The sequence below is a fragment of the Myxocyprinus asiaticus genome, chromosome 7 (assembly GCF_019703515.2).
Source record: "Myxocyprinus asiaticus isolate MX2 ecotype Aquarium Trade chromosome 7, UBuf_Myxa_2, whole genome shotgun sequence".
NCBI lineage: Eukaryota > Metazoa > Chordata > Actinopteri > Cypriniformes > Catostomidae > Myxocyprinus > Myxocyprinus asiaticus.
Genome location: NC_059350.1, coordinates 33,885,959 through 33,958,047, shown reverse-complemented (window position 1 = coordinate 33,958,047; position 72,089 = coordinate 33,885,959). Strand labels below are relative to the sequence as shown.

Here is a 72,089-nt window from a genome sequence, read left to right as displayed (position 1 = left end):
TCACTTATTTTTAACACAACACTCGACCGTGCAAGGGTGACCGCTGATATGCACCGTAAATTTGAGCAGCGTAAGCGAAGGTGAGAGGACGAATACACACACACATGCATTCGGTGAGTGACAGACAGGGAACTTAAATTATTGGGCAGGAAATGTTAACACGTTAGAGCTCATAAAATGATTTAAATATGTTAAATGCAGTTAAGGCATTTACTTTGCATTAGCCTTGATTTCTAAGAACTGGGCAGAACCTTCATAAGAACAGCAAGGTGTTCAGTACACACACGCAACAGTCAGTTGTAAATGATCAAAAAATTATTGTAATTTGTACAAAAGTTAAGAATTCAATTAGAGGACAGCAGCAGCAAAACATCTGTTACATTATGTAAGTACAGACTCTACACCAAGTGAAAACTGTTATTATTTTATGTAGATTTGCATTTCTGTGCTGCAATGCAGTTTAAGAAATAAGGAATCAATGTTTTTTGCAAGCGAGACAAGAGCAAAGTTTCTGAAATCTATGTCTAACTGTTTTTAAATGCACGTATATTTCACAATGATTAAAGTCCAAATGAATTGCTGAATCCAACAATGAATGACAATAGCTTGTAGCCCATCACATATATGAATAATGAACCTGGGATGAATGGGGCACTTTTAAGCATATCAGACATACCTGTTCAGCAACAATAAAGAGTGAATAGTGCTCAGAAAATGTAATCTTTATATACTATTATACTTGCTGTAACAATGGGACTCAGAGAGAGCGACAGGCAAGACGCAGGATACCTCAGGGGAGCAGAGGGAGGAGTGAGAAACAACGAGGGGTCATGAGTGGGTGGAGACCATGGGGAATCAGGAGGTGCCAGCTAGTGACCAGAAAGCCAAGACAGAGCTGACAGGCAACCAGGAGACCAAGGTAGAGCTGGAGGGTGAACAGAAGACCAGGGTGGAGCCGGAGGGAACCAGGATGCCAGGGTGGAGTCAATGGATGCAACACAGCTGGAGGCAACGGAGGGTCTGCCGGTGGAACAGGGGATCAGGGCGGAGCCATAATTGGACCAGTGAGGGATCTGACGGGAGGCTGGGAGACTAGGGCTTTCCCGATGAGGCAAAGGGAGACCACTAGAGTTTCAGGCGGATGGGGAGGAGACAACTGGGGAGCTGGCAGATGGCCAGGAGACCACTCGGGATCATGAGGACAAACTGGTGCTAACGGGGAAACAGGGGACTTTGGCAGGGTAACAGGAAACCAGGGCAGAGTGTGACCAGCCATGGGTGTGACAGACAGGGGAGTGAGGCCAGGCGGGATAGACAGAGGAGCAAGGCCAGGCGGGACTACCATGGGAGCTGCTGGGGACTAAGAAGACGAGGTCAGGGTACTAGGGGACTCAGAGGCTGAGGTCAAACCATAAGAGGACACAGAGGGTTAGGTCAAGGCAGCTAGGGACTCAAAGGGTGAAGTCAATGCACTTGGGGACTCTGAGGTCAGGGCACCATGGGACTCCGAGGTCAGGGCACCAGGGATTCGGAGGACAGGGCACTAGGGGACTCAGGCAGGGTTAAGGCAGCCGGGGATTCAGACAGGGTCAAGGCGGCTTGGGACTTAGGCAAGGTCAAGGCAGCCGGGGATTCAGACAGGGTCAAGGCGGCTTGGGACTTAGGCAGGGTCAAGGTGGCTGAGGACTCAGAGATGGGACCACCAAAGCTGGGACCACAGAGGCTGGGGCCATCAGGACCTCTCTTCCTCCTCCTCCTCCTAATATAAAGTTAATGTTAGTCTGACTGTACTTACCACTGCTTGCTGGTTCAGTTGATCTTTTCAACCTTCCATGCGCTACCTGGTGGACACTGTGAGAAGCATAACAAATGTTTCTAAATTCCAAGTAGTCCTCTTAATGGAAAAGTGTCATTTATGCCTCTGTTGCAGAATTAGTTTGATGAGTTGGACCCAGAATTACTGAGTAGGCAGGTGAACAAATTTGCCAAATATGTCAGCCAGCTGGAGAAAGGTCTGCCACCAAACAACATGGTGCCCTGCCTCAAAGATAATGTCGAGAGCATGCAAGAAAAGGTGGGTGAGGCTGGAACTCAGGTGTCGCAGGAGAAGCATCTCTGGAAAATATTCTGAGAAAGGTGACACCTGTAATTATAATTCTCTTGTCACAACATTATACATGTCATTACATTTATCTCTCTCTCTCTCTCTCTCTCTCTCTCTCTCTCTCATATATATATATATATATACATATACTCTTAAAAGATAGATGAATCTTGGAAGACAACAGAGTTTGTGATGCTGGCTCTTGGGACTTAAAGATGTGATTATGAATATGTTTTACAAATAGAATTATTCTTGGTCAGTTGTATGTGGGCATTTCATCTGCAAAATTTTCTAGTGTCAAAAAGAGTTTTAATCTGTAACTTAGAGGCCCCATAACAATTAAAAGCTCTAGGTAAAATTCAATAAAAAATGAAAAATGTCTGGCTGTCCACTTCCCTCTCTATCCTGGTTAGGGATTCTTTTTTTCAAAACAGTAACACATGGAATAGCCTTCATCTCTCTAAAACAATAGACTTTAGGAGAAAATAAAATTACAGGAGAAATGTGTTTCTTTTTGCCTATTTTTAAAACCAAAATTTGACTTGCAAGTGTCAACTTGTGAGAACTCAATACCTCAGCAAATGGAGAAAAACCCCACTGATTTCCGCATGGTAGCGCAACCATTTTCAATTGTTCTAATAATAAGAATGTTTTCTTGAGTACCAAATTAGCACTTTAGAATGCTTTTGTAAGGAATAGGTGACACAGTATATGTTTGCCATCATGGGTAAAGAAAAAATGCAATAAATATCACTTAAAACAATTAATGATTTTTACAGTATTTTTAATCAATTTAATGCATCCTTGGTGAAAGGAAGCATAAGTTTCTTTCAAGAACAAAAACGTCTTTGTGTTCTAAAAATGGAAGCGTATATATATATATATATATATATATATATATATATATATATATATATATATATATATAATATAATTTTCATAAAGTAACTTGTAACGTAATTGAGTAGTTTTGGCAAGCTACTTATTTACTCTTGAGTCATAATATTTCTTAGTACTTCTACTTTTATTCAAGTGAATTATTTCTTCAGTAGCAGTACTTTTACTTAAGTAAAAAAAAAAAAAAAAAAAAAATCAGTACTCTTTCCACCACTGGTGTGCACAACCGTAGACTTTACACTGTGTCGGAAAATAATTATAGTAATGAATTATGAAATGGCAGAGGATTGTTTCTAACCTATGTGTGTATTTTGTTTTATGCTGTAGGTGGCATAAGGAAAAGATTTTGAAGCTTGTGGAAATGTAGAGGACTGGCTGAGGAAGGTGGAGGAGGCCATGTTCTCCCCTCTCAGCTGACTTAGTAAGGCTGCGATTGCTGACTACCAGAGCAAACCACGAGTGGAGTGGTGGATGGGCATCCCTCACAGGTGTGTGCTTGTGGGTTAGGTTTTGCCTAAATTGTGGGTAGCAGCCAATGGTCCTCATGAGGAAAATGGCTTAGTAAGCATATTAAATAATATCTTAATGAAAATCTAATAAAGCAGAAAGGTTTGTTTAAAGGTTATGTTTATGGTTAGGGAATAAAGAATATCAGTAGTATAAATATAGTATAATATATACTCAGTGAGCACTTTATTAGGAACACTATGGTCCTAATAAAGTGCCCGACGTGGTCTTCTGCGGTTGTAGCCCATTTGCCTCAAGGTTCGACGTGTTGTGCATTCTGAAATGCTATTCTGCTCACTTCAATTGTACAGAGCGATTATCTGAGTTACCGTAGACTTTGTCAGTTTGAACCAGTCTACCCATTCCCTGTTAAACTCTCTCATCAACAAGGCATTTCCGTCCACAGAACTGCAACTCACTGAATGTTTTTTGTTTTTGGCACCATTCTGAGTAAACTCTAGAGACTGTTGTGTGTGAAAATCCCAGGAGATCAGCAGTTACAGAAATACTCAAACCAACCCGTCTGGCACCAACAATCATGTGAAAGTGAAATCAGTGAAATCACATTTTTTCCCCCTTTCTGATGGTTGATTTGAACATCAACTGAAGCTCCTGACCCCTATCTACATGATTTTATATACTGCTGCCAAACGATTGGCAGATTAGATAATCACATGAATAAGTAGGTGTACAGGTGTTCCTAATAAAGTGCTTAGTGAGTGTATAAAGAATAGTATAGTAGTATAGTTCATAATACAGTCTAAAACTGCTTCATGTAAGCTACACATTCAACAACCCTGAGAAAATCAGTACAGTAATGTGACTGGTCACTACTCAGGTCTTTGCTGCCGAAGCATTAAACCTATAACTTGATCTAATAAAATATTTTTAAATATTTCAAATGATACAGTAGGTAACAGATTAAACAACAGAGGAATTCACTATGGTGGCATTTTTGCCCCCAAATTCTGGGGCATTTTTGTCACTTTTGGTGACATTTTTGCTCTGAGCCCTGTTTAATTTCTGATTCAAAACTTTAGTCCAATATCAAATTGGGTAATTTCCCTCATAAGAAAATTCACATGTCACTCATGTGAAATAAAATGAAAGATTTTGACATAGTGAAGTGCATGTAACAGGTGTATAATTTTATGCATGGACAGTTTAGATCTATGTAATGTGGTACTGTGTGTGTGAGTTATTAGGAGCAGGATTGTGCTAAGTGTCTGTGGTTATAATTAGTGATTAATTGTTTTTTTGTTTTGTTAGTTTTTTTTGTTTTCTTGTGTAGGATCAGTGTTACTTCTGCCTGCGGGGGTGCTAAGCACCCTCAAATGAAACTTAGACCATCCTCAATTGCAGACCAGGGCAAACTGCTGCCCGTGGGTCAATTTATCATGAACGTTTTTTATTAGATCTTTCATTTATCTGGCTTTGGGACCTATTGCACATCCATAAGCTTTTAATATGCTCAGGGTTGCCAGATAATAGATGCAATTCTCCAATCAGAGATTTATACTTGCACAAATAGGAAATATTTCACCTTATGTCATAATTAATTTATGCAATCTGGCAACCATGCATGTGAGTGCGCTCTCTCTCCTCTTCGGAAAAAAACCTTAAAGTGCTCAATAGTGCAATATTATGCTCAAAGAAAAGTGTGATGCAGTCACTCCATGTCCATTTGTGATGCTGCATGTGCTATTTAGTGCCAAGTCTGCGAGCAAACCTTTTCAGTGATGAACTTTAGTAAAATCCGAATAGATCTTTGCATCATTCGCACGCGGAGGGGACACGCAAGCAAATCCAAGTGAGAGAGGAAAATGTTTGTACTTTGTGAAATGCTGAAGTCCCTCACAACTGTATGCGAATGTTACTCTGGCAGTAATCATTTATCAGTGTCATGCAGCATGTTTTATTGAGTTGTGTGCTGAATGAGATGCCAAACATTGACAAGACCCACATCATGACCCATGAGTGTGTAAACGGGTTGATAGTGTTCTGAGAATAAAACAAATGTGTCCACTTTGCGGCCAACATTAAAATAAGCCTTTAGAATCTATAATTTCCGAATATTTTATTTTACTTTTAAACCAGACTCCTGATGTAGAGTGTTAAATTGAATACTAAATTGCCACTGCATTGAAGTATGGAAAAATAAACAATTAATAATTATACTCAGTCTTAATTCTGTTTTACTAACACGTGATAGAAATGTAGCAGCAAAACTTCAAGCAATCGCAGAATGGTTCAGAATACACTTCAGAAAATTATGCATCATTCATTGAGTGCATGAGTGTACTACTACTTCTGGGATTAAAAGATACAACTATGCAGACATTTTTATCTTCTCTCTTTCATGTTCTACTTAACAGCTGATGGCCCCTGTACCGAAACAATTGCACACCTCTGCTCAATTGAATATGTAAGTCTAATACTGTAAATTGGCAAGCAGATTTCCTTGAATCCCATCAAACACACAAAAATCCCTGCAATTTGTGAACACACAATTGCTGCATCAAAACTTATAAATGTGTATGATTGTGCAAATCAGTATGTCCTAATCTGCACGCGCAGCATTTTGCTGTCATTTTCAGCAACAGATCATGTGAAAAAAAAGGAAGCAATACATGTTTTGTACATTAAAAAACTGTTATTTAAGTTGTTTTAGTAGCATTTAAACATGATTTAATATATTTAAAAAAAAATTAATTACGATACATCTCCACTTTATATAGAGCACCCCACTATTTTCAGAAGCACCCTCAGTGATTTTGATCTGGAACCAGGCCTGCTGATGGTGGCGCTGCAACTGGATCGAGGAGGAGCTTCTGCAGGTCCTGCTGTTTCAGGCAAGACTGAGACCACTAAAGACCTTGCCAAAGCTCTGGCCATCTAGTTTGGCTCTTTAACTGCTCAGAGTTAGAGAACCAACGTCACATGGAGATGCCCGTTTTCCTGTCATTTTAGAGTGAAATTATCATGTCCATCACTAGGAGGCAGCAGAACCCCAACTCAGTTCTCTGTACATGAAAACACCATCAGTCCCCAGCAGGCTGTTTGCTTATTTATGGCTATTGTTTAGTGCTTGCTGAGGGGATCATATGTCATGTAGAAGTGTAATATTCTAGCGAGGCCTTAAAAAATTTCTAAGCCACAGTCATAGTCACTGTCCAGTATTTATCTTATTTTTTGCTGTAACAAACCCTCACATACATTATTTTACCATCAGCTGTGATATTATTCACACACCTGCTCTTTTTGTAGATCATTCCTCTCACCAGAGGTTAGGTGGGCACATGATTTGTTATAGATGCAGTTCAGTACATAAGGTCATGTGAGAATAACATCCTGTGGATCAGTACACTGTCTTTGATAATGACACAAGTCATTATGAAAGAAATTAGTCACGGCTTCATATTTTAATTTCCCATTTTATCTATTTTATCCTTTAATGGTCAACTGATTTTCAATGGACCCGATATCTAGAGAGCAGGGTGACTGATGGTCGACATAATGGGAACATATATAATATAAATTCACGATAGCAAATGAAATGTACAAAAAAAAAAAAAAACATTGTATTTAACACAATATTTACAAAAAATTCACTCCAAAGTATTTTAAAACGTGAAAATGTAGTTAGTTGACATATTTCTTTAAGCAGTGACAGCAGTGTCCTTCACTGTGACATGCTTCATCCCAAACATATCACATACAGTAAGCACACAAACCAGCACAAAACAAGCATAATGTGCTACTGCATTATGAAGTGTTCGTGTTTGTCTGCTGCAGTGGTCTCGGTTCATGTCTGAGGGAACAGAGATAAAACTGGTGATGATGTGTGCTGCTTTTATCACTATAAACCCTGGTTTCGCTGGCAGAACTGAACTCTCTGACAACCTGAAAGCCCTTTGCAGACCCATAGCCATGATGGTGCCCAACAACGCACTTATTGCTGAGGTTTGTGTGTGTGTCTGTGAGTTGTTTTTTGTGGACATTTTTTTAGGTTACAAACTAGTAATTCCGAGGGTATTATGCTATAAATGTGGTTTATGAAGACACCCCTAGTTTCCATGTAATTCAAACGGCTTTAAAAACATACTAAACAATATTTTTTTGAAGATGTAAAAATGCCAAAAGGTTTCTGTGTTGGTTAGGTTTAGGGTATAGAATATATAGTTTGCAGGGGCAGAGCTAGAGGGGGGCCAGTGTTGGCCGTGGCCGCTTTTGTATCACTCATTGAAAAAACATTGTCAAAAATGGTAAAAAAAAAAAAAAAAAAAAGCCACTTATTCAAGTGGACCGCTGAGATATGGAGCTGGCCGTGTGATCAGTGGGCGGCCAGGCTCCTCTCGTTGCTGTCCGGGGAAGCCCAGCTCGCAGCACAACAACTGCCAGTGGCGAACCTCCTGGCTTATGAGGACCTGAAGAAGACCATCCTGCAGCGGGTTGGCTGCAGTCCGGAGCAGCATTGCCAGCTCTTCCAGTCAATGAAGTTGGAGACGACCAGCCACCCTTTTGGCTTCACCCAACGGCTCCGAGATGCCTGCCAGAGATGGCTGCTGGCAGAGGATCGCAACGTCGAGGGAATAATCGATCAGGTGGTATTGGAGCAGCTCGTTCATTGGCTACCACAAGGAACCATATGGTGGTGTACCAGAGGGCGGAAGAGCCCTCCCTCTCTCTCTCCCCTCCCCCTGTGTTTTCCCCGTTCTCTTCCCCCTCCCCTCTTCTCTCTCACTCTGCTCTCTCCCCAGAGCCTGTTCCTGCCCCGCGGACGTGAGGAGTCCCACCACTGAAGCCAGTTCCCCACCGGTCTCCTCCTCAGGTGGAAGTGTCCGCCGATGCAGGTACGGGCATGGCGCCTGGGCCGGTCTGCTGGAGTTGCGGGGATCCGGGACACTTCCAGGATCAATGCCCTGTGATGGAGCTGGGAATGGTGGTCCGGATCCCCGACACTCCGCAGGCTGCCCCCAATCGGGCCGGAGCGTAACGGATACCGGTAAGTGTCAAGGGGGATACTCACCAAGCATTGGTGGAAACGGGTTGTAATCAAACCACTATCCACCAATGCTTGGTTCAACACGATGCTTTAGGCACAGCTAAAACGGTGAGGGTGAAGTGTGTGCATGGGGATATTCACAACTACCCTGTGGTAACCCTTGTGATTAAATTTCGGGGAACAAAACATAGAGTGGAGGCTGCGGTAAGTTCCCGCCTCACCCATCCGCTGATTTTGGGGACTAATTGGCCTGAATTTAGAAATGTATTAAAGGGAATTGCGTGGATGGGTCCTGCACTAAAGCAATGAGATACTCTGGCAGGGGAGGCAGCCAGGGCTGTCTTCGTCTGCTCCACATCAGGATGACGTGGGGGGTGGAGGCTGCAGCCCCTCCCATCCTCAGGGGATTTCCAGAAGGGGATTTCCCTTTGGAGCAGTCGCAAGACGAAACCCTCAAGCACGCCTTTGACCAAGTGAGAGTGATCGATGGTCAACAACTCCAGCCGAATGTCGCCCTTTCATATCCTTATTTTGCAATTATAAACGAGCAGTTGTATAGAGTGACACAGGATGCTCAGACAAAGGAAGATACAACCCAGCTCTTAAAACCGCAGAGCCGTCGGGAAATGGTGTTCCGGCTCATTATAATCCCATGGCGGGTCATCTAGGGGAAAGAAAAACACTGAACCGCCTAATAGCCCGTTTTTTATTGGCTGGGCATTGGCGGCGATGTCCGCAGGTGGTGTGCGGCGTGCGGCGTGCCGCGAATGCCAGCTGGTGAATCCACCGGCCACCCCAAAAATGCCATTGCGCCCTCTTTTGCTGATCGAGGTCCTCTTCGAGAGAATTGGAATGGACCTCGTCGGGCCATTAGAGCGGTCAGCACATGGACATTGCTTTTTATTGGTCCTAGTTGACTATGCAACGCGATATCCGGAAGCAGTGCCTCTGCGCAACATCTCAGCACACAGTGTTGCGGAGGCACTCTTCAAAATAATCTCCCGGGTGGGGATTCCGAAAGAAATCCTCACCGATCAAGGCACAACTTTTATGTCACGGACACTACGTGAGCTTTACGAATTATTGGGCATTAAATCAATCCACACCAGCGTTTACCATCCACAAACAGATGGCCTGGTGGAGCGATTTAATAAAAGCCTTAAAAACATGATTCGTAAGTTTGTGCACAAGGATGCTAGAAATTGGGACAAATGGCTCGATCCCCTGTTATTCGCAGTATGAGAGGTCCCGCAAGCCTCCACTGGGTTTTCCCCATTCAAGCTACTGTATGGGTGAAATTCTTGATCTTAGAGCAAAACTCCACACTTTGTGGCAACTAACACAGGAGAATTTGCTCCAAGCTCAAGAACTACAGCGCCGACTGTATGATAGGGGGACTCGGCTGCGGGAATTTGCACCGGGAGATAAGGTACTCGTATTACTTCCCACATCAAGCTCCAAATTACTCACCAAGTGGCAAGGACCCTTTGAGGTCACACGATGAGTGGGGGATCTCGATTATGAGGTAAAGCGAACCGATAGAGGGGGCGCACGTCAAATATATCACCTCAACCTCCTGAAATTGTGGAGGGAGGTGGTCCCTGTGACGTTGGCTACAGTAGTCCTGGAGAGGGCAGAACTCGGGCCAGAGGTGAATACAAAAGACAATTATTTCACTCCGGTCACTTGCCGAGACCACCTCTCACCGTATCAACTCGCAGAGGTTGCTACCGATTGCCCGAGCACAAAAATACAATTGTCTGGGAAGAATTGGATGCAATGCTCGATATGGGGGTAATAGAGGATTCCCACAGCGATTGACCCAGCCCAGTTGTTCTAGTTCCTAAGAGCGACAGGTCTGTACGGTTCTGTGTGGATTATAGAAAAGTCAACGCGGTGTCTAAATTTGACGTATACCCAATGCCTCACGTTGATGAGTTGCTCGATCGGTTGGGCACTGCTCGATTTTATTCGACACTGGATTTGACAAAGGGTTATTGGCAGATCCCCTTGACACCAGTTTACCATGAAAAAACAGCCTTCTCCACGCCATTTGGATTACACTAATTTGTGACGCTTCCATTTGGTTTGTTTGGAGCCCCGGCTAAGTTTCAGCCTCTCATGGACCGAATCCTCAGACTGCATTCGGCTTACGCCTACTTAGATGACATCATAATTTACAGCAATGATTGGCAGCCGCACATGCAGCATCTGAGGGCGGTTCTGAGATCGCTGAGATGAGCGGGACTCACAGCAAACCCCAAGAAGTGCGCGATTGGGCGGGTGGAGGTACGGTATCTGAGGTTCCACTTGGGCCACGGGCAGGTGTGTCCCCAAACTTACAAGACTGCGGTAATTGCGACCTGCCAGAGGCCCAAGACCAAAAAGGGGGTGAGACAGTTCCTGGGGCTGGTTGGCTATTATAGGAGATTCGTGCCTAATTATTCGGATGTCACCAGCCCGCTGACTGATCTCACTAAAAAGGGAGCTCCAGACCCAGTCCAGTGGATGGAGCGGTGTCAACAGGCGTTCATGCAGGTTGAAGCCGCACTTTGCGGGGGGCCGCTTTTACATTCACCCGATTTCTCTCTCCCTTTGTCTTGCAGATGGACGCTTCAGACAGAGGGCTGGGGGCCGTACTCTCACAGGTGGTGGAGGGGGAGAAGCGCCCGGTGCTGTACATTAGACGCAAGCTCTCGCCGAGGGAGAGTAAGTACAACACCGTAGAGAAGGAGTGTCTCGCCATCAAGTGGCCGGTCCTCACTCTCTGGTACTACCTGTTGGGGTGGGCCTTCACCCTCTGCTTGGATCACTCTCCACTCCAATGGCTCTACCGCATGAAGGACACCAACGCGTGGATCAATTGTTGGTATCTGGCTCTTCAGCCATTTCAGTTCAAGGTGGTCCAGAGTCCGGGAGCACAGATGGCTGTCGCCGACATCCTTTCCAGAAATGAGGGGGTAGTGGTAGACAGGCCGGATGTCTCCCCGGCCTGAGTCGGGCAGTGGGGATATGTGGCAGCAGGGGCGTGGTCAAGCGTCCGTCCGGAGAGAGAGAATGTGGTAATGGCGCTTGCACCTGAGCTAGATTATGTGTAACACCTGTCTCTGATTCCAATGAGCATGGGGAGAGCGGCATATAAGCAGCCACACCACCAGCAGAGAGGGAGAGAGAGTCTGGCACAAGGGAGGCCATGGTGCTCCTGAAGCTGCTACGTTTAATCTGTTATGTTTGTGAAGCTGATGTGTTTAAGTTACTATGTGCCTGTGAAGCTAATGAATTTAAGTCTATGTGCCTTTGAAGCTGACGAGTTTGTGAAGTTGTAAAGCATTGAAGTGGCCGATTAAAAGTCCTACCTTAGCCTGGAAAAACCTGCTTCCCTGTGTTCTCCTTCCCTTCTGTTTGTGAGCTGTTACATAGCTAAATAAACATCAGTAGTACTGTTTAGTATCAGTCAAATGCTGACTATTTTAATACTGCCAGTCAATTAGGGGGAGGTTGTAAAACAAGAAGCATTTACACCTGCCGAGTCAAGAGATAAACAGTGGCAGTGGTGTTACACTGTATTCTGCTATACAAGTTCAGGGGAAACTTTCGATGGTGGAAACCCAGACTTTTAAATATTATAGTTTGTAAATGCAACGACTGGAATTGTTCGGTTGAAGGGGGTACCAAACTGCGAATCCTGAACAAAACAGTTTGGTGAATACATGTTTACACATTAGCTTCCACTCAGCTGACAAGCAATGAAAGTAGCTACATGGTTAGCTAGTTAGCTTTAAACTCGTTATCACGGAGAGCAAAAGATGGCCTTTATTTACTTTCCAGCTTTGCATCTCACCAACTAGGTAACAACGTAGCATGAAATCAACACTCAACAGACACAATCCACCACCGCACCATTGTCTGCTGAGCTGCAAAAAGATGCTCTGACAAACTATAGCTGGCTAACATAGCAAACAGATGTGATAAACATGAGTGACATGGTTGTCAGGGACAGGGTTAATGTTATATTATTTATACTGAAAAGGGAAAATGATGGGGTCATTGTGAAATACATACTGGAAAGTTAATAAACAAACTAGTTAGCAACTTACTGTGAAGACACTGCTTAACTCTGTACCGCTTAACTCCGCACAGTCTGCAGAACCACCGTCAGCTCAGCTCTGTAAACAGTGGAGTCGGAGCGCACTCTGCTGGACAAACTACGTTATGACACCAATTCTAAAGTATTGTTTTCTGCATTATATGTTCTGAAATTATTTTTTCACATCTGCGCATATCGGTAAACATATACGCTGATACAATATATCTGTGAAAGGCTAATATCGATAAATCGGTCGGGCACTAGTATCTAATAGGGCTGGACGGAATGGTGCTGTGTATCGTGGCGATGGAATAAAGTGTCAATTGGTAGAAATGTTAGCGTCTATATCTAGGGTGACCTTTTTTTGGCTCTTCAAAAAAAGTACGATGGGGTTGTTGTTTGGGGTGGGGTGGAATAATAGGGTTAAAAACAGTGTTACTACGAATGCAAGCTTTAATATAGTGAAAAAGACACTCTAATAGCATAACATAAATATATATAAATAAATAAAAATTTCCAATATTTGTAATGTACTAAAATAAAATATTTGATGCCATGAGTGTACCTTCATTTACTATTACTATTATTTTGAATGGCCATGGAAAATGAAGCAATGTGAATACAATTTTACCTGGTTGCAAAAAGTAGTCCGTTAATTTACCTGATGAACTTTCACCTTTTGCTGACCCTTTATGCTTTGCAGAGCTAATGTGTGCTTCTAAATCACTTGCACCTTTATTAGCAACTGACACATAAGTGCCAGCTTTATGTGTCATACTTTCTGCTTCCCTCGGATCTCGACCTGGACGTAAGCATGGGAATTTTTGAGCAAATCTTCTGTAAATTTGCACTTTCATTTGGGCATTGTATCCACTCAGCTGTCATTTGCTGCTACTGTCAAGCAACTGTTTGATGCTGAACACAACAGCACTTTGTGCGTTTACGGAGAGATTGACAGGAAGTAATTTGGCCAATAGTTGCTGCAAGCCTCTAACAATCGACCAATTGGTGTGCAAGAAGGCGGGACTTAAAGCAATGCAACTATGCACACACACAATGAAGTATTAGACCAGATGCACATCATAATGCAACTAAAGCCAAATCCCAGACATTTTTGCAAATTCAGAAATCCCGGCCGGATGCTTTTTTAAGGTCCGAAAAAGAGGACATGTCCGGGAAAAAGAGGACGTATGGTCACCCTATCTATATCATGGTATGCAAATATCTGTGCATGCAATGCTCCACTTGGCTGAAGTTGAGACTGATAGTGAGAGAGACAAACAAACAAACATGGAGATAGATGAACAAACAGAATGCAGGTTGACTCTGAAACAAGTCAAACGCAGGAGTATTATTTTTGCATTAAAAGGTGCGGTCTCATGTTATTGGATAAGAGCCCTGTAAATGACGTGCGTGTACACAGCATGCGCCTCAGCTACTGTTAATTAATTACCATTGACACCTTCAAGCTTTCCTACCAACTGTTCTCTCACAAGCACAGACAGGGCAGTGGTGGCTCAGCAGTTAAGGCTCTGGGTTACTAATCAGAAGGTTGGGGGTTCAAGCCCCAGCATTGCCAAGATGCCACTGTTAGGCCCTTGAGCAAGGCCCTTGACCCTATCTGCTCCAGGGGCACCATATCATGGCTGACCCTGCACTCTGACCCCAGCTTAGCTGGGATATGTGAAAAAAAAAAAAAAAAAAAGAATTTCACTGTATATGTGCAATAATGTGTGATAAATAAATAAAATTATTATTAGAGTTACCAAAACGGTTTCCAGTATCTAATGGAAGACAAAATCCAAAACAAATTCTTGATTGAGGGGTTTGTTTCAGAATCAAAGCAATTGTTTATATTCAAATGTAAAAGCCTGTTTGTGCTTGTATTGAAAAGTGATGCAGAGTAAATAAAGCAGATCAAATATTATTTTTTTATATTTATTTATTGATAAAGTTTTTCATTGTAACTGACATGACAGGTCTTCCATTAGGCTACATTGGGCATCATTTTAAATAAAAAAAGGAACTTATTATTTTTTCATAAGTTTTTGAATCACTTCCTTCAAAATATGTAGGTTATATATCATACATATCATTACTGACCAAAAATGTTAATACTATTACCATATAGTTTATTGCTTATATCGCCCTCCCCATCACATGGTTATTTAACCTTTTTTTATTCCCTGGTAGGATTTGATGGTTAACCAAAATTTTCCCAGACCATCAGACAGGGGCTTACGCCAAAGATACTTTACTTCATTATTTTATGTTTATCAATAAATTGTTATTCCCTTTATGCTATGCTGTTCCGAGTCTTTCTGATAGAACAGCAGCACAGCTAGAAGTGCCATTACAAAACAAGAATCATGATAACAGACATACCATAAATACCTTTATATTAAGGTTTGTATAAGATCTGCTCTTGTAAAAAAATTGGTTTCCACGATATGAAAATGTATATTTAAAAAAAAAAAAAAAAATACAATAAGGCAATAAATATGAATTCTATGAAATACTATTTCAGATTCAGAAAATGATCATTAACTCATTGCTATCTTTTCATATTTCTCCCCGTGCTTTGCCCGTCAACTTAAAGCACTGACTCACCTACTCCCAAACTCAGTGGTTCCAGCTCCAATACAGGATACATTTTAAAATGTATAATATGCTCCTTTATTGTTCTCTGATGTGGTCAATCATAAGTAATATTTCCATGTATTCAAATGACAGTGCAAGAAACATTGACCTAAATAATTAGCATTGTCTTCTTTTGGCTGCACTTATAATTGTTCACCCAAAAATGAACATTTTCATAATTTGCTCACCCTCATGTTGTTTCAAATTCATATGATCTATTTTTTCCCCTGTAGAACACAAATCATAAATGTTGACATTGCTTTTTATTCCCATGTAATGAAAGTGAATGGGGACTGAGGCTTTTGGGTGTCTATACATACTGCCTAACATTTCCTTTCTTGGGACGTGAGTAAATGATGAAATCCCTTTAAATTTGTACATTTTCATTCAGCGTTTTACCAAGGCATTTTAATTTAGTAAAGTTTTAAGAAAGCATGTCAATATAAAAATTACTCATGCAAGTCTGGTGGCTAAAGAGGTATTGAATTTATATTCACATATACAACATGTGAAACTCATAGCTAATAAATGCAGGTGCACATCTGCAACATAATATCCATAGAAAATTGGGAGAACAATGCTTGCACACTGCTAACCTTTCAGTTTAAAGACAATGTTTTGACCATGAATTAGTCTTTGTCAGGTCAAACAAAATGAAATTGTTCATTTTTTTCTGTTTGGGTTGAAACAATGTCCTTAAACTGGAACATTAGCAGTGTACCAGCATTTTTTCACTACACATTTTAGTTACACACACAAACAATAGAACAGGACATCTCAGTTGGCACTTTATTTGAGGTTACCTTTCCTCATTGCTACTGCATGGTGTAGTGTCAGTTGTCTGAAACCTGTAGTCAAGGCAAGAGCAATCTGGACAGATTAAAATAAATAGGTACATAAAAACACGAGATAATTCCTCTATAAAATATAATAGAAAGAAACAAGATTGTTGCCATGAAGCCTTGTTATGATTACCAGTTGAACAAAAGCCCTGCAGCTGTGTCCATCTTTTTGTGATGCAGAAACCACAATTTCTCCAATCTTTGGTCCTCCTGTAACTCACAGCCACATACCTCCTGAGTGAATAAATGCAATACCCATTGTTTACAAGGTTAATATAACATTTGTATTTCTAATGAATAACACTGAGCCAGTCTGACATAACACAAAAGTGTTAAAGAATGCTTTTGAAATTCATTTTTATAGCCTTTTTGGAAAAATAGTTTTCATTAAATACATTTACATAAAATTATTATTATTATTATTTATTTTTTTTTTTACAACAGCAGCTCTTGTGCAGACTTTAATATGAAGGTATTTATGGTATGCCTGTTATCATGATTCTTGTTTTGTAAAGGCACTTCTAGCTGTGCTGCTGTTCTTCTGCATTAATGCTTTTTATTTCTCTCAATTAAAGAATTCAAAACAATGCAGTAAGGTTTGGATAATCTTATTGTGTTATATGAGCCCAAGAAGTCACAGGTTCTGACTGTGAGACAGGATGCAACAGTGCCAGGTGTATGGGTAGGGGTGGACAATATGACCAAAATTCTATACCACAGTAATGGTATCCATCATAAAAATAATATTTTTTCCTGGAAAAAAAAAAAAGAATGTTAAATAACCATGTGATGGCGTGGGTGATAAGCAATAAAGTATATGGTAATAGTATTTACATTTTTGGTCAATAATGGTATGTATGCTATGGAATATAGCCTACACATTTTGATAGAAGTGATTCAAAAACTTAATAGTAAGTTCCTTTTTTATTTAAAATGATGCCCAATGTTGCCTAATGGAAGACCTGTCATGTCCATTACAATGAAAAACTTTATCAATTAATAAATATTAAAAATAATTTGATCTCCTTTACTCTGCATCGTTTTTCAATACGAGCACAAATAGGCTTTTCTATTTGAATATAAGCATTTTCTTTGATTCTGAAGCAAAGCCCTCAATCACAGATTTGTTTTGGATTTTGTCTTCCATTAGATACTGGAAACCATTTTGGTAACTATATAGTCTACTTGGTATAAATGCTGTAAGGGACTCGACATGGAGGCGAAGGTAGAATCCATATGTAAGAAGTTTATTATAATCAGCAAACAATTCCAAGACACTAGGCAGAGACGTAATCGTTGAAGCAGGCAAAGTAGTTGTTACACAGATAATCAGTCCAACCAGGCAAACAGAGCAAAACAGTAATCCAATAACGGTAATCCAGTGAAACAGGCACAATGGTCAAAACAAGTAGGCAAATAAACAGGCAATGAAAATAACGCTTGGTAAGGCAGTGAAACTGGCAATACTTCGCAAAGTCACAATGGAAGAGCATGACTATTTATATAGTTCAAACAGGAAGTAACCTTAGAAGAAACGGTACAATGTCAGTATTTGCGAGAGGGCTCCCTCTGGTGGTCAGCTGAAGGGATACCAGCCTCATTCGTTACAGAACCCCCCCCCCCACGAACAACTCCTGGTGTTCTTCTCCTGGGTCATCCCCTTGGTCGTGGTGCAGGACGATTCGGGTGCACTTGGTGGAAGTCATGGATCAATGATGGGTCCAGAATGTCCTTGGCGGCTACCCAAGATCTCTCCTCTGGTCTATAACCTTCCCAGTCCACCAGGTACTGCATCTGGCCCCCTTGACGGCGCGAGTCTATGATTTCTCTGATCATGTAAGCAGGTGATCCGTCTATCTCCAATGAAGGAGGAAGCTCAGGATCCGTGGTTCCGGGGCCAGATGTCGGGTGGACAGGTTTCAACAATGACACATGAAAGGAAGGAGAGATGTGGTAGTTAGCAGGTAGCTCCAGTCGTTAAGTTACAGGATTGATTTGTCTAATAATTCTGAATGGACCAACATACCTGGGGCTAAGTTTCCTGCAGGGTAGCCGCAACTTGAGGTCGCGTGTAGATAGCCAGACTCTCTGGCCAGGTTGATAGTCGGGGTGGGTACGCCTCCGATCAGCTTGGATCTGTTGGGCCCGGACAGCCCGCTGAAATCTGACATGCGCACTGTCCCACACTCGCTCCACCTGATCCAGTCATCCACCGCTGGCACCATAGAGGGTTCGCCCGACCAAGGGAACATAGGAGGTTGGTAGCCCAGCACACATTGGAAGGGAGTGAGTCCAGTAGATGAGTGTGTGAGGGAGTTCTGGGAGTATTCAGCCCATGGGAGGAAGTCGCTCCACCTCTGTTGTTCTCGACAGGTATCTGCCGATTTCCTGGTTTAGTCTCTCCACCTGTCCGTTTGCCTGAGGATGATAACCAGACGTGAGGCTGACGTTGATGTCCAGCTGTTTACAGAAAACCTGCCAGACTCTGGCAGTGAACTGTGGTCCTCGGTCAGACATTATGTCTTTTCATAGATCCTGAAAACTTGGTGGAACAGAGCATTAGCGGTTTCCATGGCAGTGGGTAGACATTTCATTGGAATTAGTCTGCATGACTTAGAGAAATGATCAATGATAACAAAGATGGTGGTACACCCATAGGAGTTTGGCAGATCGGTGATGAAGTCGATGGACAGGTGGGACCAGGGTCTCTGAGGGATAGGCAGTGGCTGTAGCAGGCTGGCTGTCAGTTCCCTGGGGGTTTTAGGCTTTGCACAAACTTGACATGCTTTAATGTATGCAGTGACATCATTAATGATTGAAGGCCACCAAAATGAGTTATGTACCAGGCTTATAGTTTTCTGGATGCCAGGGTGTCCAGTGCTGAGGGAGGTATGGATCCATTGGATTCTTCTTTGGCATAGAGTGCGTGGTACATAATGATTTGTTGGAGGGCATTCAGGTGGTGCTGGTTCTGCTTTTTGGGCTCTTTGGGTCTCTTCCATGATGTCCCAGCTTATGGGTGTGATGACAGAAGGGAGTATAGATTCGTTTTGAGGTATGTTGTGAAGGGGATCATGACGACGGGAGAGAGCATCAGCTTTGCAGTTCTTACTGCCAGGGCGGTAGGTGACTGTGAATTGGAACCTTGTGAAGAAGAGTGACCATCGGGCTTGTCGTGGATTCAGACGTTTTGCTCCCTTGATGTATTCGAGGTTCTTATGGTCAGTGATTACTTGGAATGGATGGACAGAACCTTCAAGCCAGTGGTGCCACTCTTCTAGCACAGCCTTCATGGGGAGTAGTTCTGTATTTCCAACATCATAGGTCCTTTCTGCTGCGTTCAGTTTGCAGGAAAAGAAAGCACAAGAATAACGATTTCCGGGGTTACCGTGGCGCTGAGAGAGAACCGGCCCTATGCCGCAGTCTGAGGCATCCAATTCCACGATGAATGGTTGGTTAGGATCTGGGTGCTTTAGAATGGGGGCAGTCGTGAAACTTGTCTTGAGGGTGTGGAAGGCTTTTTGAGCAGAGTCACTCCATGGTAGCTTGGACAGTTTTCCTTTGAGCAAAGATGTTAAGGGGGCAGAGATGAGACTGTAGTTGCAGATAAACCTCCTGTAGAAGTTCGCAAAACCCAGGAAATGTTGTAGCTCCTTAACGGTGTTGGGTCTTGGCCACTCCGTGACTGCCTTGATCTTGGAGTCATCCATCTCAACACCTCTATGGCTGATGATATACAGTTGTGCTCAAAAGTTTGTGTACCCTGGCAGAAATTGTGAAATTTTGGCATTGATTTTAAAAATATGACTGATCTTTTATTTAAGGATAGTGATCATATGAAGCCATTTATTATCACATAGTTATTTGGCTCCTTTTTAAATCAATGATAACAGAAATCACCCAAACGGCCCTGATCAAAAGTTTACATACCCTTGAATGTTTGGCCTTGTTACAGACACACAAGGTGACACACACAGGTTTAAATGGCAATTAAAGGTTAATTTCCCACACCTGTTGCTTTTTAAATTGCAATTAGTGTCTGTGTATAAATAGTCAATGAGTTTGTTAGCTCTCACGTGGATGCACTGAGCAGGCTAGATACTGAGCCGTGGGGAGCAGAAAAGAACTGTCAAAAGACCTGCTTAACAAGGTAATGGAACTTTATAAAGATAGAAAAGGATATAAAAAGATATCCAAAGCCTTAAATGCCAGTCAGTACTGTTCAATCACTTAAGAAGTGGAAAATTTGGGGATCTCTTGATACCAAGCCAAGATCAGGTAGACCAAGAAAGATTTCAACCACAACTGCCAGAAGAATTGTTTGGGATACAAAGAAAAACACACAGGTAACCTCAGGAGAAATACAGACTGCTCTGGAAAAAGACGGTGTGGTTGTTTCAAGGAGCACAATACTTGTTGACCCCTCTCCAAACATAGCGCTTATGGTTGTGACCATAAAGCACTATTTTGGTCTCATCACTCCAAATTACAGTGTGCCAGAAGCTGTGAGGCGTGTCAAGGTGTTGTCGGGCATATTGTAACCGGGCTTTTTTGTGGCATTGGCTTCTTTCTGGCAACTCGACCATGCAGCTCATCTTTCTTCAATTATCGTCATATTGTGCTCCTTGAAACAACATAGTCTATGCATGAACGGAGCCCTCCATCTTTCTTCTCGATGAAGAAAAAGCCTGCTGCAGCTGGTGAAGTGTAAGGACGAATGAACCCTAAAGCTAAAGCCTCCTCGACGTAAGTCTCAATGGCCATGATTTCAGGTCTTGACAATGGATAGACTTTGCTCCTTGGGGGTGCCATGTTGGGTAGTAACTCAACAGCGCAGTCCCATGGACTATGAGGGGGTAGTTGGTTGCCTTGACTTTGCTGAATACATCTGTGAATTCAGAATACTCCCTGGGGACCTGGATTTGAGCTTGGTTCTCAGGAATTTCGACACTGGTAGTCAAACATGACATGAAGACAATTAGACTGACAATAATCTGACCATTGTTTTAACTCACCCTGGTTCCAGGAGATGATGGGATCATGGTTAGCCAGCCATGGGTGACCCAGGATGAGATGATACATGGGTGAGTCGATGATATAGAAAGATATGATCTCTGTGTGAAACAATCCAACCCGTAGTGTCACTGGAACAGTTTGGTGAGTGATACCTGTGCCTAAAGGTGCATTATTTACAGCAGTAATGTTAATGGTGGGTATACAAGGTACTGTAGGGATATGGAGCTCTCGTACTAGACCTTGGTGAAGTAAATTCACAGCAGCCCCTGAGTCAATGAGTGCAGAAACAGATTTCAGTTTATCATCAAAGGAGAGCTCAGTGGGAAGAGAGAAACTGTGGTTTATGGGAGATGAAATGTTCATGGTACCCACAATAGTTCTGGAGTCTTGATATTTCTTGCCTTTGTGAGTGCATGTGGAGTTTTGATGATTCCCTTCACCACAGTAATAACACAGTCGCTCCCGATGATAATGATCGTGTTCTTCATCAGAAACTCTGGTATAGGTGATCTGCATCAGTTCAGGAGCTTCGGGGCATGCCTGGACTTGACTATGGACTGATGGTCGTGACTTGGAGCTAATCTTTGAGCATGGTGAATTGCGCAGTAAATTATCAATCCTAACTGCCAATGAAATTAATTCAGTGAGAGTTGAATCCTCACCCTTACATGCGAGTTTGGCCTGCAGATTGTAGTTCAGTCCCTCTCTGAACACAGTCTTGAGTGCAGTTTCATTCCATCCATTTTGGGCTGCTAATGTCCTGAAGTGTATGGCAAAGTCAGCTGCAGAACGTGAACCCTGGCATACATGAAGTAGCTGAACTGAGACATCTTTACCTCCCTCTGGGTATTCAAACACTTCATGGATCTGGGAAGCGAAGTAATCAAATGACGTTTGAAGCCGATTATCACTCTCCCAAACAGCTGAGGTCCAGTCTAGCGCTTTACCGGTAAGTAACATCATCATAAATACACATTTCTTGGACTCCTGACTGAAAGACTCTTGTTGATTGGAGTAATAGACTTTTCATTGATGTAAAAATCCCTTACATTTCTCTGGCGAGCCATCAAATTTATCAGGAAGGGTGAAACTTACTGGTGTAGCTTGTGGAGATGGAAGAGAGCGAATACAGAGGGTGAGGTTCTCATGTGCAGCTCTTAGATGGTCCAGTTGTTCCTGGAAACTTTTGAGCAGTTCGCTCTGGTGAGCGAATGCAGCCTGGAGCTGAGAAACTTCCGCTGGATTAATTGTTGGTGAAGTATTCTGTAAGGGACTCGACAAGGAGGCGAAGGTAGAATCCATATGAAAAAAGTTTATTATAATCAGCAAACAATTCCAAGACACTAGCCAGAGACGTAATCGTTGAAGCAGGCAAAGTAGTCATTACACAGGTAATCAGTCCAACCAGGCAAACAGAGCAAAACAGTAATCCAATAATGGTAATCCAATGAAACAGGCACAATGGTCATAACAAGTAGGCAAATAAACAGGCAATGAAAATAACACTTGGTAAGACAGTGAAACTGGCAATAATTCACAAAGTCACAATGGAAGAGCATGGCTATTTATATGGTTTAAACAGGAAGTAACCATAGAAGAAACCATAGAAGGTACAGTGTCAGTATTCAGGAGAGGGCTCCCTCTGGTGGTCGGCTGAAGGGATACCAGCCTCATTCGTTACAAATACACTGTGTTATTTATTAATTCCTGATGTAATTACGATCACTTCTCTGTCCGTGCTTGCGGGAGAACAGTCGGTAGGAAAGCTTGAAGGTGTCAATGGTAATTAATTATCAGCAGCTGAGGCACGCACTGTGTACACTGGCATCATAAACTGGACTCTCATCCAATAACGTGAGACTACACCTTTTAATGCAAAAATATATTCATCCTGCATTTGACTTGTTTCGGAGTCGTCCTGCATTCTGTTTGTTCATCTAACTCCATGTTTGTTTGTTCGTCTCTCTCACTATCAGTGTTTGTTTGTTTGTCTCTCTCACTATCAGTCTCACCTTCAGCCAAGTGGATCACTGCATGCACAGATATTTGCATACCAAGATATAGACAATATAGAAACATTTCTACCAATTGACATTTTAATCCGTCGCTATGATATATTGCCATTCAACCCAGCCCTACTGGATACAACAATATTAAGAACTTTACTCATGCTTTGAATACACAAACAGACATTTCCCATTGTGCAGACAGAAATTTCAGTCTAGAAACCTAGTTAAGATTGAAGTAGCAGACTCTAACACTGACTTGGAACAAAGACCCGGTGAGCCAGGTGTTGGAATCCTGTTAGCTAGAAAGCTACTGACATGTCACACAAATGTATTATCACCAGGACATGAAAATACCCATTTCCACCATCAGGGCAATAATTTAGAAGTTCCAATCAACTGGAGATGTTAAGAATCGACCTTGAAGAGGACGTGTGTCTATATTGTCTCCAAGCTCAGTGAGGAGGATGGTTCGAATTCTCCAAGGATCACAGCTGGAGAATTGCAAAAATTATTTGGGTCTTGGGTTCAGAAATGCTCCAATACTACAATCAGACGTCACCTACAGTACATCACAACAATTTGTTTGGGAGGGTTTCAAGAAAAAAGCCTCTGCTCTCATCCAACAACACTACTGGAACTTCAAATGGGACAAGGTTCTATAGTCAGATAAAACAAAAATAAATATTTTTGGCAGCAAACACCAGAGATGGGTTTAGCGCACACAGAGAGGTAGCCATATGGAAAAGTACCTCATGGCCACGGTTAAATATGGTGGTGGATCTTTAATGTTGTTGGGCTGTTTTTATGCCAAAGGTCTTGGACATCTTGTTCAGATACATGGCATCATGGACTCTATCAAATACCAACAGATAAAATAAATCAAAACCTGACTGCCTCAGCCAGAAAGCTTAAAATGGACCCTGGTTGGATCTTCCAGAAAGACAATGATTCAAAGCACACATCAAAATCAACACAAAAATGGTTCACTGACCACAAAATCAAGGTTCTGCCATGGCCATCCCAGTCTCCAGAGTGAATGTGAGCATCAGAGTGGGTGGAGAAGTCATATTCTGTGTTAATTACAGATATGAAGTTAATACTGTATAGCCTGTTTAATAGTTTAGGTGCCATATGTATAAACCTTCTCAGAACTGCTCAAAATGTGAAAGAATGTGAAAGTGAAAGTGGAGCTTTATATTTAAAAAGGACTCAAATATTAATCTGTTTCTCACCCACACATATTATATCACTTCTGAAGATATAAATTGAATCACGGGAATCTTATGGATTAATTTTATATGGCCGTTATGTGATTTTTGGAGCTTCAAAGGTCTGGTCACCATTCAGTTGCATTGTAAGAACCAACACAGCTGAGATATTCTTCTAAAAACCTTTTGATTGTGTTCTGCAGAAGAATGAAAGTCATACACATCTGGGATGGCATGAGGGTGAGTAAATGATAAGATAATTTTAATTTTGGGGGGAACTTTCCCTTTAAGTGTCATATAATTTTTAGCAAAAACGTAGGACTTGTGTAAGAGAATGAGCTTTTTATAAAGAAGATAAAAGCAACTTTCAGCAAAGTCTAAACATGATTCTGAGTGTTGTGAAGAAAGGACTACAGTGATGTCTATCCAAAATAGCTGCCCTAACCACTCAATAACCCAACAGTGAGCCTGCAAGGGTAATATGTCAGTGTGGCGTGACACCATTCTTTATGATTTAATACAACACATTATAAAAACCATATTTTGATTTTTTTTTTTACATTTGTCAATTAGATATTTGATTAATCGAATGAGAAAGCCTAATTTTATTTCCTGTATTTTATTTTATCTTGCTTTATGTTCTCCTCCAAACAATGTGCAAATTGAAGGTTACTAAATAAGTGTAGGCTATTCATTGTGTGCAAAAATTAAGCTTTGTGATATAAAAAGCATATTGCTTTTCACATGATCAAAACTAAAGAACAAGCATTTGTCCACTGTTTCAATGCAGAGGGACAATTCAAATCAATCAATTAAATTATAATAAACTAAACTCCTTGTTATAATCCAATTACAGTTACTGTTCTTAAATTATTACTTGCATTGCATGTAAGATTTCAGTTAAACGATTTCATTTAAAGGTCATTTTGATGTTCAATAAATCAACAATATTTTATAAAAATCAATATTTTAAAATTATTGCGGTTTCTCATTACGTTGCGCATGTTTGGTAGAGACAGATGTGCACACACTCCATGAAGTTGGCCAATTTGATGTCACAACATCTTGCTTGTTGTTAGGACAAGTTGTTTTAAAAAATATAATGTTTTACAGATAATGTAGTGGCGGGGGTGTGGGGGTGTCTCTACCATTTAATGCAGGAGCCCCCTTAGTGCAAGTACCCCAGACGTGTCATGGTTACGACAGATGCCTCCGAGCGTGGCTGGTGTGCCATGTGCAACAGGCATGCAGCCGTGGGCTCCTGGACAGGGCCGCGACTGCGTTGGCATGTCAACTGCCTCGAGTTGCTGGCATTGTTACGGCTTCGGCCATTGATCCAGGGCAAGCACATGTTGGTCCGGATGGACAACACGGCGATGGTAGCGTACAATAGTCACCAAGGTGGTTTGCACTCGCATCGCATGTCGCAACTCACCTGCCATCTCCTCCTCTGGAGTCAGCAGCGACTCAAGTCGTTGCGAGCCACTCACATCCCGGGCAACCACAGCAGACGTGCTGTCGTGACAGCTCATGCTCAGGGGAGAGTGGAGACTCCACCCCCATGTGGTCCAGCTGGTTTGGAGTTGATTCGGTCAAGCGCAGGTAAGCCTGTTCATTTCCCAGGAATCCTCCCACTGCCCGCTCTGGTACGCCCTGACTGTGGCTTCCCTCAGCACAGATGCGCTGGCACACAGCTGGCCCTGGGGGCTGCGCTAGTATGCGCTTCCCCCCAGTGAGCCTACTTGCACAGACCCTGTTCAAGGTCAGGAAGGATGAGGAGCAGGTCATCCTAGTGGCACCCTACTGGCCCACCCAGACTTGGGTCTCGGACCTCACACTCCTCACGAAAGCCCCTCCCTGGTGGATTCCCCTGAGGAGGGTTCTCCTCTCTCAGGGACGGGACCCATGACCAGACCTCTGGAATGTTCATGTCTGGCCCTTGGATGGGATGCAGAAGTCCTAAGTGGCCTACCACCCGCTGTGGTAGACACGATCACTCAGGCTAGGGCTCCCTCTATGAGGCGAATGTAAGCCTTGCAGTGGTGTCTGTTCGCTAAGTGGTGTTCTTCCTGATGCGAAGACCCCCAGAGATGTGCAGTCGGGTCGGTGCTTTCCTTCCTGCAGGAGAGGCTGGTGGGGTGGCTGTCCCCCCCACCTTGAGGGTGTACATGGCCACTATGGCGGCGCACCACAATGCAGTTGATGGTAAGTATTCATCAGGTTCCTTAGATGCACGAGGAGGTTGAATCCTCCAAGACCGCGCCTCATTCCCTCATGGGATCTCTCCGTGGCCCTGCGGGGAGCCCTGGTTGAGCCCTGGAGTCAGTTAAGCTAAAGGTGGTCTCTTTAAAGACTGCCCTCTTGACTGCACTCACGTCCATCAAGAGGGTAGGGGACCTGCAGATGTTCTCTGTCAGCGACATGTGCCTGGAGTTCAGTTCGGAATACTCTCATGTGGTCCTGAGACCCCGACCGGGCTATGTGCGAACCTGCAAGTGCTGCCCCAGGAGGAGGCAGACCCAGCCTTGTCGTTGCTGTGTCCGGTGCGTGCTTTACACATCTATTTGGATCACACACAGAGCTTTAGACGCTCTGAACAGCTCTTTGTCTGCTTTAGTGGACAGCAGAAAGGGAGCGCTGTCTCCAAACAGAGGATCACCCACTGGGTCACTGACACCATCGCTTTGGCATATCATGCCCAGGACGTGCCGCCCCCCTTAGGGCTACAAGCACACTCTACTAGGAGCTCTGCCCAATGGCGCCTCTTTAGCAGACATCTGCAAAGCAGCGGGCTGGGCAACACCCAGCACCTTTGCAAGGTTCTAAAATCTTCGGGTTGATCCAGTTTTGTCCCGTGTGTTGTCAGGTACGAACAGGTAAGTTTGCAGGACAACTGGCCAGGTGTACCGCTTGTGCATAGCGCCTTTCCCCATCCTGAAGGTGGAGACGTGCGCTTTTACCCCCCCAGCTGTGTTCACGAGGTCATGGACCCTGGATGTCCTTCCTCCTTAGCCCTGTGGCAGGTGAGTTGGCAGAGAAACTCGATACCGGCTCAGCACGTGTGCTAATAGGCCCTGTGCTGGGGTAGGTGCACCACATGCACCGGTTGCCTGTATGTAACCCCATGTGATGTATCTTCCACAAGATGGTTTCCCCGTTGGTAAACCCATGTCTTCCTTGGGCAGTGTTCCCTCTGCCACCAGTCGCCGTGTTGTAGAGCTCCTCCCCTCTGGGTAGGACCTACCACAGGGACTTCTCCACGTGCGACACTGCCGACAAGCTCAGTAAGACCATGCGACGTGTTTCCACACAATTACCTCCCCATCGGGTAGGGTGTGATCTCCGCGGTGTCTTCCCCTTGGGAAGGGACACCTCCCCAACGCAGACACTTTATGGCCTCCAGCTGAACAAGATTTCCATTCTTTTTTTGGGGAGAAAGAAAAAGAGAAGAGGCCACGGCTGGGGCAGCCTGTCCCCATTTTTGGGCAGTCGACTTCCCCCCGAGGTTACGAGATGGCCAGGTGTGCTGGCTATGAGGCATGCAATGGCCTGCCCATCTCGCACCGCCAGTCCACGTAACACAGTTCGGCTAGTTGTGGCGTTTCGTGTAGGGACTCCTAGTGTCGCTACATCGACACAACCTTGAGTGAGTGACAGATAGGGAATGTCTTGATTACTTTCGTAACCTCCGTTCCCTGATGAAGGGAATGAGACGTTGTGTACCTCCTGCCACAACACTGAACTACTCACTGAAATGGCCGGGACCTTGTCTCGACTCCTCAGCACAAAACCTGATTGAGTGGTTGCGAGCCAGCTCCTTTTATATCAGTATGTCCAGGTGAGTGGCATGCAAATTCCTCTCGCCAATTCCCATTGGCCTTTTCTCAAAGATCAGAGGTGTTTGGGGCTCCCAAGAGTGACCCCTAGTGTCACTACATCGACATAACATCTCGTTCCCTCCATCAGGGAACGGAGGTTACGAAAGTAACCAAGACAATTTGCACTCTGGTTTGGTACAGTTCTAAACATTCAGACCAAAAAACTGCTGCACGGCAAGTTAAATGGTGTGTACCAATTATATATATTATGTTTTATAATTGCATTATAAAACAAATAGTTCAATGATAGTATCCAACTGTTTGTTTTGTCTGCTTTCGTTACATTTTTTTATGTTTGCAGGAGTCCAGTAAGTTGAATGGTGTATGGTGTCAGACATTTGTGTTCTGCTTCCTGTGGGCTGTGGGGGTTAATTTGAGACAATTTGGGACATATGAACACCTTTGTCAGGCAGCAGTTTGATGACAACAGTGATGCAAAGGTACACTTCATTTACACAGCGTGATCCCTCAACTCATACCACTGAAATAACTTCAACACTTTGACTAAGCACTGACATTTATGCTTACATTTATGGATAAACATAATGGAGTCAAACTCCTTGCTGTTTTTATTGGCAGAAATGATGACAATCACATCAGCTTTAAAATAGCTTCTTTTACATTAGATAAAGGAAAAGACAGCACAAAGAAAAAATAAATATTATTAGGATTTGGAAAAACTTTATTGATTCTTTACAGATTTAAACCAGATCGTGGTTTTTATGTATTCAAAATTGTACGTAATCGGTAACAGTAAGATAAGTGTATACATTAACATTAGTTAACACAGTAGTTAAATTGAACTAACAATAAAAAGTACTTTACATTATTTATTAATCTTATTTAATGTTAATTTCTAAATATATAATACATTTTTAATATTGAAAGTTGTATACCTCAACATTCGTTTTCTCAATGGCCATAGCTATTCAGGTCAAGACACTACAAACCCCTTCTAGGCTTTGATGCTTAAAAGAGCACATCAACCTGACTCAGAGGTCATTTTAAATGATATTTTGCTAAAGTGCTCCTGGTTGAATGAAAAGCATCACTCTTCTTTTTGAAAGACAGCTGTGTCTTCTCATTATGCTCTATCAGATCTGTCTCCTGTATTTTTCGCATTAATAAACATTAAATGGTAGAGAGACTGAAGAATGTTCCAGATATGTTCTGCTAACTGAGGCAATGATCAATATTAATATTGTTCCTACTTAGGGTCAAAGATTTGAACAAACCCCTAATTATACTGGAAGTTGGACTGTACTGCATTTTGTTTAGTTTCTCAACTTGCATCGATTGTGCTTCTAACATGAATGATATCTCAAATTGTGTGACTTAATAAAGAGACATACTAAATATAATACTCTATGATCTATGCTTCTAAGCCTATTGGCATAATGAACCCCATAGTCCACAGGGCATCAACACTCAATAATATAATAATAATAATTTTATTTATATAGCATCTTTTAGTGATTAAGCACAAAGTACTTCGCAAAACATAAAATCAAAAACATACAGAGTAAAACCAACATATTCATGACCCGGAAGCCTTCCTCGACTTGTTTGAGAGAACTGGCGAGATCTGGAGCTGGCCACGAGATCAGTGAGCGGCCCGGCTCCTCCCGTTGCTGTCCGGGGAAGCCCAGCATGCTGCACAACAACTGCCGGCGGCTAACCTCCTGGCCTATGAAGACCTGAAGAAGTCCATCCTGCAGCAGGTTGGCCATAGTCCAGAGCAGTACTGGCAGCTCTTCCAGTCCATGAAGCTGGAGAAGACCGGCCGTTCGTTTGCTTTCACCCAACGGCTCCGAGACGCCTGCCGGAAATGGCTGCTGGTGGGGGATCGTGACATCACGGGAGTTATTGACCAGCAGCTCATCCATCGACTGCCAAGAGGAATGGCAGAGTGGGTCCAGTGCCACCGCCCGGCAACGCTGTAGGAAGCTGTACGACTAGTGGATGACCATTTGGCAGCGTACCATAGGGCAGAAGAGCCCTCCCACTCTCTCTCCCCCTCCCCTATGTTTTCCCCGATCTCTTCCCGCTCCCCTCTTCTCTCTCTCTGCTCTCTCCCCAGAGCCCATTCCTGCCCCGTGGAGGTGAAGAGTCCCGCCACTGAAGCCAGTTCCCCGCCGCTCTCCCCCTCAAGTGGAAGTGTCCACCAATGCAGGTGATTGCGACCTGCCCGGGTCCCAAGACCAAAAAGGGCGTGAGACAGTTCCTGGGGCTGGCTGGCTATTATAGGAGATTAGTGCCTAATTATTCGGATGTCACCAGCCCGCTGACTGATCTCACAAAAAAGGGAGCTCCAGATCTGGTCCAGTGGACGGAACAGTGTCAACAGGCATTCATGCAGGTTAAAGCCGCACTTTGTTGGGGGCCACTTTTACATTCACCCGATTTCTCTCTCCCTTTTGTCTTGCAGACGGACGCTTCAGACAGAGGGCTGGGGGCCGTGCTCTCACAGGTGGTGGAGGGGGAGGAGCGCCCAGCGCTGTACATTAGCCGCAAGCTCTCATTGAGGGAGACTAAGTACAGCACCGTTGATAAGAAGTGTCTTGCCATCAAGTGGGCAGTCCTCACTCTCCGGTACCACCTGTTGGGGTGGGTCTTCACCCTCTGCTCGGATCATGCCCCACTCCAATGGCTCCACCGCATGAAGGATACCAAAACACGGATCACCCAGTGGTATCTGGCTCTCCAGCCCTTTAAATTCAAGGTGGACCACAGACCGGGAGCACAGATGGCTGTCACCGACTTCCTTTCCAGAAATGGGGGGTAGTGGTAGACAGGCCGGATATCTCCCCGGTCTTAGTCGGGCGGTGGGGATATGTGGCAGCGGGGGCATGGTCAAGCGTCCATCCGGAGAGAGAGAAAGCGGTAAGGGCGCTTGCACCTGAGCTAGATTATGTTTAACACCTGTTTCTAATTCCAGCAAGCATGGGGAGAGCGGCATATAAGCAGCCACGCCACCAGCAGAGGAGAGAGAGAGTCTGGCACAAGGAGGGCCATGGTGCTCCTGAAGCTGTTGTGTACATTCTGTTGTATTTGTGAAGCTGATGTGTTTAAGTAACTATGTGCCTGTAAAAGCTAATGTGTTTACGTTCTTAAGTGATTACGTGTCTGTGAAGCTGATGAGTTTGTGAAGTTGAAAAGCTGATTAAAGTCTTTACTGAGCCTGGAAAACCCGCTTCCCTGTGTTCACCTTCCCTTCTGCTGTGAAGTTTGTTACAAAGTCAAACTCCAAATTAACTGAGAATTGTCACTGTGTTATGTCCATCCATCCATCTTCTATAGCCGCTTGTCCTATGTCGGGTCACGGGTAGTGCTGGAGCCTATCCCAGCTGTCTCGGGCCGAAGGCAGGGAAACATCCTGGACAGGTGGCCAGTCCATACTGTGTTATGTGTACCAAATAATTCTGAGGATTAATCAGTGTAATTACTGATTGGTTGTTCATTTGAGAGCAAAGAAGTATCAATGGAATCATTAAAGTACGTAAGATTTCTTTGGTTACTTAACAACAAAAATTACTGAGTGAGTACTAAATCAGTGTTCAAAACCATGTCCTTGCCCGATTCACTACGTAAAGCCTATAATAATTATTTTTTCTTTTGAGCTGTCGGGTCGGATTTGGTGTAAAATCGCACTGTTTCTTGCGTGTTTTTTAATGTCTGAAAGCTCAGAAAAGAAGGACTGGCTACTCTGTCTCCACAGAGTGTCCTCTGGGGAAGTTATGGTGGTTTAGTTAGCGCTGTTCAGGACAGCAGTGAGAAGACAGCTGTCTCCGGATGGATGTTTATCTGTTAACTGTTTGGCGAAGTTGTTTACTTGCTACGTACAATGCTTTGATATGTTTTCTGGTAGGGTTGTTGAAGCTAATATAGGTTGTCATGCTCTATTGAATCGAGCATTAGTCAGGGGATATTGTGTTTACCTATTGCAAAGTGTTTAATAGGCTAAGTTACTGTAACATGTTTACTAATATTCATGATTTCTGAGTATTTTATAACATTGCTGCAATTTTGAAATTCACTAAGAATGTGTGTGTGTGTGTGTGCCGCTGTTTTCTTCTTTATTTTACCCATCAAAGAAATGCACAAGTTGTATCGCTTTCCATTGCCCTTTTAGCAGATAGTGTGTTTAAACAGAGTGGACAATTTAAAATTTTATCTAAAAGCCACTATACAAGGTAGTTCCCCATGAATGTATGCTCATCTCGAGTTGTTTATAATGTACCAATTTCATAGCACAGTAATATACATATTATTTTATTAATATGTATAGAAACCTCATTCTGATTTTGATAAAAGATGGTGCCAGTATGTCTCCCGGCAAGCCGTCGTGTGTCTTGTATTTTAGTTATATTTTGTGTTTTTATGTTGTCTATGCTTGCTCAGACAGCGATTTCTGTATTAGTCTATGATCATCAAGCTCTTCTAAATACTCGCACTACTGTGAATCTTCTACATTATCAAAATCCTGGTGGGCAGAATTTCACAGACATAAAGCCCCATTCATTACCAGCGGAGTTATGTTGAAAAAGAAGCGATATAAAAGATGGGGTAAGCGCAGAGGTTTGTTAACAAGGACAAAGAGGAATGCTTTTATTGTCGGGTGAAAATTTTCTTCATTCTGTCAAACTTGACTCCTAACGGTGTTCCCAGATCCACTTGTCCCAGCTCTTCGCCGACCTTTGCGGAGTGTGCACAGACTGTGCGGTGGGGTTAATCTTCACCATTTTAGGAAGTTGGTGTGTTCTAAAACATTTAAATCAATTACATCAATACAGCCTTCGATCTCTACAACAGCAAAGGCCACACTATTAAATGTGAGATCTGTTTTGAATAAGTTTTTTTTACTCAATGATGTTAGAATCTCACATGATCTGGATTTTCTATTTCTTTTCTTTTTTTTTCTCCCTTTTTCTCCCCAATTTGGAATTCCCAATGCGCTTTAAGTCCTCATGGTGGCATAGTGACTCGCCTTAGTCCGGGTGGCGGAGGACGAATCTCAGTTGCCTCCATGTCTGAGACCGTCAGTCCGTGCATCTTATCATGTGGCTTGTTGAGCACGTTACTGCGGAGAAGAAGCACATGTGGAGGCCCATGCTGTTCTCCACGGCATCCACCATGTGCCCCACCGAGAGCGAGAACCACACATTATAGTGACCACAAGGAGGTTACCCCATGTGACGTTTGTTTAGGAGACCTGGCTGGAGTCACTCAGCACGCCCTGGATTCGAACTTGTGACTCCAGGGGTGGTAGTCAGCATCAGTACTCACTGAGCTACCCAGGCCCCTGGATTTTCTATTTCTAACTGAGACTTGGCTCAACTCTGTGGATAATTGTGTTCTCACTGAACTTGTGCCAACACTATGGTGTTGTTAGTACCCCTAGAACCACTGGTCAGGGTGGAGGTTTAGTCACAGTGTTTAAAGTTTTAATTGTCATTCTCTCCCAACGGACAATTTTTCCAGCTTTGAGCTTCAACTGGTTAAGGTGGATATCTTGTATCCAGTACTATGTGCTGATATTTGATTCTTCTTGACTGCAATGAAATGGTTTCACTCCTGTTTGGAAAATAGATAATATTTTGTGAAAATTGGAAACTCTGCATCCTCCTCAGTTACTTTAAAATATGGCCTCCCTCAAGGCTCCATTTTAGGTCCAATATTATTTTCTTTGTACATGCGGCCTCTAGGGACTATCTGTAGACAACACAACATCATCTATATGCTGACGATACACAATTATATCTCCCTCTGAAAATTGGTGAAAACAACTCTGTGAATCATCTTTTGGACTGTATGGAAGATGATAAGCGCTGGTTGTCAAACAATTTCCTTCAGCTTAATGACAGTAATTCAGAGGTCATAATATTCAGACCACCTAAATGTAAAGAAGTGAAAGATAGTATGAAAAACCTTGGTGTCATCTTTGACTCTGCGCTTAAATTTGATAAATTTGTTGTTAAATATAGTTTTATCAGTTAAGAATGATCTCGAAATTTAAAACTTTTTTACATTTTAAAGATTTGGAGACAGTTGTTCATGCTTTTATTACATCTCGCCTGGATTATTGCAATAGTAATGGAATCTGTCAGCGACATTTATCTCATCAGCAGCTTGTGCAGAATGCTGCTGCAAGGCTACTGACTGGCACAAGGAAGAGGGAAAGCATTACTCGCGTACTGTCTTCCCTTCACTGGTTGCCAGTCCAGTATAGAATTGATTTTAAGATCCTATTCAATGTTTTTAAAGCAATGCATAACCAGTCACCTCACTATATTGCAGATTTAATTAAGCTTGTACTCTACTTCAAGGACTTTGAGGTCTGCCAATCAGTTGATGTTGGCTTAACCTCAGTCTAGATTAAAATCTAAAGGTGATTGGGCATTTGCATTGCTGCCACTCCAAATTCGCCAGTCTCCTTCTGTTGAGATTAAGTCACGTCTTAATACCAATTTTTTTACATTGCCGTTTGAGTCTGAGAAATGACAAGGTGGTTATTGTTGTTGGAATGCTGTGTGTAGTGTATTTGTTTTATTTATTTTTATTTCTTGTTTTATGATGCTAGTATTCTATACTGTGAAGCACTTTGGTCAACTTTGTTGTGTTAAATGTGCTATATAAGTTGAGTTTATTTATGTAACCATCTCGCTATTAGAACTTTACTTCCAAATAAACTATTAAGGAATCTGTTTATCATAGTAATTGTTACTATATTGCATATTTATGCATATAGTTTTCATGGTTAATAAAGTTTATTTCATCCCCATCATTATTGAATACTCATTTGTGTTTTTATAATACAGTCTTATTGTTTGCAGTGCATAGACCTTCTATTGTAGTATTACCATTTACTTGCATTGTCAACTGAGGCTGTAGATTGTAATATAAAAAAATATAGCTGCAAGCAGCAATTAACGGGGTTCAAGCCTTTAAGGTCCTTTAAGTTCACATGCAAAATATATTATATATAAGATTATATACACTACCGTTCAAAGGTTTGGGGTCACTTGCCTGAAATGTTTCTCATGATCTTTTGATCTGAAGGCGTATGCTTAAATGTTTGAAATTAGTTTTGTAGACAAAAATATAATTGTGCCAACATATTAATTTATTTAATTACAAAACTAAAATTTTATTTAAAAAAATAACATTTTTGAAGTGGATGACTTGGACCGAATAATTAAGAAAAGCAGCCACTAAGTGCCCAGCATATAGATGGGAACTCCTTCAATACTGTTAAAAAGCATCCCAGGGTGATACCTCAAGAAGTTGGTTGAGAAAATACCAAGAGTACATTTCTGCAAAATCTAGGCAAAGTGTGGCCACTTTGAAGATGCTAAAATATAACATAGTTTTGATTTATTTTGGATTTTTTTAGTCATAACATCATTCCCATATTTACATTTCTATTATTCCATAGTTGTGATGACTTTACTATTATTCTAAAATGTGAAAAAAATAAAAAATAAAAAAAATTAAATAAATAAAGAATGAGTAAGTGACCCTAAACTTTTGAACGGTAGCGTATATTAAGTATTAATTAGATAGTCTGAAAACAACTAAAACAATGTTAAAGTGCCTTAATTTTGAGAAACATCAGGTGCGGTATCACACAGATATGGTATTTTTTACATTCCTGACTGTTATAGCACCACCAAGAGGCAAAGGTATGCAATTGTTTTCATGTTTCCTCTGAATGACCCCATACATAAGTGTCTCAAATTTTGTGAAAATATCTCATTCCATTCAAGAGTTTTAACTGTTTAAGTAAAAGTTGCAATCCCCACAGCATGTTTTGGTGTAGCTTTGCAACACTGAATCAAAGGTTAAAACTGTTTTTGATAATTATTAATAATGGTACTCCAGAGAATCTTTCTGCACTGGTTTGGTTCTGATCAGGTGAACGGACTAGGACTAGATCAAATAGCTGCTAAAAGATGATTTTGTTGATGGTGGCCATGTTTTTCTAGGTATGTGACTGTCCTTATAGACCTTGAGGGCACCTTTGAAAAAATGTCATGTCGATTGGCCCAGCCTTTCCATTTTGAAAGGTTTTTACCTTTATAGCACCACCAAGAGGTGGAGATGCACAGTTGTTTTTGTGTGTCCTTAGAATGACTCTGTACATATGTGTACCAAATTTGGTGACAATATCTGATTCTGTTCAAGAGTTATAACCATTTATGTAAAAATGGCCATGCCCATTACCAACGTTTTGGCATATTGTTTGATGATAAATTAAAATTTCAAAATTCCTTTTCATTTTGGGACTCCAGAGACTCTTTCTGCACTGGTTTGGTTCCGATCGGGCGAATGGCCTAGGGCTAGTGCAAAAAAGTAATATCTCAAGTATTTATTGAACGTTTTGTTTCACACCAATGGTCCTTGTTCAGAATGAGGAGATCTACAATATGGTATGAATAACGTGTTTCTTTGTGAAAAACAGCAGTATATACAATGATTTACACGCATGTAAAACACGATAGCGCCTCCTGATGGCCAATTTTTCACAAATTTTGCACAGACCTCTTGGGCCAAGAGACAAATAGGCCTACCAAATTTAGTTCCGATCGGCCTTATTTACCCTATATAAAAGCTGCTGAAAGCTGATTGGTCGATGGCGGCCATGTTTTTAAAGATATGCGACTGTCCTCATAGACCTTGATGGCACCTTATACAAAGGCACTGCATGCAAAGTCGATTTTTTTCACAAACAATTCAAAATAGTGGGAAAACAAAGGGGCGGAGCAAACATTTGACAAAGAATAAAACTCTTCGGCCGGATGCAAGGAATTATTTTGCTACTAGCACTTACGGTTCAAGAGTTATTTCCCAAAAAGTTAATTTTCTTTTTGATCACTGTGGTGCCACCGTGAGGTCGATCGGGGCGAGACTTTGCACCATTGTAGACTGGAGGAGTACTACCTACCTTTGTACATGCGTCCTCTAGGGACTATCTGTAGACAACACAACATCATCTATATGCTGACGATACACAAATATATCTCCCTCTGAAAATTGGTGAAAACAACTCTATGAATCATCTTTTGGACTGTATGGAAGATGTTAAGCGCTGGTTGTCAAACAATTTCCTTCAACTTAATGACAATAAATCAGAGGTCATAATATTCGGCCCACCTAAATGTAAAGAAGTGAAAGATAGTGTGAAAAACCTTGGTGTCATCTTTGACTCGGCGCTTAAATTCGACAAACAGATTAACTCTGTTGTTAAATATAGTTTTTATCAGTTAAGAATGATCTCGAAATTGAAAACTTTTTTACATTTTAAAGATTTGGAGACAGTTGTTCATGCTTTTATTACATCTCGCCTGGATTATTGCAATGGTCTTTACTATGGAATCTGTCAGTGACATTTATCTCATCTGCAGCTTGTGCAGAATGCTGCTGCAAGGCTACTGACTGGCACCAGGAAGAGGGAAAGCATTACTCCCATACTGTCTTCCCTTCACTGGTTGCCAGTTCAGTATAGAATTGACCGAGGCGTGGAGCCGCTGGGATGGCTTTCCCTCTGACGAAGGAAAGCCGCGACCGCAACGTTGCCATGGTCATGTTCTCACAATGAGGACATGAACCATCCACAAAAGATGTCTCCATGTGAGAAGCACCCAAACACGTGAGACAGCAATCGTGGCCGTCAGAAGTGGAGAGATAGCGACTGCAACCAGGAATAATACACAAACGAAAGGGCATCTTGAAAAAGACGCTTTAGTAAATGCCACTCTTTTAGTAGAAGATATATTCTTTATGAGGAAAGAATATACTTTTTTAGCTGCTGAAGCACCCAGGTGCGTTCTCTGCACAGCGCCGGTGCAAGAGGGGGAGAAACCACTGTAATGCGCCGTAAATCCAACAGCTTTCACTGGATAGAGGTGAATGGATCGGCAGAGTAATTCAGCTCACTGAACACAACTGCTCGGCTCCGAAGAAAAAATCTGAATGAGTGGTTGCAAGCCAGCTCCTTTTATACCCGTATGTCCGGGGGAGTGGCATGCAAATTCCACTCGCCAATTCCCATTGGCCTTTTCTCAAAGATCAGAGGTGTTTGGGGCTCCCAAGAGTGACCCCTAGTGTCACTACATCGACATAACGTCTCGTTCCCTCCATCAGGGAACGGAGGTTACGAAAGTAACCAAGACAATTTGCACTCTGGTTTGGTACAGTTCTAAACATTCAGACCAAAAAACTGCTGCACGGCAAGTTAAATGGTGTGTACCAATTATATATATTATGTTTTATAATTGCATTATAAAACAAATAGTTCAATGATAGTATCCAACTGTTTGTTTTGTCTGCTTTCGTTACATTTTTACATTACATTTACATCGACACAATGTTGAGTGAGTGACAGAAGGGGAATTATGTATATTTTACACAAGCATGAAGTAAACTCTCTGTTAGTGAAAACATGCACAAATACACACACATACACATGCACAGACTGAGATAAATGTTCATAATATGATGAAATAAAATAAATATCACAAGAGGGAAGACTTAGCTGAGGGTTAGAAGGGGGATTTATGGTACTGAATTGAGATTTGCCCTTGGAGAAACTGGGTTAGTGTAGTGGCTGAATATGTCAGCTTTGAGTTTGACACAACAACTTTTCCTGAATGATTTTTCTGTCGTTTGAAAACGAATTGGTAATTATAAGTTTACAAGCTTTTATTACTGTTTTAATTTTAATTTGGGTTTAATCAGTAATGTATTAATTTCTTCTAGTAGAGGTATGATGAGAATGGTGAAAGTGTCAAAAAAGTTAAATTATGTCCTGTGGATATTTTTTCAAATGCACTTATTCCACTCCTCTGTATCCTCCTTGAAGGATATGACCATAGCTGCAGACTGTGCAACTCCTGATGGTAGTTGTAACCTTTTGTTCTCTCATTTTATCCACCACATCAGCATGCTGTGCCTCCCAACACCATCTGAGCACAGCCTCTTTATGATCTGATTGAACATTTTGCATTTAAAGCTGTTGCAGGCGTATCTAATGACTCTAGACAGCAAACTGTGGATCTGTCTGTTGGCTTTAAAAAGGCAATCAGTGTGAGGCTACTTAAGATGTTACAAAACCTAGTGAGCTGCCTACCTAGACTGCCTTTTAAGGCATCATGTTGTGCTCCTGACATGAAGTCTATTGCATAAAGGAAGGCAGCATGATTACTATTCTAAGATACAGTACCATGTTTTGGCCAAAATCTAAGGCATGTATCCTTCTCAGGAAATTCAATCCTAGAATGCAGAACAAGCTGTGTAAAAAATCCAAGATGGCAGACGAGTCAAGAGAAGTGCCTATGCAGAACGATCCAAATCTGCTTGATCATCCCATGATGATTAGGATGTTGCCTTAAAGCCCTGATATACTTCATACGAAATCAAAGAACTAATGGGTGTGATGTCATTTAGGACAAAACCTGGCTAAAGAGGTGTGTTTGAGTTTGTTTTGGTGGTTCATAACAGCTCGCCTGGGTGAACGTTTAAGAAAAATTTATACCAGCTGCTAAACACCTTCTTACTACAATTGGTCCATGTCATTGGTAGGTGTGACCTGAAGCTCCACCTGCTCTGAGGCTGACAGCTAATTGTGTTTATGTTCAGTCAGTCAAGATCAGTCAACATTAACACACCGGCATGTTGAGTTAATAGCGAGATGGTGCAAATGTTCCTATATATTTTCCAAGACATTAGAGATATTTTCCAAGAATATGTAATTTTTTTGTTTAATTAGTCTACAAAAGGAATCAAATTTACTCAAATACTCCTAAGTGCCCATTCACTCATGTGCCATCTACAGCGAAAGACATTCACACATCTGCCCAAAGTGAGATATACATTTTCTGTCTTTATTTTGCCCATTAACACTTCTATACACTGATCTTTGCAATAGTATCAGTGTCATCAAAAATTACAATAACAGGGGGGCCTGGGTAGCTACAAAAGTAAAGACACTGACTACCACACCTGGAGTCACAAATTTGAATCCAGGGTGTGCTGACTCCAGTCAGGCTTCCTAAGCAACCACTTGGCCCGGTTGCTAGGGTGGGTAGAGTCATGTTGGGTTAACCTCCTCGTGGCTGGGTTAACCTCATAATGTGGTTTTCACTCTGTGTGGGGCACTTGGTGAGTTGTGCATGGATGTCGCAGAGAATAGCGTGAAGCCTCCACATGCGCTAGGTATCAACAAGCCATGTGATAAGATGCGTGGATTGACAGTCTCAGACGCGGAGTCAACTGAGATTCGTCCTCCGCCACCCGGATTGAGGCGAGTCACTATACCACCATGAGGACTTAGAGCACATTGGGAATCAGGCATTCCAAATTGGGGAGAAAAGGGTAGAAATAAATAAATAAATAAATAAATAAATAAATAAATAAATTACAATAACAGAGTGTAATCGGCACATATTATGGCCGCAAATAGCATGTTAGATCATTAACATCATGAATTCAGAATATAAACAAGACAAATCAAACATTTTATACTGCATATAAATTACTTTAAATAATCACTGAGTGGTTAAAACCGCTTCTTTTACTGCCATCATGTGAATTCTACTCATAGAATGAAGCATAAAGTCAGCACATTTTAATGTCACATTAGCGTCATCATATTTAAATGTACTTCTAAATGCCACCTACAGCAGTGTGGCAGATGTCTGAATGTTCGCAAATAGTATACCATTGCTTGGCTGTTTAGAACTTCTTTTTACCCCTGAATGAAGAACTTCTCCGGAAGTATATCGAGGCCTTTAGATAGCAGCTGCTTATGTAGTCATTTGACAGCAAAGCAGCTCACCATGTTTCAGAGCAGAGCTATAGAGTTAAGGCCAATTCACACTGCCCCAACACACTACAACAAACAAGCTGACTGTTAAATTAGAATGTTGGGAAACAACTATCATTAGGTGCTTTTCCACCATCTGGCCGAGTGGTTCTCTTTGCAGAACAGTGCCGTTCCATACTCATCAGATTTTGTTAGCATGGTTATGGTTTCTTATTTTTTATTTGGTGCTGCAAAATCAGGATTAGAATGGACTGACAGTGCAAGTGACCAACCGTGAGTCAGCACATCACTAAATCTGCTCCACCAACGCCATACCGAACCATGCTCAAGTGGAAATACAACTGGAACCATTACTCTCCGTGCTCAGAACCATGGTGTGAAAACGCTTGTAGCCACATTGCTTCAACAAACACCAACAGGGTTACCATGCTGATCTAACAAAACCCAACATCTGTGTTTATTGGGACAGTGTGAATTGGCCTTTATGGGTGTAGCTGTCTAGGGTTTTTAATAGACAGTCTGAGAGCTGAAGCTGCGCAGAGAATGGACAACTCGATAATTAGAACTGTCCAAGGTTCTGAACGAACAGCCTGATAACTGAAACTGTCCAATGCTGAAACTTATAATGTTTGTCAAATCTTTCCAAAAATTCCATGCAGCTCTTTTTTGAAACATTATGAATCTGACCTGGCTTTTTCCACACCCTCAAATCAGATCTTTTGCATTCATGTCCATTAAACTCTCTGTCAGAGCTTTCTCTAATGTGCACACTCTTCAGAAAAGATTAACAAGACTAGCCATTTTTTTTTCTAGCTAGTAGTATTCTTTCTTGCTATTGATTTCTTTCTTCATAATGAGATGGCAAGAAATATTCATCCCATTCCTTGTTGTACTGGACACAGCATCTGTTGTGCTTAAATACAGCATGGGCCCGGAAAGTGCTTCTTTTGTCATAGAGCTCTCAAATGACCAATAAAATTGCTCTCTCATAATTTGAAAGGTACCTTGGGGGCAGTTAAAATTCTCTTTTATGGTTTAGGACTCTTCTAGTGGCTCAGTGTGTGTGTTTGTGCAGGTATGCAACCCTTTCTCATTCCCTAAGCATCCAATTTTGACGCTTGTTCAGAAGCCACCCGCATCTGCATGATGACGCCAAAGGTGCCCCGGTATGTTGCAGTGTGAACCGACGATGGTGAGAGATCAGACCCAAATGTTCTGTTTGTTTCATCATGAGTGTCAACATGTCTTCCATGATCGACTCCTCAACAAAGAGGGCAAAACCTACTTCAATACCATGATCTCAAAGATAGCCAGTAAGCACCTGTCCCTCAAACCTTTTACAATGTGTTAATCTCCATATATCTGCAAGTCCATATTTGTGGTCTAAATTGAATTCTAATCACTAACATACTAATACACAAATTTAATCTTTTAGATATTAAGTATATTAAATTAAAGTTCTTAGATAGAGGCAGAGGGGTTAGATTAAAATAATTTTCCAATCCTTCTCATTGTGTGGCATGGCTCTATGAGATTTTTGTTTTTGAATATTTAAATATATCTGAATATTTATTGTAATTTTGCCCCCAATCTGTCACCTATTTCTTGAATAAATATTAGCATCTGAGTAATCCTGAACCATTCCTTTTGCCCAATAGGTAAATATTTCAACATAAACAGAGCTGACTTTGTGAAGCAGTGCATATATTTTGGGTGATTTCATCAAGGTATGTTTAGGGATTTTTGTGACTGCTTTGCATCTTTCACTCACAGTCACTGTTTTATGTTTATTGTAGTGTAGAAGGATTTTTGTGTGTTTATAAGTACAGTATTTTTCTCCTTAAAACAGCAGTACAATAACTAGGGTGGCCAATCGAATACAATTTTAATTCAATTAATTACATGATGTGATTTGATTAAGTTAATCTACAAATCACAATTAAACACAAATATTAGCTGAGAAAAGCCCCAAATACAGGTAATTTAAGACATTAAATTGTGGTAGAAAAATAGATAATTCAATAGATATTACAAAATATAACTTTAGAAATCAATATTTCCATAACATTGAACATAAGCCTATCACTGGCCTACAATTTACTGTAATTCATTATAAAATGTATAAGAGTTGTTAATCTGTCCCATTGATTTATAGGGGACATTCCAACATGACACATTTTTGCATCCCCTCTATGTAAATGTAAACATGCATAAGACTGATGTATTTGGCTGCTGCGTTGGTTCTCACTGTTTTGTAGTCTCTCACACTCTGAGCTTTGCGTTTTTAAAATGGCACAAAAGCATTAAGATGGTAACTTAAAGCTTGAATTGCTATTATGGTTATTATGAAATTTATGTCTGGGCAAATGTTACAAATGTTTTCACGCATTATTCATCTACAAGTTCGCACTAAAATTGATTCTAAATTTCCGAAAAAATGTAGGACAAACTGAAACCACATGTACAGAAAAATCACATAGTCCTGGTGTCAGTTATTGAAATTAATTTATATATATATATATATATATATATATATATATATATATATATATATATACACACACACACACACACACACACACACACAATAGTTTTATTATGTATAGTCTTTTTTTTCAAAGTAACAAAAATGATGTGTGTTATGCCCGAGCTGGTTTCTGGTTATGCCTGTGTGTGCTCAATGATAGAGTGAACCAACAATGTACTCTGATGAATTTGCTTGGATGCAGCTGGTGAAATGCTCCTATACAGCCCAGAGATTTCTTTCCACTTCGAGCACTGCCTTATGGACCAGACGCACAGTCTGAACCCAGTAAGGGAGAGATAAATGCTCCTGCACACACAGTGCTCCATGCATGCCTTCAGTTGATCCAGTGGTACATGTTATAAAATCCTTCTTAATTGTAATTCTGTACTGCACTGTTTTATAGTGTGATGTTTTTGGGGCTTTTGCTTCAGCTGCATTTTTCTTTACACATTTACAACTGTTTAGGTGCGGTGGTGCTGAAAGCTCTTATATGGAGATGGTTTGGGCGTGTTTAATGCAAATTACCTACCTCACGTGCCTTCATTTAGAATAATTCAGATTCATTAAGTACGTAAGTACGCAAAATTCACATAATTATTAATGAATGAAACCCAATGTTTTTCAGGCTGTCTAAATGATGTGCATGACAGGTCTAGTGTAAACAACTGGCTCTTTTAACTTTAAGAGGATAAACAGACATGAAGAATGTTTGGCAAGTGCTGCAGGACTACCTTCAACATGACCTTTGCCCAGGAAACCAAGCTTGTGTTCTTCCAAGATGCCATTTAACATGTTTCTAGCTAAACAAGCACCTTTCAAGTTCATCTGGTGACCACAAAAGCAGGTGGTCAGATGACCAAGGTATGCAGTCTGCTGTCTGTGTCAGTGTATTTATGCCATGTTTTTATTGTTTTACATTTTCTAAATGAGCTTCACTTACCTCCAACTCTTCCCTTGTCCACAGAATCACCCGCATGATTCGGCAAGAACGTGGCAATGCCCTATTAATTGGTGTCGGCGGCACGGAAGAATCATGATGTGGTAATGAATATCAGCACGGCTATCATTCTTTCTTGTGAGATTGCTTTTAAATAGTGCACTATATTAGGAACACCCTGTAAAGTATACTTTCTTATCACAAAATAATTCCTCTTTGAGGATGAAGAGTGCTCAAACTACAGTATATGTAGAGGAAATAGTAAAGCATTAATATTGGGAAATCCATTTGGTAATCTTGCATGCGAGACATTTCTTCCATTCTGTATACTCTATTCTGTCCTTTCAAAAGCAGCAACACCCATTATCCTAATGTTTTTAAAGTCAATTCAATGTCAGCTAACACATTTAAAGTTTTTTTAATCATCAAGTTTTTTTCTTTATTTTTTAAATTTGTTTTAATGTCAAAGTCTGGTTTTGTAAGCAAGAATGTTTGCCCTCGTCTAACCCAAAGCCACACTTCTCAAAAAGTCTGGTGTAACTAATTCACGAGGTACAATTTATTGATATCCAGATATTAATCTGAATGCAGAGATGTTTCTCTGAGCTGTAAAGGAGACAGTAGGTCATCTCCTTTATGACTTCGGGCCTTCTGCCAGTGTTGTAATACTATCTAATAAAAGCAGATACTGCTCCTGCTTTGTGATTCGGCATACAGGCTCTACATCAGTAATGTAATTATTTTATGAACAGTTCTTAACAAGACAGACATTAGCTGGAGCTATAGGCAAGATATACACCGATTAGCCACAACATTAAAACCACCTGCCTAATATCATGTATATATAAGACGTTAGCAGCAGATCCTTTAAGTCCTGTAAGTTGCGAGGTGGGGCCTCCATGGATCGGACCTGTTGGTCCAGCACATCCCATAGATGCTCAGTCGGATAAGATCTGGGGAATATGGAGGCCAAGTCAACACCTTGAACTCTTTGTCATGTTAATCAAACCATTCCTGAAATTTTTTTTGCAGTGTGGCAGGGCTCATTATCCTGCTAAAAGAAGCCACTGCCATCAGGGAATACAGCTGCCATGAAGGGGTGTACGTGGTGTGCAACAATCTTTAGATAGGTGGTACGTGTCAAAGAAACATCCACATGTTAGGTCCCAAGTTTTCTCAGCAGAACATTGCCCAGAGCATCACACTGCCTCCGCCGGCCTGCCTTCTTCCCATAGTGCATCCTGCTGCCATCTCTTCCCCAGGTAAACGATGCACACACACCTGGCCATCCACATGATCTAAAAGAAACGTGATTCATCAGACCAGGCCACCTTCTTCCATTGCTCCATGGTCCAGTTCTGACACTCACGTGCCCATTCTAGGCACTTTTGGTGGTGGACAGGGGTCAGCATGGGCACTCTGACCAGTCTGTGGCTACGCAGCCCCATACGTAGCAAGCTGCATAGCATTGTGTGTTCTGACACCTTTCTATCATGGCCAGCATTCAATTTTTCAGCAATTTGTGCAACAGTAGCTCTTCTGTGGGATCATTATTACTGCTATAGTATTATTGCTATAAATGTGGTTTATGAGGACATTTCTTGTGTCCCCTTATATCAAATCGCTTAAAAAAAAATACTAAACTAAGCTTTTTTGAAAATGTAAAAATGGAGAAAGTTTTTTGTGAGGATTAGGTTTAGGGGTAGGGTTAAGAGATAGAATCTATAGTTTGTTCAGTATAAAAATCAGTATGTCTATGCGGAGTCCTCATAAGGATAGCCACACCAATATGTGTGTGTGTGTATGTGTGTATGTGTGCATGCATGCCTTGGTACGCTGCTTAGCTCAATTCAGATTTTTTTCTGTTCAGTCTTTTTCAGTCTTTTTCAGTGTAGTGCAGTTAGGTTTTATTGTGGATTTGACACAACTATTATTAGGCCTAATTCACATTAAAAATTTTGATTCCGTCATAATTTACTCATAATTCAAACACAAATGACTCTCCATCTTCTGTTGAACACAGAAGATGCTCTTTTCCATTTTCTTAAAATATTTCCCTCAGCAGTAACTCTCAAATCTCCTTCATGCATGCACATATTCAAAATCCTTGTTTCAAGACGTAACTCACCAAGCCTGATGCCAATAATGGCAAATGCTGTTGCTTCTCAGGTTGCACTTTATTTTACAGTACTTGTACTTTCAGTATACTTACAGTGTACTTACACAAGAAAGTACTGAGTAATATTAGATACCTACATGTACTTAATATGGGTTAAGGATAGGGTTAGGATAGGTTTGAGGTTAGTACCTAGTAATTACTACAGTTGCTGTAATTATGTATGTAATTAAATAAGTACGTAAGTGTAGAACAATACTGTAAAATAAAGTACTACAGCTTCTCAAATGTCTCATAAGCATGATAACCCCCAGCATCCCAATTTAACCCAGGTTGATCAGTTGACGTTGTTTGGTAGCAAACCTGTTTGAGAAGGATGAACTGATACAGGTACTGGCTGCCATAAACCAAAAGGCCAAAGAATTTGGCATCTCAGTGAGAAACAGGGACAAGGTACATACTGAAACATCCTTTAACCATTAAAGGGATAGCTCACCCAAAAATGAAACTTCTGTCATCATTAACTTGCCCTCATTGTTGTCCAAACTTATATGACTTTCTTTCTTGCATGGAATACAAAAGGAGATGTTATGCAGAATGTTAGTGAAAATAAATGGTGACTGGTGCAGTAAGTCCCTTACTTACAGTAAAACCCTCAAAGGAGATCTTAGGGTGAGTGAATGAACCTTTGAGGATAAGTAAAAGATGGCAGAATTATCCCTTTAGATAATGTGCGTGTCTTGGATGCCCTGGCAGGGGATGCTGGTTTGATGGTATCCCCACGAGCATAATTAGACTTCTTTGGTCAATCAGTTCTCCAGAAAGGCAATGCTGGTTGGACAGCTTTTTTGCTATGCTGCTACACCAGCTAGACCAGCACTAATCAGCATACAATAGTTTGGAGCAGCATGAAAATTCATGCAGGAATCATTAATCTCTCTATCCTTCCATCTGTCCATCCAATTTTGAAACATACCCATAACAAAGGCATTTAAGATTAGAATGGTATGAGACCAAAAATAATATTTTATTGAAAAAATAAAGGTTATTAAATTTTGTATAATAGTAAAATACACAGTTATCCCTAAATGGCCCTGGCTAGTACTGCTGTACATCAGGAATACGAGCACATCTGTTCTCCAAGGCCAGTCTGTCCAGTAATGGCATGTGACAACAACAGGAATATTGTTACCCCCATTCCTAATATGCATATTAAAGAGCCTTTCACATCAGGTAGGCAGCATTAAACCATAATGAAAAGGAGCTCCAACATTCCCCACTCTCCCATGAATGAATCAGAAAGACAGATAGAGACATGTTTCTGATTCCAGTGAAAAAGGGGGCTTCAGGGCTTTATGCACATGCAGGCACTCTGCCTCTATCATTCAATCTCTCTTTCTGTCCAAGCTTTTGTTTCATCTATTGAAATTAGAGCTGTCAAAATTAATGCATTAACACATGCAATTAATTTAAAATGTTTAACGCGTAAATTTTTCTTAATGACGATTAACACACTTACCAAATTTCACATTAGATTCTCACATTTTATTCAGTTCTGTGTGAGTTCTGAACACTGATTGGAATAGAGCGGAACCTTTGCAAAGTGTCTGGAGTCATTACACTTATGCTGATGTTCTCTGCAAGTGCTCATCAAGTTGAGTTCAAAGCGCCAAATAAAGTAAATGCAGAAAAAAATAATAATAACTGACTGGTCAGGGTGTAGATCGACCAGTCAGTTATTTAAATTTTTTTCACATTATTTTTTCGCATTTACATCAGTCTGTAACAGCACAGCCCCAGCCCCAACCTATAGGTCAAAAGAAATGATAAACAATGGAATTTCTTGAGCATGAGCTGTTAAAGATACTAACCAGTAACCTTTAACTCACTGACATACTGTATGATCTACACAATCCTCCATACATGGCAGAAGAATCTGGTTTCATTACATTGTTCACTTTTCGGTAGTCAGTGCAAAAAAGGTACGTCCCATCTCGCTTACCCACTAGTAAACAAGGGGACACCCAGCTTGAAAGATGGCTCAGCAATGTTATTTTCAACCAGGTATATAATTTCAGACTCAAGGTGGCATTGTTTATCAAATGACATGGTAAAAACTCTGGTGGACTTATGAGAGATCAGTCATGCCAGTGAGGATAAGCGACACATTTTAGGAGATCATCCTTGAAACCTGCTGATCTAAAAAAACAAAAACAAAAAACAGGGACAACACAGACAGGACTGTAACAGTGCCAGAAAGCCTTTCCAGACCATTCTGCCCCAATTTAACCCCTGATTGTTTTAGTTTATTTTCTAAGAAGGAACTAAATGCAATCTGACATGAAAATAAGTATACAATTTATAGAGTCAACTTTTAGCACTCAAAATCTGCGAATAGTCACGATTAACTTAAAAAATCATGATTATTCACAATTAAATATTCTAATCAACTGACAGCACTTATTTAAATGCATGCTAACTCACTTCTGCGTGCCTTTTGGTAAAACAGGATATATATATATATATATATATATTTCTTTTTTTTACTATGAACTGTGTATGCTATCTTTTTGCATGTGCTGTTTTGGTTCTGATGTGTTGTGTTGCCTATTGTAATGTTGTGTTTGTAGGTATACTGAATGGTGGTGTGCTGGCCAACTGCAGCTGCTCATTAGTGTTAAACAGCGAGCCAGTATGTCTGTTCAACCAGTTTTTATTTGCTTATTTGTTCTCTTAAACTCTGTGGACCTGGTCTAGAAGAATATCATCAAAATGGCCTTGAGTTATACACAATTAAATTCAGACTTCAGAATAAATTTTTCCAAAAGCAACTTTTGCCTTTGTGTGTGTGTGTGTGTGTCTGTGTGTCTGTGTGGTTCACGAGGAAATTTTTTAGGTTACAAACTGGTAATTACAAGGTTATTATGCAATAAATGTGGTTTATGAGGACATTTCTAGTGTCACCATAATTCAAATCGCTTAATATACTAAACGATGTTTTTTTGAAAATGTAAAAATGCAGAAAGTTTTTTGTGAGGGTTAAGTTTAGAGGTAGGTTTAGTGTTAAGGGATAGAATTTATAGTTCATACAGTATAAACAGCATTATATCTATGGAGAGTCCTCATAAGGATAGCCGCACCAACATGTGTGTGTTTATTATAACAATGTGAACATATACAATAATATTTATCACTATTAGCATTTCTTTTTCTCTTTTTTTTTTCTTTTTTTAAATTTTGAAGGCTTCCCTGTGGAATGATATACATTTTTTACATTTATTAATTTGGCAGAATTAAGAATTTTTCTTTTTTTTTGCATGTACATTACTGTTTGTGGATAAGAGGGACCTTCAAATTTGGGTATGTCAAATCTATCTATATTTGGAAATCCAAAATATACCCCAGAGCTTAAGAGGTTATCTGTTTCCATCAGCCCATGTTTGTTTACTTTTGTACACACTCAACCCAAATATTTCAAGGTGACCATTATGTTACTCATATAATTAAATAAAGGAAATTCCCCTTTGTTTTCATTGCAGTATAAATGCTACTTTATTCTAATTTGTGGAAAACGTCATGGTTACTTGCGTAACCTCCATTCCCTGATGGAGGGAACGAGATGTTGTGTCGATGTAGTGACACTAGGGTTCACTCTTGGGAGCCCGAGACACCTCTGGTCTTTGATAAAAGGCCAATGAAAATTGGCGAGTGGTATTTGCATGCCACTCCCCCAGACATACGGGTATAAAAGGAGCTGGCGTGCAACCACTCATTCAGGTTTTATGCTGAGGAGCCGAGACAAGGTCCCTGCAAATTCAGCAGGTAGTTCAGCGTTGTGGCAAGAGGGACACAACGTCTTATTCCCTACATCAGGGAACGGAGGTTACGCAAGTAACCATGAAGTTCCCTATCTGTCACTCACTCAACGCTGTGTTGATGTAGTGACACTAGGGATCCCTATACAAAACACCGCAACTGGCTGAAATGTGTTACGTGAACTGGCGGTGTGTGACGGGCAGACAGCTGTGTAGCCGGCGCACCAGGCCGACACGTAACCTCCCCCAAAATATTATGAGTGTCGAACGGCCCTTTGGGGACAAGTCGACTACCCAAAAGATAGAGACAGGCTAGCCCAGTCGTGGCCTCTTTTCCCCTTCTTTTTTTCCACTCCCTAAAAAAAAGGGGGAATATCCAACTGGGCCGACCAGGTCTAGTCGGGGGGGTGTCCCTCCCAAGGGGAGGACACCACGGAGACCACACCTCGCCCAGAGAGAGGCAGATGTCTTGCCAGCATCTCGAGGCAGTTGATGTGCCAATGCAGCTGCTGGCCCATCCACAAGGCGGCGGCTGCGTGCCCGTTGCAAACGCTGCCCCAGCCCATCTTGGAGGCATCTGTCGTGACCACGATGCGCATGGAGACCTGCTTTAGGGGAATGCCTGCCCGTAGAAATGTGAGGTACAAGGGCTGAAGAGGCGGTGACAGACCAGCGTGATGACCACGCAATGTGTCCCGCGGTGCCATGCCCATCTCGGGACTCGAGTCTGAAGCCAGTGCTGAAGCGGTCTCACGTGCATCAACCCGAGCGGGGTGGCTACCGCTGAGGATGCCATGTGCCCCAGGAGCCTCTGAAAGAGTTTCAGTGGAACCGCTGTTTTCTGTTTGAATGCCACCGACAGTGCGCGCTCGTTTGTGAGGCACACTGTCAACGAGACTGAGTCCAACTCCAAACCGAGAAAAGAGATGCTCTGAACTGGGAGGAGCTTGCTCTTTTCCCAGTTGACCTGAAGCCCTAATTGGCTGAGGTGCGAGAGCACCAAGTCCCTGTGTGCACATAACATGTCCCGAGAGTGAGCTAGGATTAGCCAATCGTCGAGATAGTTGAGAATGCGAAAGCCCACCTCCCTTAACGGGGCAAGAGCTGCCTCTGCAACCTTCGTGAAGACGTGAGGGGACAAGAACAGACCGAAAGGGAGGCCCTTGTACTGATACGCCCGACCCTCGAATGCAAACCGCAGGAGGGTCTGTGTCGAGGTAGAATCGAGACGTGAAAGTACGCGTCCTTCAGGTTTCCCGCCGCGAACCAATCTTGATGCCGACGCTCGCCAGAATGCATTTTTGCATCAGCATCTTGAACGGGAGTCTGTGTAAAGCCCGGTTCAGTACTCGCAGGTCCAAGATTGGCCGTAATCCACCGCCTTTTTTTGGTACGATGAAGTAGGGGCTGTAAAACCCCTTCTTCATCTCGGCTGGAGGGACAGGTTCTATTGCACTCTTCCATAGGAGGGTGGCGATCTCCGCGCGCAAGGTAGTAGCATTTTCGTCCTTCACCAAGGTAAAGTGGATACCGCTGAACCTGGGTGGACGCTTGGTGAACTGAATTGCATAGCCGAGTCGGACGGTCTGGATCAGCCATCGTGACGGATTGGAAAGCGCAAGCCATGCATCCAAGCTCTGCACGAGGGGTACCAAAGGGACAATCTCGTCAAACGTACCGGCAGGTGGGGCCTCGTGGCGGGGTGGAGCTCGAGGTGCCACACCATGTCATGGCCGTGCTGAGTCTAGGGACATCGAAGCACTTACCTGGCTCCTTGTGACCACCCCTGGAACAGCCTGGGACAGGGGAGGAAGAGGCCTGTCCTCGCAACCCGTAGAGACTGTCACATTGGGGCGGATCTGTGCCACAGCTGGGTGCGCAGGGATGAGGAGACCGCCGCTGGAGCACCAATCCTGCAAGGATAAAAAGGTGAACGGTGGTCGTGATGATGGCCGTGCACACCGGGTATGTGACCCAGGGAACGAGGAAACCACTCTTTTGCTGAACTGTTGGGTACCGCAGCCACTTGGGCATGTGGTGAAATCAAATGAAAAGGCAACAAAAGATTCTCCTCCCGGCCCTCCACCGGGGGATGGAATGGTCTTCTTACCAGCTCCAAGGCAGTGGGTTTCGTCGACCCTGGGTCGCCCGTCTCAGGGGTGCTTTGAAGACTTTCGTGGGTTCTTGGCGGCCGGCTGTGAGATGGGTGACGTCTGCTTCCTGCGGTGGGCTCCACACCAGGGCTGGCTGCGGCGGAGCTGGTGCAGTCACCGCAGGGGGACGCCCTTGGCTATGAGCAGGCGGAGTGCGGGATCTTGAGCCGCGCCGGGGCAGGATATGCCAGATAGCCTCCGTCTGCTGCTTCACCGTCAAGAACTGCTGGGCAAAGTCCTCAACAGTGTTGCCGAATAGGCCAGCTTGGGAGATAGGGGCAGCAAGGAACCATGTCTTGTCGGCCTCACCCATCTCGACCAGGTTGAGCAAAGGTGGTGCTCCTGGACCACTAATGTGGACATCGCCCACACGAGCCATGACTTTCGACGCCCAGAGAGCGAGGTCGGTCATCGAGCGCAGTTCCTGCATCAGATCTGGGGCGGAACTACCCTCGTGCAGTTCTTTTAGCGCCTTGGCTTGGTGGACCTGCAGGAGAGCCATGGCATGCAGGGCAGAGGTGGCTTGTCCAGCAGCACTGTAGGCTTTGGCCGTCAGGGATGATGTGAACCTACAGGCCTTGGACGGGATCTTTGGGCATCCGCACCAGGTGGCGGCGCTCTGCGGGCACAGGTGCACCGCGAGCGCCTTATCCACTAGGGGAATCGCCGTAAAGCCTCTGGCCTTCCCCGCCATCGAGGGTAGTGAGGGCGGGGGAGCTGGGAAATCAGGACTGGGCAGTAAAAGGTGCCTACCATGATTTTTTCAGCTCCTCGTGCACTTCCAGGAAGAAAGGCACTGGAGTGGAGTGGGGCGTGGCTGCTTTGAGTGGCGCTGTGAGCCCAGGAACCAATCATCGAGCCGCGAGGGTTCAGGGGAGAGTGGAGGGTTCCACTCTAGCTCAACGCTCATGGCCGCCCGGGAAAGCATGTCTGTCATTTCCGCATCAACCTGTGACTGGGCAATCATCCCCGAAGGGGTCCCCAAATCGCCCCCAGTGCTAGCCGTGCTGGCCTCATACCCGTAGGTAGAAGGACCGAGGCGGGGAGCCACTGGGGTGGCTTGTTTTCTTATGAAAGCAAGCCGCGACCGCAACGTTGCCATGGTCATGTTCTCGCAGTAAGTACATGAACCATCCACAAATGCTGTCTCCGCGTGGGTCGCGCCCAGACACGAAAGACAGCAATCGTGACCGTCTGAAGTTGAGTGGTAATGACCGCAACCAGGAATAACACACAAACGGAAAGGCATCTTTAAAAATATGCGTCTTTTAAAAGACGTTCCGTGTATGCCGCTCTTTTAGAGAAATATACTCTTTTAGGAAAATAAACTCTCTTTTTTCTGCCGAAGCTCCCAGGGGCGATCTCTGCAGTGCACCATTGCAGAGGAGGGAGAAGCCGCTGAAATGCGCCGTCAGATCCAGCAGAGGTAAATGAACAGTCAGCTCAGTAAACATCGACCGTTCGGCTCCGAAGAGAAAATCTGAATGAGTGGTTGCACGCCAGCTCCTATTATACCCGTATGTCCGGGGGGAGTGGCATGCAAATACAACTCGCCAATTTTCATTGGCCTTTTATCAAAGACCAGAGGTGTCTCGGGCTCCCAAGAGTGACCCCTAGTGTCACTACATCAACACAATATCGAGTGAGTGACAGATAGGGAACCATTATTTTAAAAAAATATTCATAGAATTCATAGCTCTTTGATGTTATTAAATATTTGTGGATTACGGATTCTTTATATGCAATGACTCTTTGCCAAAAAAATTGCAGGAAGACTGTTACCTTTGAAATATTAAAATAACTGCTGTGTCAATTGTACAATTTATTAGAGTAAATGAGTCATGAAAAATACAAAAAAGACACATCTGAGGTAGACTAGACACACAAAGATTGGCAGAGATGTTTAACATGGAAATGTAATTTGGGTTTTTCCGCACAGGTTTGAGATCATATGAAAAATTATCTCGACAGCTGGAGACAAATGAGCTAGTTGATAATAGGAAGCAAGACCTCTTTGCTCAATAAAAATCAATTGATGTCAATGCTTTCATGGTGAAACTTGCTGTGCTGTTATTGGTCACTAACAATACAACCATTCCCCTCTCAGTTCTCTCAGATATCCCCACCTCACTCACATTTAAGCCACATAGCAGGGGTCATATTATTTAGGTATTAAATCATTTTATTTTTTTCCCTAAGGAAAATTATGTTATATCATGCTGTGTACTTAAAGTTTCTTGCAGTAAAAACAGTCATAATTTAATTTATCATTACCATTTCCACCCCCTCTATTAAGACCCCTAGAAATAAATGGTCCTGTAACAGGTTCTTAGTTCGGGGCAATGGAGGAGTCAGGAGACAACGAAGCAGGTTCAAGGTCAGTCCTTCTATTGTCCTTCTGAACCATACACACAATCGACGGTAACCGTCGATAACAAAGGAATAAGATTTCTAATAACTGAAAGCACTCTAAACATAAACAAACACAATCTCTCTCTGGTTACAGGCTGTTGCTTGACGAACACTCTCTCCCCCTCTGATGCTTCGGTGTGCCTTTTAAGCCTCCCTCCGCCATCACTATAATGAGAGACAGGTATTAGAAATAATTATGAGCCAGGTGACAAGCCTTACTGCTCTCCCTCTCCCGCAGACTGACACATGACCACGCCCCCCATGCCACAGGTCCCTTTTTGCTACTTTATCTTTAAGACGTCTATATAAACACCTGTTAAGATTACCTTTGCTAACTTACAGTTAGACATTATGTTGCCTTATCCTTTAATAACTTCAATAACCTGTTCTTTGCAAAGCCTGCATTTCATTGTGACAAGTTCACAAATCAATCCATGTTAAAATGTGCCACACACAATGTTAAGATCAGACTGTAGTGATGAGACATTGTTAAAAAAAGAGAAGCCATTCATTTTTAACACTAGGATCCAGAGACACCACAATGTTGGGTTGTGTACAATATTATTATTTACAAACTGGAATAATAGTTTCTTCTTCTGGTTTTAAGTAATTAGCTGTCGAGGATGGCCCTGGCTCCGCCTCCCCTGCCAGAGCATCGCACATTGCACATCTCCCTAACTTCATACAGGACCCATCTGCGCAAATTCCCTTTAATAGAACTCTAAAATCAGGCCAGTCAGTCCCCAAAATCAGAGGATGGGTGAGGCGGGAACTAACCGCGGCCTCCACTCTATGCTTTTTCCCCCGGAATTTAATCGTCAGGGTCACCACCGGATACTTGTGAATATCCCCGTGTACACATTTCACCTTCACCGTTTTAGTTGTGACCAATGCCTCGGGTTGAACCAAGCGTTGGTGGATAGTGGTTTGATTACACCCGGTGTCCACCAACGCTTGGTGAGTATCCCCCTTGACACTTACCGGTATCCGGTACGCTCCGGCCCAGTCGGGGGCAGCCTGTGGGAGGTCAGAGACCCGCACCACCGTTCCCAGCTCCATCAGAGGGCACTGATCCCGGAAGTGGCCCGGGTCTCCGCACCTCCATCAGGCTGGCCCAGGCGCTACGCCCGCACTTGCGTCGGCGGGCGCCCCCTCCCCCGAGGGGGAGAGCGGCGGGGCATTGGGATAGGGGAAGGTGTCGCCTCCCACACCCGGGGAACTGGTCTCAGGGGCTGAAGTCCTCCTTGTCTGCGTGGGGCAGGAACAGGACCTGGCGAGAGAGCAGAATGAGAGGAGAGAGGGGAGGGGGATGAGACAGAGGGAGGAGAGAGAGTGTAGGAGGGCTCTTCCGCCCTCGGGATCGCCGCCATGTGGTCCTCCGCAAGCCGGACGGCTTCCTCCAGCGATGCCGGGCGGTGGCACTGGACCCACTCCACCGTCCCTTTTGGCAGACGATGTATTAACTGTTCTAGTACCACCTGGTCGATAATCCCGTCGACGTCGCGGTCCCCCGCTAGCAACCATCTTCGGCAGGCGTCACGGAGCCATTGGGCAAAGGCAAATGGGCGGTCGGAGCTCTCCAACTTCAAGCTCCGGAAGAGTTGACGACTTTCCTCCGTAGTCCGACCAACCCGTTGCAGGATGGCTTTCTTTAAATCTCCGTAGGCCAGGAGACTCATCGCTGGCAGTTGTTGAGCCACGAGCTGGGCTTCCCCGGACAAAAGCGGGATAAGTCGGGCCGCCCATTGGCCGAGCAGCCAGCCCCAGATCTCGGCGGTTTGCTCAAACAAATCCAGGAAGGCCTCAGGGTCGTCCACGTCCCCATTTTCTGTAACGCGGACGGGGGTAATGGTATGTGACTGTCCGGGGTCACGGCTGGGGACGCCTCCTGGCTGAGGAGGCTCCGGATTGCCTGCCGATCCTCGGCTTGAGCGCGTAGGAGCTCGACAAACCGGCGATCTTGATCTTGTCGGAGCTCAAGCAGTGTTTGCTGGTGGCTCCGATGTAGGCCAGCAAGGGCTTGGAAGATCTCTGCCAACTGGGAGGACTCTACGGGGCGACTTCCATCCATCTTCAACCAAACTTAATTCCCGGGTTTCGGCACCAGTGTAAGAGTTTTTGGGATAAAGGAGGAGGCGAGAAGCGAGGTTTCCCAGTTCAGGTGGGTGCTTTAATTTATCCAGTTTATAGTTTTTTACAGCTTGGCAGGAACACTTGTTGACTTAACTACACACAATTTCACAGTCACTTTCGTGATAGGCTTGTATTTCTTATGCCGGTCTCTCTCCCTCTCTACTGGCGGTGTGGCTCCTTTTATGCCGCTCTCCCCGTGCTCACTGAAATTAGAGACAGGTGTTAGACATAATTTAGCTCAGGTGTAAGCGCCCTTACCGCTTTCTCTCTCTCCGGAGAGATGCTTGACCACGCCCCGCTGCCACATACATATATATATATATATATATATATATATATAAATTCAATATCTGTCCAATAATGAAAGGATAGTATTTAGGGTAAAAATCCCCCCTGTAGCAGGGGCTAAATGCCCCTATTAAACTCATTGGTTTTTTTTTTAAGTGGGGCAAATATATTTGTTATGAAAAATGTTCAAAGTGGGCTTACATTGACTGATCCAATCACAATGAAGATTAATTTGTTTATAGAATACTTCAAATGTAATGAAATGTCAAATGTGATTGAAATGAACAAGAAATTATGCACCCTTTTCTGAAATGGTTATTTTGCAAAAGCATCTTAATTTGTTACTAAAAAAAAAAACAATCTTGTTATCTCAAAAGTATTTGCATAAGTTGACAAATTGTGCACTATAACGTTTGCCCTGGTATGTACAATATATCAATATATCTACTTCCTCATTATCTCACCATGACTGGTCTCACAAAATACCATAGGTGTTCACATCAACTTAATTGTATTTCATTGTCAGTAATCCATTTTTGTTGATCCAATAGTTTTACAGCATTCATAGAGTCAGTAGCTGTATGTTAGGGAGGAAGGAACATGACCCCTTTAAATCTGCAACCAAGTAAATCTTTTAACCATTAATCTTTGTCCTTTAAACTTGTTATCTGTAGGTGTGTAGGATTGTGAACGGGGATGAAGCTTTAGCTAAGGTAAAGGTAGAAGAGACAAAAACCATTCCAGATAATGCACAGCATGATTTAGACAAGGCTCTATCTGCTCTTGACAGCGCTACAAGTCCCTGAACTTGATAAAGCTGACATCTCTCAGATGGGCATATTGACATCAGATACACTGGATGTGCAGCATTTGTGCTTTTTTTTTTTTTTTCGCTCAATCATCAATCTCATGCTTTTCCTTCATCTTCTTCCCATCAGCTTCATCATTATCTGTAGCATCACTACTCATAATTATTTTAAGACAACAATTTAATGGATGTTTAAAATGCCACAACCGAGACTGAAACAACTCTGTCTCTCCACTCCCCTTTTTCTCTGTAGTTCTTTTAGCTGTCTAATTGTTCAGTTTGGTCATGATATTAAACCTGTGCTGTATCTAAGCGGCAGATGCTTAGTGGAGTATCAAGTCAACAGGATATCAAAATTGACCCCATTGATTTTCTTAATACACCTTCCTGGTCTTTAAGGATTGAAGAATCGTGGTAGATACCTGTTAAAGTTCCACTGAATTGCATTTACATTTAATAAATACTAAGGACATCATTATAAGTTGATAATTGTAGGTTGTTGTGTATGTGTACATTTTTATTTGTAATTTATGTATTTAAAGTCTCACTGAAGTGCCTTGATGAGCACTGTTCGATTTGCTGTATGGACATATTTCCTACTGAAACAGGAATTGGGGGCGGGACATGTCGAACGACTCGTCTCATTTTTTAAAATAGCCAGTAGGCTTTAGTTTACAGCCACACACATACACACATACCCTTTTCCACCATGCTGCTCATGTCAGAGTCGCTGAGAACCAAACTATTAAAAGTCAACATTACTACATAACCAGCCCACAAACGCACACAACACATTGCGGTCTTTGCTTACGATGAGGCGGGAGCCGTTGTGCCAATACAGATGAATTAGAAACAAGCGAGTAAAAAACAATATATCCATTTATCCAATCACAATACACCAAACATAATGAATAAAAAACACTTACTCAAACTGTACATCCCAAGAAATCTCTGGCTGGACAAAAACATAAGTCAAAGATTAAAGTGCACCTATTATGGTTTTTAAAAGTGCCTAATTTTGTTTTAAAGGTGTCATACAATAGATTTACATGCATCCAAGGTCAAAAAAACACTTTAATTTGCTCATAATTTAAATCGCAGCATTACCTTTTTTTCCTGTGTCAAAAACGACTCCTTCAATGATCCATTCCAAAAGGATTCATTCTAAACTCCTCCTTTCGAGAGCCTACTCTGCTCTGATTGGTCAGATGTCCCAGTCTGTTGTGAATGGTCTACCGCTTACAGCTCGTGTTGGAAAGGAAACGCCCACTACCATATCCGATTTTCAGCTCCGTCTGAAAAAATGTCTGTTTTACCTTACCAATTAGAGCCCGAGTCCGATAGTGATACATCGAAAGATCAACCCAAACCACCATCGCAAGCACGACGAGAACAGGACGTTTCTCTGTGGTAAGTTTATATGTAGTTTGAAAATAACATGAGTTAGCCGGTTAGCAGAGGCTAACAGCTAACAGGCTAACAGCGTGCACTGGCTGTACATGTAAACAGACCAGAGGTGGGTTTTTTGTTACCAAATTACTTAGGTTAGTACAGGAAGTAAGTCTGGAATTACTAACGACTCGTTTCAGGTGTTCAGAATCGGTTCTTTCTTTTGGGTGTCAATAACTCCATTTATCATGCACTTTGATTTGATTTTTGAAACTTTGCAGGCTTTTTTACATTCACAAACAGCTATATAACACACTACATGAAAGGTAATATTTGAAAAACCATAATGGGTGCTCTTTATGAGAGCAAACCAAAAAAATAAAATAATAATAATCAATAACGTGCACAGATAAATAGTTTATAATTAAAACCACTACATCCAATAAGAAAATAAGAATGATCAATTTTGAAATCATGGTGACTTTAATGTGTCTTTAAATATGGATGTGTGTGTATGATTATGGGTGTAGCTAAAACCATTACTTTGACAGAAGCTCGCCTGGATTGGTCAGAGTAGTTAACAGTTGCTCTGGATGAGCAGATACGATGGAAGGAAAGCATTGCTCTGTTTGAACAAGATCCACAACACCATTGGGAATGTCTTCATCACTGCAGCCTGTGTGGCTTATTATGGAGCCTTCACCTCCCTTTACAGACAAATAGTAGTGTATTAATACTTCACAACCATTTCTCATTCACTTTATTACATCCTTATTACATACCATTAAATACATTAATTAGAATATGCCAGTCAGTATATTGTCCTGTTTCACTGATCTATGTCTGTTGCCTACCTGACCAAACTAGGACATGAAAACAGATGACCAACAGTTCCCCTTCAGATTACTGAACACTAACACTTTTAGTAACACTTTAACTTTTCATGACCCTCTGTTTCTCACATTAGCTCTCTTATTTATAATGTTCTGAACACACTGGTAGCTTGTGATCTATTAGGCCCACATTGAGTGTGAATTCAGTCTTTGTTGCTATTTTTTTTGCCTGAACAGTTTGTTAGGAAATTCACTACTTTTATGAGCTCATTCCAATGTTTTTTTCTAGGACTATCTTAGTGCATGAAGGTAAAATTATTTAAGTCAGACCAGAGATAAATTTCTACCATGCACAGACACATGGAGGGTTGATTGTATTACAATAGATTGTATTAAAAGTGAGAAATATGAATTTATAAGGTCTGCATCACAAAATATTCCCACTGATTTTTCTGCAATATAAAATTGAGCAAGGTTGTGACTATTGTGATGATTTTAATGCTTTTTTTATTTGCCCATTATGTTTTGTAAAGACCTGTTTCACAATCTTTCCTTGTCTTGAAACTCACAAATTATGAGAGTGTTAAGGTAGATTTTAATAGCATCTCTGATCTAAACTTTAGTAGCAAACATCCAACTAGAGATGGTTCGATTCATTTCTGTGAATCAGTTCAAAGTGAAGTTTGTTTTGAATCTATTTAAAATGGTTTTAATTATTTGTTTTGCATCAGTCTCTGTGTGGACTTTTCATTTGTTAAATTGTTTTAGTAAAAATATATGTTGGTAAATATTGCTGTTTATTACTAAGTATTGTTATGTTGATGCACATAAAAGTGAAAAACAGTGTGACAAACATGCCTTGACTTTTTTTATTTACTTGATTTTAACAGTGTTTCAGTTCTTACATTAAACATTTTGACTTACATTATACAAAATGCCCCGCACCCCCTGTTAAGCCATTTCAAAGTTAATATGTTAATACTGAGATATAAATGTCAAAGACTGAAAAATGTTGATATGTAATTTATATATCAAATGACCCTAGAGAAATATGCTTCTTGTTGTACTGCTACATGTTAATACCATGTGAAAATCTTAATTTCTCTGCAGCATGTGTTGCATGCGTTTCCTGAGCGTTTTTGTGTGAGCTGATAGATCACTGGATCATCCGCTGTCGAAAAGTTGTGGATCTCAGACAGTGACCACTTCAGTCAGATCAGCATTCTAGGAGACCCCTATACGAGATCTGACAGTGGAAGGCCGAAGGGTTGCTGCGGGACACTGTCTCCACTGAAAACGCAATCCATGTGATACGCGGACAGCGCTGGCCACTCATGATCAACCCTCAGTATCAGATGACCTCTGACTTTTCCAAACATGCCAGTAGCACTCTTTATTCTCAACTACATGCCTACAACAGTGTTCCTATGTTCTTAAAACTCTATGCCTTTTATATAAAGTTTCTTTAAACTTAACATGGCAAGTTGTGAGAAAAAATGTGAAATTAAATTTAATTAGCTAATAATTCTGTGTAATTGCCCTAAACTATGTGTTGGTATAGTTTCTAACACATAGCTCCTCTCAAATGACCATTAAAGCTAATGTTCTAGCTCTTGCTTGGTAACCCAGTGAAGCTAAGCAGCATTGAGCCTGGCTAGTACCTGGATGGGAGACCTCCTGGGGAAAACTATGGTTCCTACTGGAAGAGGTATTAGTGAGACCAGCAGGGGGTGCTCACCCTGTGGTCTGTGTAGGTCCTAATGCCCCAGTATAATAACAGGGACGCTATACTGTAAAAAAGGCACTGTCTTTGGATGAGACGTTAAACTGAGGTCTTTTTAATAATTAAAAATCAAATTTCTTGAAAAAAGTAGGGGTGCAACCTTCGGCCATTTGGCCTCTATCCCTGTACTCTACTCTTCACCAATAGCTGGTGTGCGACTGTGCGCTGGGTGTTCTGGTGCACTATGTCTGGCGTTGCATCATCTGGGTGGATCCTGAACACTGGTGGTTGTTGAGTAGATTCTCCTGCTACTAATGTATGTAAAGCACTTTGAGTGCCTAGAAAAGTGCTATATAAATGTAAGGAATTAATTAATTAATGGAACAGCTAATCAGTCTCTTCATGAAAGGTTTTTTTTTTTTTTTTTTAAGTTTTTAGTGTTGGTTGTCTCCATGAATTTTTAGCTTGACAATTCTAGTCCAATAACAACCTCTTCACATTGCTGCGGTCAGGGCAATACTACTGCAGTCTCAACACGGAGAAGTTTAAGAGGAGCTACTTCCTCTTAAAGCAATCCGAATTCTTAATGAACTGCTAAGGGATTGCACTATAGCACAAACCGACTCTATGACACCATACTTTATCAGACTGCTGCTATTAGGGATATAATGGGTTCACGGTTGCATGATATACATTGTTTTTCATTTTTCATTGTGCCTAGAAAAGAACTATATAAATGTAAGGAATTAATTAATTAATTGAACAGCTAATCAATAAAAAAAGGAAAAAAAAGGTTTTCATACCATTGACATCTCAATCACAGGGTTACAGTGGTGTAACTACAGGCAGTGCAGGGTGTGCAGCCACAGAAAGGGGGTAGAAAGGGGGGCCCGCAATGGCCGCCTGAAAGTGAATGATAAAAATGACCATGGGCCCACCTACAAGAACGATCTCTGTCCTGATAGCAAAAACTTTTATTTATTGTATTTATTTGTTTAGAATCAAACTAAATTACAAAACCAACCAATTACTGAATAATAAGCATATCTGAACTGTTAATCTGGGCAGCAATCATTACAAATAATTTTTGTTTATTTATTGTTTTGCAAAATTCAGTTTCATAAATCTTAAAATAATAATTCAAAAATGAGGTTTGACAGCATGGCATAATATTAAATTGCAGTAGAGAACATGTCTTTTTTATAGTAAATCTAGTTAAAACTAAATATTAAACTGCTGATATTAGCAATGCACCTTAATACTGTGATACCGTAATGCCGTAATATGTTTTGTGATGGTTATCATACCGTGAAAATCTCCTACCGTTACACCCCTAGCTGCTAAATTACCAAGAAAACTTTACACATTTGCACAGACACACACTTTATAGTTATACTTAATTTTCTTCTAATATGTTAATAGAAGCATAGTAAATTTTATGCACAGTTAAGCTGATCCAGGAAAAAATATTGTCAGTGCACGTGTATATATGTATGTTTCAAATAAAGGACTTTGACTTTGATAAGGATCAGTGTAGCACATACAGTTGTTATTAATACAAGTGTGAAATGGCATGAAAAGAGTAAATCTTTACCTTTGCTTAATCTAAATTCTCAAGCAATTCCTTGATAGTCTTAGGTTTTGGGGCAGAGAAGTTATATGGAATGTAACACAGAGCTAAACTTGAACCACAAGAGAAAGATACTTCTTGACACCTCAGTAGATATATTCCCATTGGGTTGCTAGTTTGCATTTCATAGTCTGCAACATCTTAAGTAAATAGTTGAGTCAGTTTAAGGACATCTCTGATAGTTAGGTGCTGTTCAGTTTGTTGGAGATGTTGTCAAATTGGTAGAAAGTGCAGCCTTCACAAACCAAATAGGCAAACAATCCTCCCTGCATTACCATATAAATTTCTCTCTCTCATTCCAACCTCTCCATTTTCATTACTGACCTCAGTTTTCACTACATTTGTCTGCCGTTCTCCTTTCTTCTTCTGTTCATTCTGTTCATTCTTGTCATTTGTGTTTCTCTCTCTCTCTCTCTCTCTCTCTCTCTCTCTCTCTCTCTCTCTCTCGGGAGTCTTCCAGAAAGACTAAAACAGACATTTAAACATCAAACTGTTTCACATTCATATGCACACACACAAATATCACAACACAAGCACTCTGCACTCAGCTCAACTCCACTTTGCACAGTGGCATTGATGGCATGATGCTTAGATTTCAGGCACAGCACACAAACATACACAAATATACATTACTTTCTTCATTTCAGCTGAATCTCCAGAAGCCCTGACTTTTTACATAGGAGTACACTGTCACATCCTTTCCATCTGCTAAAGATCATGGCTCAACATAAAGGATTACCTCGGGCCAGTGTGAGAGAGTTTCAGACCAGACCAGGGAACTGTCACTTTTTCCATTGAGCCAGCTATTATTGCAAATTTATATATATATATATATATATATATATTCCCATGACACTTTGTGGGCAATGTGGCTGGAACTTCCTGTGGCCAAATACTGCAAATAGAAGCATTTTAGTTATTTTGTTGATTCTTTATCCATCGATGGAAGAACCTGACAGACTAACCTGAAAAGCTATGTAGTCTATTAGCACCTTTACTGCTGTAAAGTTGGACATGTTTTGAGAACTGTAGACAATTATGTTTATTTTAAAGCATATACTGAGTCTAGTCAGAACCTGAAGAGTTTGTTGTAACATGATTATGTACTTACTGCAGATACAGGGGAGGTCCAGACAGCAGGATGCTCGTGTATTACAGGACTAAGGCGATGATACTGTTATGCTGCCGTTTTTTGGATAAAATACAATTATTTTGCGGGAGATTAATGTGTAGTAACAAGCTCAGTCTAGCTTTATAATTGTTAGTTTACATACATAACCTCTGTATCTAAATGCTATAACCTACATGAAATGTTTTAGTGTTGAATGAACAACTGATTCTGTTGATCGATTGAATTTATTGTTCTTGTGTAGGAAATAATGATGTATTAGCAGACACACAATAAACTGTACCGTACAAAAAGAACTACATACAATACAAATAAACATATTTATTTGGACATACATAATAAACATTGTACACAAAAGTTCAATGTTCTCTGTAAAGCAACTATAAAACAGTATGTATTATTAAAAGCACTGTACAAATAAACTTAATTGATACTGAATTAATGTCCACACTGTTTTCCAAATCACCTCTTCCCCTTAACCTTCTGGGGTCTGAGTGTGTTTTGGGCCCTGGAGAAGTTTTGACATGCCTTGACATTTGTGATTTTTTCAGCTGCTTAAAAACACATCAGTGGCTAAAGTTTGATTACACTGTATTCAGCACAAACTGGGCTACAATGATATGTGAGCAACATGTATGTACATGTTTGTGTTTTTGAGAAAATAACGTTTATGCGTGGTTTTTGAAAAAACAAATATTTTAAGTCACTGAAATAAGGCCATATAACACATACTAAACATTTGTTCACAAGACTTTTGAGAACTGGATCTTGTAGCCTAGAGTTTTTGCTACAAAACGATGTGAAAACCATCCTGATCACTCATTCATTCGAAACAATATAGTCATTTAACTTGTGTGAGACACTTTTAGGGCGTGGCGTGGATGATCATGAATACTGATGTGATTCACACCTGAGGAGACAAAGACCCCTCCCCTGAGAGAGAATGAATGTGAGGAGACTTAATGATTGAATGTATAGTTTGTAGCTTATTCACAAAATCAAGTTTAAAGTTAAAAGAAGTAATCTGACAATACATTTTCTTTACATAAAGACTTTACTTAAAAACTTTAGATTTTTTATTGTTTTGAAAAGAAGTCTCTTTTGCTCACCAAGGCTGCATTTATTTGATCCAAAATACAGCAAAAACAGTGATAGTGAAATATTTGTACAATTTAAAATAACTTTTCTATTTGAATATATTGTAAAATGCAATTTATTCCTGTGATCAAAGCTGAATTTTCAGCATCATTACTGCAGTCTTCAGTGTCACATGATCCTTCAGAAATCATTCTAATATGCTGATTTTCTAATATGGGCATATTTACACCCGAACAGATATTTGCAAGCACAAGCTTCGTTGATGATAATGAGGCAGCATAAACACTAGTTAAAATATAATTTAAACATTCATATTATTTTTATATCATATTACATATCATATTTATATCATACAGCATACAATTTAAATACCTGCTTTAGCCGAAACAACATTTAAATGTAACTAAAACTTGCCTATTAGGACATATTTCAAATTTCAATACTTTGAATACTGGCTGGGAAGTCTGGAAATAGTCCAACTAGTAAAATATGTACATGTTTATATAAAATAGCATGTCAACTAATGTAAGTAAAGACTTACTCATCCGAAATTGTATCCTCGGCTGGATCAAGTCGCTCTTCAAAATGTAAACGTTCATCATCAGAGTCCCGCTCTTCTTCTGAGAAAAATGTGAAATCTTCGTAACTATCCAGGACCATCTGTAGAGCTTCCTCACCTGTGTAGCGTGCCATCTTCCAAACGCGCAGAAAAGTGAATGAACTTGATGCTTTTTAAGGCACTGTTGGGGGCGTTTACCATTTACATTGATCGCCTCAGCACATTACAGTATGAATAGCGCGCTCTGCTGGTGGGTGTGATCACGTTAGCGATAATTAGCTGAGCCAGGAGAAACTGTACATCACTTTGTTTCATACAGATTACATTGCTGGAGAATATTTGTTTTAAATTTGAATTGTTTGATTTAAAAGTAGACATTTTAGGCTTTCTTTAGACATATGTTTCATGTTTGTCTGATAAGCATTCGCAGAGTTTCAGTTCATTTTTGTGACGTGTTTCAGAAAGATGCTCGCGGAGACAGAGACGGCTGAAAGCGCACCCTGTTTATTTTCTTTATTTTACAAAAGCACAAGGTTTTGTTGTTATTGTTAGTGTACACAAATAAAAGTAGACCCTTTATAGTTTCTAATGATGTCTTACACTTATCTGTATGCCCAAAAATATATTATTTTAAGTTGATTCCACTGTTATGAGGAAAAAATCCAGCAGGACATGCCGGCGCGTCCGTTGACCCCTGAGGGTTAAGGGAAGACATGCATACTCTGCAAAGACACTCAAAAGAAAGTGCACTGCATGCAGGAAAAATGCAGGAAAGAGGAAAATCATAATATAATGAATTTCAAACGTGATAAAACATCTCACTACTGTACACATCTAATCTAATATTTATGGTCTTACACTGTAGAATTTATCCATTTAGCATCACAGCATGAAAACAGTTTAAAACATCGTCACTACCAGGGTTGGGAGGGTTACTTTTGATATGTATTCCACTAAAGATTACAGAATACATGCTGTAAAATGAAATTTGTAATGTATTCCGTTAGATTACTCAAGGTCAGTAATGTATTCTAAATAATTTGGATTATTTCTTCAGCACTGGTAGATTTTTTTACTTGTTTTGACTATAAAACTTCATGGTTACATTCCTAACCTCCGTTCCTTGATGGAGGGAATGAGACATTGTGCCGATGTAGTGACACTAGGGGTCACTCTTGGGAGCCCCAAACATCTCTGCTTTTTTGAAAAAAGGCCAATGAGAATTTGTGAGTGGAATTTGCATGCCACTCCCCCGGACATACGGGTATAAAAGGAGCTGGTATGCAACCACTCATTCAGGTTTAGTGCTGAGGAGCCGAGACCAGGTCCCGGACATTTCAGCGGGTAGTTCAGCGTTGTGGCAAGAGGGACACAACGTCTCGTTCCCTCCATCAGGGAACGGAGGTTACGAAAGTAACCATGACGTTCCCTATCTGTCACTCACTCAACGTTGTGTCGATGTAGTGACACTAGGGGTCCCTAGACAAAACGTCACAACTATCTGAACTGTGTTACGTGAACTTGCGATGTGTGACGGGCAGACCACTGTGTGCCTCGTAGCCAGCGCACCAGGCCATCAAGTAACCTCCCCCAACGCTCTTATGAGTGTCGAACGGTCCTTCAGGAACAAGTCGACTACCCAACAATAGGGACAGGCTAGCCAAGCCGAGGCCTCTTTTCCTCTCTTTTCTCCCCAAAAAGAGTGGAATTTGTTAACTGACTGGGAGCCATAAGTGTCTGCATCAGGGGGTGTCCCTCCCAAGGGGGAAGACACCGCAGAGAAGACACACCCCACCCAAAAAGAGGGGGGGGGGGGGGTATTTTGAGTGGAATACGTCACATGGTCTTGCCGAGTCTTGTCGGAAGTGTATGTCATGTGGAGAGGTCCCATGATACGTCCTACCAGAAGGGGGAGGAGTTTCTACAAGGCATGGCGACGGGGGACAGAGGGGCCTCTGTCAAAGGAAGATGCAGTTTATCGACAGGGAAATGATTTTGCGGAAGATATCACATGGGGTCACCTACGGGGACACGACTGGGAGTCAAGAGCACACATCTTCGCTATGCGCAAGCAGTACACCTGGCCAACTTCCCAGAACTTACCTGCTTGTGCCTGCCAATACACGGGATGAGACCGGCTCAACCCGGAGATTGTAAAACTTCGCAAAGGTGTTGGGTGCTGCCCAGCCCACTGCTCTGCAGATGTCTGCCAAAGAGGCGCCACTGGCCAGGGCCCAGGAGGCCGCCACACTCCTGGTAGAGTGGGCTCGTAACCCCGCAGGGGGTGGCACATCCTGAGCCTGATATGCCATCGCGATGGCGTCAATGACCCAGTGGGCGATCCTCTGTTTGGAGACAGCGCTTCCTTTCCGCTATCCACCAAAGCAGACAAAGAGCTGCTCAGAGCTTCTAAAGCTCTGTGTGTGATCCAAATAGATGCGTAAAGCCCGCACCAGACACAGCAATGCCAAGGCTGGGTCTGCCTCCTCCTGGGTGCAGGTTCACCACCTGATTCCTAAAAGGGGTTGTGGGAACCTTGGACACATAGCCCGGTCGGGGCCTCAGGATCACTTGAGAGTAACCCGGACTGAAATCCAGGCACGATTCGCTGACAGAGAATGCCTGCAGGTCTCCTACCCTTTTGATGGAAGTGAGTGCAGTCAGGGGGGCAGTCTTCAAAGAGAGTGACTTAAGCTCAGCTGACTCCAAGGGCTCAAAGGGAGCTCCCCGTAGACCCTGAAGGACTACAGAGAGGTCCCACGAGGGGACGAGGCACAGTCTGGAGGGATTCAACCTCCTAGCGCCTCTCAGGAACCTGATGATCAAGTTGTGCTTCCCCAAGTACTTACCATATACTGCATCGTGATGAGCCAAAATAGCGGCTACAAAGACCTTCAAGGTGGAGGGGGACAGCCACCCCTCCAGCCTCTCCTGCAGGAAGGGAAGCACCGATCTGACTGTGCATCTCTGGGGGTCTTCTCGTCGGGAAGAACACCACTTAGTGAACAGATGCCACTTCAAGGCATACAGGCGCCCCATAGAGGGAGCCCTAGCCTGAGTGATTGTGTCTACCACCATGGGTGGTAGGCCACTTAGGTTTTCTGTGTCCCGTCCAGGGGCCAGACATGGAGATTCCAGAGATCTGGTCATGGGTGCCAGATGGTACCCCATCCCTGAGAAAGAAGGTCATTCCTCAGGGGAATTCACCATGGGGGGCTTTCGTGAGGAGCGTGAGATCCGAGAACCATGTCTGGGTGGGCCAGTAGGGTGCTACTAGGATGATCTGCTCCTCGTCCTCCCTGACCTTGCACAGGGTCTGTGCAAGTAGGCTCACTGGTGTAAATGCATATTTGCGTAGTCCAGGGGGGCAGCTGTGTGCCAGCACATCTATACCAAGAGGTGCCTCGGTCAGGGCATACCAAAGCGGGCAGTGGTAGGATACCGGGAAGCAAACAGGTCAACCTGTGCTCAACCGAATCGACTCCAAATCAGCTGGACCACCTGAGGGTGGAGTCTCCACTCTCCCCTGAGGGTAACCTGATGTGCAACAGAAGCATAGACCGCCTTGACGGTTGCTGGACGCTACCGTCGCTGTGTTGTCCGTCCAGACCAACATGTGCTTGCCCTGGATCAGCGGCTGGAACCTCCGCAGGGTGAGCAGTACTGTCAACAACTCTAGGCAGTTGATGTTCCAACGCAGCGGCAGGCCAGTCCAGGAGCCAGCGGCTGTGTGCCCGTTTGGAGGCATCTGTTGTAACCACAATGTGTCTGGAGACCTGCTCTAGGGGAACCCCTGCCCATAGAAATGCAAGGTTGGTCCAAGGACTGAAGAGGCGGCGACAGATCGGCGTGATGGCCACGCGATGTGTCCCGCGGCGCCATGCCCATCTCGGAACTCGAGTCTGAAGCCAGTGCTGAAGCGGTCTCATATGCATCAACCCGAGCGGTTTGGCCGCTGCTGAGGATGCCATATGCCCCAGGAGCCTCTGAAAAAGTTTCAGTGGAACCGCTGTCCTCTGTCTGAACGCCTTCAGACAGTTCAACACTGTCTGCGCACGCTCGTTCATGAGGCGTGCTGTCATCCAACTCCAAACCGAGAAAAAAGGGGGAGAAGCCGCTGAAATGCGCCATAGAATCCAGCAGATGAGGTGAATGAACTCACGGATGAATTCAGCTTCTATGAATAGAACCGCTCGGCTCCTTTTATACCCGTATGTCCAGGGGAGTGGCATGCAAATTCCACTTTTTTCAAAAAAGCAGAGGTGTTTGGGGCTCCCAAGAGTGACCCCTAGTGTCACTACATCGACACAATATCGAGTGAGTGACAGATAGGGAAACTCTGCCAGTACAGTAAGACAAAATACACATGTTAAAAATACATTCTCTGAAAAACCTAAATATCTTATGCAGTGTTGTTTCTAAAACAAGATCAATCTAATATATGTTGTTTTAAGGATTTTTAAATATTTTTACAGGAAAAAAATAAAAATATTATTATCAAGAATAAGAATTTTGCCCTAATATCAAAGGTCTTATTAGAAAAAAAAAAATTATGATCCAACGTGAATTTTCTTGATAAAAAATTTTTATCGTGCCTGGTAATGTGCATGTAAAATGGCTAAAAATAGCATTTTAGCTTAGCGTAAAGCTGACAATTTACACAAGGTTTATTTCTATTTCTTCTGCTCCAGACTTACTTCAAACTTACTTCTCTGCCTGCTCGTATGAATGTAACACATCATAAGAAAATGTTTCACCGCTGTTCAAATGCAATTTGGATCACATCATTTATATGTATAAATGTTTTCCATCTGAAAGGACTAAATATTAAATGAAACAAATGACAATAAAATGCAAAGTAATCTCTTCAGTAATCAAAATACTTTTTGAATGTAACTGGATTCTAATTACCAATGATTTAAATTGTAACTGTAGTGAAATACATTTACATATATTTTGTATTTTATATTTCGTCGTGCCTCTCCAGGCTCCACCCACAAAGTCTTCCATGGCTCCGCCCACAGAGTCTTCCACGGCTCCGCCCGCTCCCCCAGAGACTCCTCCTCCAGCGGCTCCGCCCGCTCCCCCAGAGACTCTTACTCAAGCAGCTCCGCCCGCTCCCCCAGAGACTCCTCCTCCAGTGTCTCCACCTGCTCCCCCAGAGACTCCTTCTCCAGCATCTGGAATCCACTCCTTAAAGGGGGGCTCTGTCACATACTCCCTGTTTTGTCTTGACCTCGATGTTGAAATTCTTGTTTAGTTCCCCGTTCCTGTTTCCTGTGTTAGTTTTGTAGTCCTTTGTAGTTTTATTTCTTGATTGGTTTTCCCCTGATTGTTTCCCCAGGTGTTCCTCATTCCCTTGTTTTCCCTTGTGTATTTAAGCCCTGGTTTCTTTGTCAGTCTTCACATGTGTTGTCATGTTCTGTGCCTGGTTCCCTGTGTTTTGTTTCTTTTTATTCTGAGTTACCCTGTTTATCTTTTGTTTCATTAAAAGCTAAGTTTAGATCCTCAATCCTCGTCTGC

At 42.2% G+C, this 72,089-nt stretch overlaps 1 protein-coding gene across 1 annotated transcript; it reads right to left on the bottom strand.

Moving 5' to 3' along the window:
- Window positions 1-54,729: 54,729 nt before the first annotated feature.
- On the bottom strand, window positions 54,730-71,746 carry LOC127443558 (uncharacterized). Its single transcript, XM_051702241.1, has 3 exons — window positions 71,667-71,746; window positions 55,958-56,902; window positions 54,730-55,141 (listed from the first exon to the last, which is right to left on the bottom strand). The coding sequence occupies exons 1-2, from the start codon at window positions 71,744-71,746 to the stop codon at window positions 56,098-56,100; spliced, it is 885 nt and encodes a 294-aa protein (XP_051558201.1). The 3' UTR covers window positions 54,730-55,141; window positions 55,958-56,097.
- Window positions 71,747-72,089: the final 343 nt, after the last annotated feature.

What these genes read in the sequence shown, in the direction of transcription:
- LOC127443558 (XM_051702241.1), bottom strand. Translation starts at nt 71,746, where the DNA reads ATGCTGGAGAAGGAGTCTCTGGGGGAGCAGGTGGAGACACTGGAGGAG. An exon ending in GAGCGGGCGGAGCTGCTTGA is followed by an intron (nt 56,903 to 71,666) that starts GTAAGAGTCTCT and finishes TACGCGCTCAAG; the next exon opens with CCGAGGATCGGCAGGCAATC.